This window comes from Vicia villosa, unplaced genomic scaffold, assembly GCF_029867415.1.
Source record: "Vicia villosa cultivar HV-30 ecotype Madison, WI unplaced genomic scaffold, Vvil1.0 ctg.000004F_1_1_1, whole genome shotgun sequence".
Taxonomy (NCBI): Eukaryota; Viridiplantae; Streptophyta; class Magnoliopsida; order Fabales; family Fabaceae; genus Vicia; species Vicia villosa.
Window position 1 is genome coordinate 1,865,080 of NW_026704934.1, and position 64,895 is coordinate 1,929,974.

The 64,895-nt window shown below is 33.8% G+C and overlaps 5 protein-coding genes and 1 pseudogene across 6 annotated transcripts; 2 read left to right on the forward strand and 4 right to left on the reverse strand.

The window, feature by feature from the left end:
* Positions 1-1,716: 1,716 nt before the first annotated feature.
* LOC131621350 (heavy metal-associated isoprenylated plant protein 3-like) lies at positions 1,717-3,322 on the forward strand. The gene is made up of 5 exons (XM_058892391.1): positions 1,717-1,784; positions 1,868-2,051; positions 2,212-2,402; positions 2,502-2,589; positions 2,687-3,322. The coding sequence occupies exons 1-5, from the start codon at positions 1,776-1,778 to the stop codon at positions 3,088-3,090; spliced, it is 876 nt and encodes a 291-aa protein (XP_058748374.1). The 5' UTR covers positions 1,717-1,775; the 3' UTR covers positions 3,091-3,322.
* A 14,835-nt stretch (positions 3,323-18,157) lies between these two features.
* On the forward strand, positions 18,158-22,797 carry LOC131621449 (ABC transporter F family member 1). Its single transcript, XM_058892502.1, has 6 exons — positions 18,158-18,290; positions 18,398-18,619; positions 20,155-20,228; positions 20,329-20,539; positions 20,631-20,865; positions 21,520-22,797. Exons 2-6 carry the CDS (start codon positions 18,416-18,418, stop codon positions 22,575-22,577), a joined length of 1,782 nt encoding a protein of 593 aa, XP_058748485.1. The 5' UTR covers positions 18,158-18,290; positions 18,398-18,415; the 3' UTR covers positions 22,578-22,797.
* Positions 22,798-28,709: 5,912 nt separating this feature from the next.
* On the reverse strand, positions 28,710-29,256 carry LOC131621351 (indole-3-acetic acid-induced protein ARG7-like). Its single transcript, XM_058892392.1, has one exon. The coding sequence runs from the start codon at positions 29,175-29,177 to the stop codon at positions 28,827-28,829; it is 351 nt and encodes a 116-aa protein (XP_058748375.1). The 5' UTR covers positions 29,178-29,256; the 3' UTR covers positions 28,710-28,826.
* A 5,199-nt stretch (positions 29,257-34,455) lies between these two features.
* Positions 34,456-41,766, reverse strand: LOC131621450 (dolichol kinase EVAN-like). The gene is made up of 14 exons (XM_058892503.1): positions 41,407-41,766; positions 41,218-41,330; positions 40,937-41,110; positions 40,738-40,842; positions 39,554-39,624; positions 39,397-39,474; positions 39,103-39,317; positions 38,266-38,455; positions 37,604-37,669; positions 36,935-37,023; positions 36,726-36,840; positions 35,840-35,891; positions 35,659-35,759; positions 34,456-34,949 (listed from the first exon to the last, which is right to left on the reverse strand). Exons 1-14 carry the CDS (start codon positions 41,586-41,588, stop codon positions 34,836-34,838), a joined length of 1,665 nt encoding a protein of 554 aa, XP_058748486.1. The 5' UTR covers positions 41,589-41,766; the 3' UTR covers positions 34,456-34,835.
* A 6,190-nt stretch (positions 41,767-47,956) lies between these two features.
* Positions 47,957-52,243, reverse strand: LOC131621352 (ABC transporter G family member 3-like). 2 transcript variants are annotated; one of them, XM_058892394.1, is made up of 12 exons: positions 51,481-51,989; positions 50,830-51,399; positions 50,645-50,724; positions 50,266-50,552; positions 49,968-50,139; positions 49,689-49,802; positions 49,472-49,600; positions 49,173-49,364; positions 49,011-49,097; positions 48,649-48,921; positions 48,461-48,568; positions 47,957-48,373 (listed from the first exon to the last, which is right to left on the reverse strand). In XM_058892394.1, the coding sequence occupies exons 2-12, from the start codon at positions 51,302-51,304 to the stop codon at positions 48,113-48,115; spliced, it is 2,178 nt and encodes a 725-aa protein (XP_058748377.1). In that variant the 5' UTR covers positions 51,305-51,399; positions 51,481-51,989; the 3' UTR covers positions 47,957-48,112. The 2 variants fall into 2 exon arrangements, with proteins under 2 accessions (XP_058748377.1, XP_058748376.1); XM_058892393.1 differs by lacking the exon at positions 51,481-51,989 and adding an exon at positions 52,089-52,243 and having other exon boundaries at positions 47,958-48,373.
* A 2,753-nt stretch (positions 52,244-54,996) lies between these two features.
* Positions 54,997-58,727, reverse strand: LOC131621451 (cell division cycle protein 48 homolog; annotated as a pseudogene).
* Positions 58,728-64,895: the final 6,168 nt, after the last annotated feature.

Genomic DNA, 64,895 nt, shown 5'->3' on the forward strand with positions numbered 1-64,895 from the left:
GAAAGAATTAGGTGCTTTTTATGGTTAGTTTATCATGAGAAATTAATGACTAACATGAATAAAAGCAAGAGAGGTTTAGGCATTGCATCTTGTAATATATGCAGGCATGTGCTTGAAAATAGTATGCATGCTTTGAGGGATTGCGGGAAAGCAAGAAAGGTTTGGAATGCTCTGAATCCTACGGTTTACTTTAAAGATTTCTATAAGCAGCAGGATTTCATGGGTTGGTTTGAAGGTAATATAAAGTTGTATCGGAAGCAGGAGCAGCTTTAGAGCCAGATTTTTGCTACTGGCTGCTTCTTCCTTTGGTTGTGGAGAAATCTTGAAGTGTATGGTGGTGATGGGAGCCGTCCTTTTGATCCTGGGGATTTCATTAAACAGAAGGTAAACGAGTATGAGCAGGCTAGTGTGATGGTGAAGTACGGGATTGTTAACTTGAATAGTGATCAGAATGCTTCTTGGTGTCCTCCGCGCAAGTATTGGGTTAAGATGAATTTGGATGGTGCTTGTAGAGACAATAAAGTGGCTGACTGTGGAGGTTTAATTCGCAATCACCTTGGAGATTGGTTGGGTGGTTTTTTTAAGAACTTGGAAACGTGCACTCCTTTTATTGCAGAGTTATGGGGAGTGTTTGAAGGGTTGAAACTTTATTTAGCTCTTGGCTATCTTGAAGTGGAGATAAATGTTGACTTTACTATGGTGGTGGAAGCGGTTGATAGTGGCAGATCTAAGCATATTGGTTGTGTGGTGATCTTTGACAATATTAAAGTTCTTATGGCTAAGCTAGAAGGTGTTTCTTTTGTTCACTCGGGTAGAGAAACTAATAGGTGTGCTGACACTCTTTCTTCTGTTGGATGTAATTTTGACTCGGAGATGTTGATTTATAACTCTCCTTCTGATTATATCTCTAGGTTTTTAGTTGAGGATGCTCGTGGGATGTCCCCTACTAGGCTTTTCCCTCCTTAGTCTTACTTTCCTTGGACCTTTAGCCCTCTTTGTAATAAAAAAAAAAGAGAATATAAATATTAATATAATTTTTTTAGATTTATACTTATGTCGGCTAAAAGGATTATCTTTTGTCTATACAAATTAGTTCTAATGGATAGTTGATTTTTAGTTAAAACACCTTAGAATAATATGGCCTCTAATTTTAAAATATAAATGTGATGATTTATTGGACTCGGTGGACCAACCTATATAAGCCAACCTATTTTTTAAAAAAAATAATAATAATATCAAGTCATCAACAATATACCATTACATTTCTACATTTCTATAATTCTTAACGTTTAAGAATTCTAATTCATGCTGACATTTCAATTCAACATTTCAACTTCATTTATTCTCACTCACAACTTTAAATTCAAGTTTTTTACTTTGTGAATTTTCATTCAAACTGTCCTAAGTTCACGCCACTCTAATTTCAAGTCTCTTAAAATTCAATTGTCTTACACATTGAAACAACCAGCTTTGATTTATTACTTATTCAATCAATAATTTGAAAGTCAATATTATAAAATCATGGGCATAAGTATATCAGTCACTCTGATTTTGTCTCATTTTGTTCATTAGTACAACACTTTTTTTAATACAAAATTAATTAACAGTTAGTTTCAAATTTATTAGCAAGAACAAGAAAAGGAACCGAATGTTGAAAGGTGGAACGTGGTCTATAGTGGGGTCCACTCCACTCTTAATTCATTCTATAAACAAGCAGTTCTGTTACTCATTCGCTTCCGCTACTACTCTCTCTGTAACCGCTCCACTCACCATCAATGGCTAAGGTAAGTTCCTTCATCTCTCTCTCTGCATTTTATCACTCAAATCTCAATTTCTACTTTCCTTCATTCCTTCATTCATGTCGCAGCAAAAGCAAAAGAACAAGACCAACGACAACCAAAACCAAAAACAAGAAAACAACGAAACCAAAAACAACAACAACAACAACAAAAAGGAAGATGAGACAAAGCCAACAACAGTCATTTTGAAAGTCGACATGCATTGCGACGGTTGCGCTTCCAAAATCGTCAAATGCATTCGCGGTTTCGAAGGTTTCTTTTCTTCCATTCACACACAAACTAATCAACATTTCTTCTTCAACTGTTTCATCGGTTATTTTATTTTATTTTTAATTTTATTTTATTTACTGGATTATTGTTTTGTTTTTTTTTAATAAATCTGAAGCGTTGAAATTGAACCTTCTTGTTGAAGGCTTTGAGAAAATGAACGTCGATAAAGAAACTGGAAAATTCACCATTAATGGAACCGTCGACGCTGCGAAACTCAGAGATAAGCTTGTTAGTAAGACCAAGAAGAAAGTTGATCTCATTTCTCCGGTTCTTAAAAATGACAAAGAAAACAAAGACAACAAAAATAAACCGGAAGACAAAAAACCTAAAGAGGTACTAATGTTATATTGTTTTCATTTTTTTAATTTATTGTTAAATTTTATTTTAATTTAATTCATTAATTGATTGAAACGAAAATGGAAAATGCAATAGCCTCCGGTGACGACGGCGGTTTTGAAAATGGAACTGCATTGTCAAGGATGTATTGAGAAGATTCGGAAAACTGTTTCAAATACAAAAGGTGTTTTTCTTATGTTGTTTTTTTTTATTTATTTTGTGATTTAATGTATTGGTGTTGATTTTTGTTTGTTGATGATTTATTTATTTTTGGAATGTAGGTGTTAATGATGTGAAAATAGATAAGGAGAAAGAGACAGTGACAGTGAAAGGAACTATGGATGTGAAAGTGATGGTGGAGAAAATGAAGAAGAAGTTTAAGAGGAAGGTTGAGGTGGTCCCGGCGAAGAAGGAGAATGAGAAAGAGAAAGAGAAGAACAAAGGAGAGAATGATGGTGGGAAGAAGAATAAGGGGAAAGGGGAAGGTGGAAATAACAAGGTTGATGAGAATGATGGAAAGGGGAAAATGGAGGGTATGACGAATTCGAGTGGATATGGTTATGGATATGGATGTTTGGGATTTGATTATGGTTATAATAATAATAATGGAGAAGGTGGAATGATGCAGGTGCATGCTCCTCAGATGTTTAGTGATGAAAATCCTAATGCTTGTTGTGTTATGTGATGAAACTTTGGGCGCAAGTAATGTTTTGTATTGTTTTCTTTTTTATGTTGGTAACAAATTTGTGACGGGTGTTATGCATTATGTAAATGAGAAAATGACATATATGTCCAATTTGTTTGTGTTAAGAGAGAAATCGCAAAGGTTCACTTCTTTTAGTACTAAGTGGTTATTGTTCTCAATATGGTACATTCAAATGTTAATTGGGAGCAATGAAAGCTCTTGGTGAATAAAATGGTAGTACTGGTATAGTATATGAGTGTCCTATGTGGATGCTTTGCGCATACTTTTTACAATAATTGTTAGATATTTGGTATGATAATCCTGGATATCTTCAAGAATCGTGTTCGTTCACTTTCCGAACAAAGTATTTCGACCCTATTCTTGTCTGGGTTCACGAAATCTTTGCGGGGATAATTCTTGAAGAACAATCTGTTTCTGACAATGGATAACAGATCAGAATGTAGAGAGGAAGTATGTAATTTCGTATTTCAAATCGAGACCAAAAGACTCCTTATATAGGAGACCAATAATAGAAACGAACAGACACACCTTTTCGGAAAACAGTTATGTCTGTTGGAACGGGTGCAACTATTCAAACGAATCGTTATGTCCGTTGGGAACGGGTGCAACTATTCAAACGAAACGTTATGCCCGTTTCTATTATTCATATTCAATTACGCGTTTGGCTCGACGAGCGTGCACTCCGCACTACCCTAACTCGTTTCAAACTTAACGCATAATTGCATTGGCCTATAGTAAATCACATTACTACCAAAATGCATTGATGATACTAAAATCACCAACAAACTCCCCCCATTTTAGTATAATCCTTGATTTACTTTACAGGTATAACGATCAAACAAATGCATAGAAGAAAATGTCTTACGATTGAATTTTCATCTTAGTACAAATACACATTCCAAATATTCGAAAATCGGGGTGTCATAATGATTGAACCCGTCAATCCATTTGAATATCTAAAGATATAGTACACATATGTTTCTTACAATACTCTACTATTCATATTTGACACTTTACAAGCCATGTGTCCTTATCCATTAATAAGCATATAGGAAGCCAAGTCCAAGCTTCTTGAAGCGGCAAAACTTCATGCTCACATAGGTGATCCTTTTAATCTTGCACCTGCATTAGCAATTTTTCAAAAGAACCATTAAGAAGATATACTTCAACCTAGCCATCACTTGCAGGTCTGAGCACATACCTTGGGAAGATAAACACAATTGCTCCAATCTTTAACTATGATCTTTCCACATTGAATTCTGCTTCTAACGTTGTATTAGAAGGGAATTGGGTATACCATAACTAATAGATTTAAATGGACTTTAATCACATCCCAATTACCGACTTCTTCACTAAGTCTCTAGCTAACCCCTTCGTCAAGTGGTCAGCTAAGTTTTGTTGCGACCGAACAAACTCAATAGATATCACCCCATTCATGATTAATTCCCTAATCATACTATGTCTAATACCCAAATGTCTAGACTTTCCATTGTATATTTGACTATATGCTTTAGCCAGTGTGGCACTACTATCACAACGGATAGAAATTGGTGATATCGGTTTAGGCCATATCGGAATCTCATATACCAAGTTCCTTAGCCATTCTGCTTCTTTACCAGCAGCAGCTAATGCTACAAACTCAGATTCCATTGTGGAACTAGTTATACATGTTTGCTTCTTGGAAGCCCATGAGATGGCACCTCCCCCAAGCAAGAACACCCATCCACTTGTAGAGGATGAATCTTCAACATTATTTATCCAACTAGCATCCGAATAACCCTCTAACACCGAAGGAAATCCCATATATGACAATCCATAATTCATAGTACCCTTCAAGTACTTGAATAGCCTAGTTATCGCATGCCAATGATGTCTACTAGGATTACTAGTGAATCTGCTCAACTTTCCAACCGCATACGCAATATCCGGTCTAGTGCTAATCATGGCATACATCAAAGAGCCTATAGCTCTTGAGTATTCGAGTTGATCCACAGGTTTACCTGTATTTGGCATAAGCTTTTCTCCCGGATCCATGGGAGTACTTACTAGAGAACAATTTTCATAATTGAACTTCTTGAGTATTTTCTCAATGTAATGAGATTGCGTAATTACAATCCCCTTATTTTCCCGTTTAATCTTAATACCAAGAATAACGTCCGCTTCTCCCATATCCTTCATGGAGAACTTTGATGACAAGAAATTCTTTGTTTTATCAACTTGTTTTTGGTCGGTGCCAAAGATCAACATGTCATCAACATATAGACAAATGAAAACTCCTTTACCGGATGTATCAAATTTGCTATATACACATTTGTCAGCTTGGTTTAGAATGAAACCATTAGACAAAACAACCTCATCAAACTTTTGATGCCACTGCTTCGGAGCTTGTTTCAGCCCATACAACGACTTAACTAGCTTACACACTTTGTGCTCATTATCAGGCATTACAAAACCTCCAGGTTGCTTCATATACACTTCTTCTTCCAAATCACCATTCAGAAATGCTGTTTTGACATCCATTTGATGAATCACTAGATTATGAATAGCCGCCAAGGCAATCAACAATCTAATAGTAGTGATACGGGCAACTGGAGCATAGATATCGAAATAATCAATCCCTTCTTTTTGTCTGAAGCCTTTGGTTACTAATCAATTCTTGTAGATGTTTAGTGTACCATCACTATGATACTTTCTTCTAAACATCCATTTGCATCCAATGGATCCTGATCTTTTAAGTAGATCGACAAGTTCCAAGTATGGTTTGACATTATTGAATCTATTTCATCTTGGATATCATTATTCCAAAAAACAGAGTCCTTTGAAGCTACTGCTTCCTTATAAGTCTTAGGATCATCTTCCACTTGAAGAATAATAGGAATCTTACCAACAAAACTCTCACTATTTCCTTCTACACAAGAGAAATAAGTCGAAAAGCAATTTTGTTCGGTCCTAGTTCCTTAGCATTTCAGACTCTCTACCTTGTCCTTAGTTCGGAATATGTTTCAATAATTCGTGAAGAACTTTCGGTTCAACAATCCGTGTGGAAAACCTTTCTCACGAGGTTCTTCATTTGTGAGAAACTCGAATTTCTTATCCTCCACGATAAAGTTCTCAAAATTCTATATAAGGGGATTTAATAAGACTCCAAATTCATAGAAGTCATGAACCATCTTTAAATGATCTTCATGTGTCTTATAATAAAAAGTCTCATTGAACATAAACATGTTAGTCACATAGAATACAAATCAAAACTCAATTGCATAATTTAAAATCATGAAATTTGATTACTCTAGTAATCAACCAGTCCATAATTTAATTTTTCAAAAAAGTATGTGCACATATAAAATCTTTATGAAGAGACACGGTAGTTCAAAAGAAACTATCAAAAATTAAAAAAAATATTTAAAAGTTACAACTTTTCATCTGGATGCTATCGGTTTAATTTTAAGCGTTGCAAATAAATTTTCATTACCAATTTTCTTTTTCTAGTATGTATTCATGGCTTTCCATTTCAAATTAATTACAAATATGAATTCATGTTACTATGAATTAAAAAAAAAAAAACTTACAATCCAATCTAAAATTTAGATAGGCTACTGTTACTATGCTATATGTTAGTGGCAAGGAAACATATGCCGTAAAATTAATTACGTAGTGTCGTACAGTACGTTTACGCGTATGCATGAAACAATCTTATTATGATTTCATTTAAAATCTAAATATTAATTTTCAGAGTGCTTTACGAAAATCATATTAGCGTACCTGAATCTGCGACAACAATTCTTGTTCGGTTTTTGATCTATGATGTAAAAGCCTCTGTTATCATTATTTGATTACTATAAGATTGTTAGAAAAATCAATTTCAGTCGAATGAAATCGAGGCTAGAATCGTGTACGGAACACTTTTCTTATAGTATTTCAAGCACTCCCAATTTGTCTTGGAGTTTCTACGCAGGAATACCCAGGATAATTCAGCCTTCTCGAGTTTGCGTAAGACCGGTGAAAACTCGAATGTAGCGAAGAGTGCTCTGGAATTATTTTAGAGGATTTGCATTTTTGTGATGTCGATTATTGTCCATGAAACTTGTCCAATTTTCTGAAACTTTTAGTCATCTCCTTGATGGTGCTTCCTCCTCCAGCCATGATTATCAGAAAGAATACTTTGTTCGTTTGTTAGATATTTGGTATGATAATCCTGGATATCTTCGAGAATCGTGTTCGTTCACTTTCCGAACAAAGTATTTCGACCCTATTCTTGTATGGGTTCACGAAATCTTTGCAAGGGATAATTCTTGAAGAACAATCTATTTCTGACAATGGATAACAGATCAGAATGTAGAGAGGAAGTATGTAATTTTGTATTTCAAATCGAGACCAAAAGACTCCTTATATAGGAGACCAATAATAGAAACGAACAGACACACCTTTTCGGAAAACAGTTATGTCTGTTGGAACGGGTGCAACTATTCAAACGAATCGTTATGTCCGTTGGGAACGGGTGCAACTATTCAAACGAAACGTTATGCCCGTTTCTATTATTCATATTCAATTACGCGTTTGGCTCGACGAGCGTGCACTCCGCACTACCCTAACTCGTTTCAAACTTAACGCATAATTGCATTGGCCTATAGTAAATCACATTACTACCAAAATGCATTGATGATACTAAAATCACCAACAATAATGACTTGGTTGATGGCATGATCAAGCACAGACAACATGGTAGCAGTGTCTTAAATTAGACATACATGTAATGGGAGGGGAGGGGAGGGGACCACACACATAAAGTGTCAGAGAATATTTGTTGAGTTTGTTACCATGCCAATCATCCTCTCTGCGGAAACAAGAGCATATACTAGAATTCTTTACCATATTACTTTTGCCTTCAACTTCTTCCATGTACAATTCACATAATATTCATTCGATGTTTATGACAAAATTGTCATTGTAACTTTTTATTCTGTGTCATTGATTCTAATTATTGCATTAGAGGCCTTAAACAAAAAAATATATTAGATTTGATTGTAATGTGAAGGATGTTCCTCTAATAATAATTTTTAATTTTAATTAAAAACTAATTAAGGTTTTTAATTATAAATACCCTCTTTTTCATTTTATTGAAATATTTCATTTTCATAAAAATTAACTTTAAAAGGCACTCAGAGCAAGGTTGTCAGAATCGAGTTTTTACCTTAACTCGTTTTACCTAGGTAAAATCGAAACGTAAAATCGAAACGTAAAATCATAGAGTTTACCTCATATTAAAATTATATTAAATTTATATATACAGCATATGTATACTTATATAATATTATAAATACATTAATTATTTAAAATTTTAACTTAATTATAAAGTAAAAATATACTATATAATTATAATAAAGCGTAATCTTCATTGTATCAAACTACATAAATTGTCCACCAAATCATAAAATATAACATCTAAAAGATTATAAAGAAAATAATAGTTTCATAAGTTGTCCGAGTTCAAAAAAAACAAATCTTTTCATTTTCATCTTCAACTTAAACAAAAGTTCAATGCTTCTACAACACCATCTTCATTAGAATATTCATATACGACTTAATTAAATTCATCTCCAAATGTTAAAGATTATAACCAAGATACAAATATGAATAAAATTAAAAATCTATAGAGAAAATTTTATGGAGCAAAATATAAAATTTGATTTATAAATTTTGACTAAAAAAAGTAAAATCAGGTCAAAGAGTAAAATCTAACGATTTTACATGATTTTACACGATTTCACCGATTTCAGGACGATTTAAATCACGTAAAATCGTTCCGTAATACGATTTTACATAAAAAGGTTTTTACCTGCGATTTAACACGAAATGCTGACCTAGAAACGTGAAATCTATAGAGTTTAGGTTTTAAATCGAGATTTTAACAACCATGACTCAGAGGTCAGCTTGCTAAGTTAAATAGTGAGAACAACTTATCAGTTTTTTCAATTTTGATGGATGTATTAGTGTCATTATACTAACATTTTGGAAGTGATTTCGATCTGTTAATATTTCTTCTGTGTCCTATAATTTTTATTTTTGAAATATTTTGTCTCTATTATGTATAAAGAGGTAACGTTCGGTTGGGTGCTTGCAGTTTATTTGTTCCCTTGTAGTAATATCTCTGTTGTGATTAATAATATTAATTATTGAAAAAAAATTATCATATTCATATCATTCATTACATTTTTTCTGGAGCTTTATATTTATATCACTTTTATAATTTTTATGTATAATAATCTTTCAAAATATATATATATAACTAAAAAAAATAAATTAAATCAACAAGCTGTCACACTTGTCATTTAGTTTGGTGAGGGTCTTCTAGGGACTCTAGAAATAGAGTATTGGGATTTTTTTTGTTAAACATGCTATTTTGAAAGAAAAAAAAAAGTCATTTCTAAGAACATCAACAGCTTCATGCTTTTTTTCTAATAGTCTAATGATAAAAAATTTCCATTTAAAAATAAGTTACTGTGATATTGCATATTGGTCCTTGCAATTTAATGTTTTTGTATAAGTATTTACTAGACTAACGAGACTCTCACACTTTTTACAAAAAGAAAATTGATACACGTCTTTCATATTAATATTAATTTAAGTTAAATATGAGTTGAATCACTTAGTTTTATTTTTGACTCAACCTAATCACTCATAAATTTTTTATTACTTTAGATGTTTTCAAAGGAAAATTTATCTTGCAGCCGAACAATTATATATCACTAAAATTGTCTAAATTTATCTTGCAAACAATTATATATCACTAAAATTTAAGTAAATTGTGACATGATCTTATAAATAATTTTTTTTGAGCAAATAATAATTTTATTCTAAAAATTTAAGATTATAAAAGTCGATCCAACAACAAACAAACAAGTGGATAAGACAGCTAAAAACCAAACAACTCAAATAACATTTCTCCTACAATATCTAGCTTACTTTCGATTGGTCTTCGCACGCCACAGTACATTTTGAATTATTGAACTACTCAATGTTATGAAATCGGAAGATAGATTGCTTTCTTTTCATCCAAATTGAGTAGATAGTTTATGCTACCACATACTTCATCATAATTTGATTTGTTTCTTTTGCCTCTAGCCTTGATACTACACCATTGCAATTCAATATCCCATATTTGAGGATTATGATTATAGTTCAACCAGGCTAGAACTTGTCTCCATATCCTCTTGGTTTCCTCACTCAAAAAAACAGGTGCTTGCAAGTTTCCTTTCCTCCATAATACTGGCATTTCTCATCTGTCACAATCTCGAATTTACTCAACTTATCTTTGGTGGATAATCTCATATTGTTAGCTCATTGCTTTTGGAGTTGGCAGAATTTTGCTAAAACATGGTGCTGAAAAGATGTTAAGCAGGATGCCATAACATCTCGAACTCTTTTTTCTGTTCTAAAAAACATAGTTTGCATTCTCATTAACTACAATGGTTTGTATCTTTGTTCAAGACCTCGTACCTCTTTTTGATAGATATTGTTGTACGTGTCTGAGGTTGAACTATGATACTCCACAAATGCTCCACAAATACACACAAATGCTCCACAAATGCATTTACACTTAGATGCTCCACAAATGCATGACGTGACAACCTATAAGGTAAATCGTTATTGTAAAGTCTACATTTTACATCAACTTTTCATCTAAAACTATTTTTAGACGATGTTGATTTGATTTTGATTGGATAACCACATTTTTTAGTAGCAATTTTGTTGAACTTTTGGCTTCCTTGTGCTTGGCACCTTTATCACATCTGAATATTAAATAAGTACTTCTCTCTCTGATGTCTTTGTATCCTATAATAATGGTGACAATGATTTTATGTTTGATTTCAACCTCTTTAGTCCACATTACTACAACTTCTGGTATATCAAACTTTTGTGTGATTGAAAATACATCAAATGATGTCTATCCATAATGGGGTTTTACTATATAGTAAATGGAACTCCATATTTATTAAACAAATTAGTTTTTTTTTAAATCAAAATTATTCATATTAAAATTTCCGGTGAAGAAAAAGTTCATATATGAAAAACAAACTAATTTTTTTGAAAAAAAATAACATACTGAAACACTTCACAAACAATGATTTAACATGGCATTGGCATGGGAGCTAAATCCATAAGTTCAATTTTATACTTGTGGCCTATACATAATGCATTCATCTTAGTTCTAGTTGTAACGTTAAAAACATTTATTAGTAAAAGTGTAATTTTATTAGACGATGCTTTGAACTATTGATCATAACTCAATATTGAAAATCATATTAAATCAGCAAATGTGGCTGCAGATAGTGCACTCAGAGCCTATTGAAACAAAAACAAATTTCACGCGAGAATCCTTTAAAATAGGAAAAAATAAAATAGAAAATCATAATTAGTTAGAGAGATTTACAATACCCAACCAACTATTATATTAGTTCATTATAACTATAAACAAACAAAATTGTCTATATATCTATATATATAATTACAAAGAAACAAAAACATATCAATCAAACTTAAGAATTAGGTAATACTTACAATATGTATGAAATTGCATGAAGCATGAGTTTTGAGTTATATAGTTGGTTGCTTTTATACATAAAATATCCATTTTCCATGTGATTTTGCAATGAAACAGGTCGTACCGTCGCATGTCCATGTAGATGGTCATTTCAAGCAATACATTTCTTTTTCTCTGCATTATGTATGAGTGAGTTTTATCAGTGGCAAATATAGCTTTAATAAACCTTGCCAAAAACCCCAGCAAGAAAAAACTATGTTAGATGGTAGAAAATTTCATAAAGAAAAATAATGATGTCACGTGAGAATTCAATACATCGGCATGTCAAAGTTGGTTGTCAAAGTAGGTTGTCAATACAGGAGGCCTCATACTCAAAGTTGAAGAAGTGCTTGTCATTGTTGCATCTATCCAATCATAAATCGGCATACCCGACCAATATCGAAGATTTAAATGTTTCAGCACCTCAGTATTGTTAGTCTCATTACCTAGCGTCTGTAGGCAAGTCTGAATGAAATCTCTAGTAAGTTCCCTCATTTGCAAATTGGCATGTACATCTTATTCCGACAAGATTGGAGGGGTCATATGGACCTCGACGCTATTTATTCCTCTGTCTACATTTCTTATAAGGGCGACCAACAATGCAAAAGAAGAAATTTTTTCCTCCAAGGAATCCCTATGCATCCTTTTTTTATCTACAATCGCCAGATATAGATATAACTTCTGGCACTACGTGATCACTACTATGAGAAGGATGATATAACACAACAATAACGCCAACCCTTCGCACTTAAACTTCACAAACAAAAACACTCAAATACACCACCTAACACAAATATCGTGCAGTGCCACCAATAATGAAATTCAACTTCACTAGACTAATGCATGTGGTACCAAAAAAATCACTAATGACTTAGTCATTGTTATTCTCCAAAAATCCCCACCATAGGATCGATTCCCGCTTAGAATCGGAGCATATCACAAATTGTACTTAATCCATAATATGGGATTAAGGCCATCACTGGACCGGAACGTCCTACAACCTCATTGGATCATTATCCTGTAAAACATCACTAGACTATTCGTCCAAAACAAATGCTATGAATGCATGATGCGCAACAACACATAAAATACAACCGCATTTAGTCCAAACGCATCACCATTCATCATAATCATCCCGTCATCTTTATATACATCATAGTACATCCATTATAGTCCAAACAACATCATGTTATCATAATAATTTTTAATTAAACAATTTCACAGAATGAACATCAATTAAATCATCTTACAGAATAAACATCACAGTTCATAACATGAAGCATGTTCAGTACATAAACTTATCCCCTCCTCACGAAACCATCACTGGAAAATTACATCCTATGACTCATATTATGTTACTGAGGTATAGGTCATAGTGTCAGCTATCCAAGGGTTCAAACGACACCTAAAACAAATCTACAGATCAAAAGTTATGAGACTGCTAAGAAATAAATGTAATCGGAAAGTGGCCAGGAGAGGAAGTGGCGCCTGCCACTTAGAAGAGTGGTGCCTGCCACTTAATATACTAAAAGTGGCGCATGTTGTAACACCCCATTTCTCCATCGTTATATTAAATAAATAATCCGAGTAATTAAAATATCAAACAACATCAAATGGGATGCTACATTCATATTTATCATACAAATTGCTCAGATTTTTAAACAAAGATACATAACACGTTAGTACGGATGAATCGATACTAAAATCAACGTTTGTTCAAATTTCAACTTTATAACACAACGGAAATAATTCATGCATAGTACTTCATCATCTTCGAAAACAAATTAAAAGAAATGCCAACATCGCATAAATATAAAAAAGAATTCACAATCTTCTCAAAACTTCCAAAAGCAATCATAAACAAAAGAATTATAAAACAAGTGTTCATCCCCAGGTGTTACGTATCAGAGCAAAACCCGACTCGACCTACAAAATATTAGGCATCGCGCCATACCTCAGCTACTCTAATCTTTGTCACCTGCGCGTTACCCATGTAGAGGTAGCATTCAAACAGAAGGAGTGAGATATCATAACAATATAAGAGGAAATATAATAATGAGTAGATAACATCAACAGATAAATAATACATGGTGCAATGCAATGAAACTGACACCGACTCATATGCATGTGGTACCATCAGGGCATAAGCCCTCATCACAAAACTTCCAATAAATAGAAGCATCAACAAGGCATATGCCTTAATCACAATTTGCACTCAATCCACACAATGGGTTTGAGGCCATCTTAGTTTGCCAATCTAGGTCATTGTAATTTGCCAATCCAGGCTAACGTGTTTGCCAATCCAGGCCATCGTAATTTTCCAATCCAGGCTAACGTGTTTGCCAATCCAGGCCATCGCTAATGCAATGTATGCGACTCAACAAATGCGACTTCAAAAAATGCAACATAACGATAATAATTATGCAACCTCAAGGCATAAGCCTTCATCAAACGCCAATATAGGTTATCACTTTATCGTCATAACAACATCAATTCATCATGTTATTCATACCTTATCATAAGCTTCATATCACACACATCATCATAACATCACCACTCCATCATATTCATCATACAACACATCATGCAAAATAATTACATCAATCATACAACGTTATTACCATCTCATATTACACAAGATATGCACAAACAAGCATAAGTCATATCAAATAATTATTAACTGGTTTCCAATTTATTTTTAGAAGATAGAAGATAATTTTAGCTTCCCAACGGTTCAAACGGACGCCCGAGTCAAAAGTTATGGCTTTTTGAAAGTTTAAGAAAACAATTCATTTTTGACTCAGTGGAACCCGATTCCCTTAACTGGGAACCCTGGTCCCCTATTTCAAAAAGTGATTCACGCGCCTCTGTTATGTTGGAAACTCGGTTCCCCTATTTGGGAAACCCTGTTCCCCTGTTCAAAAAATATTTTTTTGCGATTATGTTATATTGGGAACCTGGTTCCCCTATTTGGGAACCCCGGTTCCCCTGAACCAGAGTAAAAAATCTGCTATTTTTCCTGCTACAAAAATTTCCCTTCAAACCCCAAAAAATACCAATTTTCATAACAAACCAGTAACATCTATTTGATAAATTATACACATGTTATAACAACCAATTAACACAATTCATATCATCAATTTCACACAACAAACATCACAATTCCATCAATTGGGTAAGACCCCATAAAACCAAATAATGAGAACTCAAAACCTACAACTATGGGAACCTAACTACTACTATTCCCCATCATTATACAACCCATTATATGGTTAGAACCCCACCATTACCTTGGATTGAAGATTCTCTACCCTCTCAATGGAATCTTACCCTAGCCTCTTTGTGTATTTTCTCCTCTTTCACGAAAAACCTTCTCTTTTCACGTTCTCTACAAATTCTCTATTTTCCATTCTATTTTCTTATTTTTATGTAAGAGTGAAGGTTCATTTTAGTCCCTCACAAAAACTGCAGAGGACAGATTAGTCCCTGAGTAAAAAAAAAGTCCCTATTAAATCCCTTACAAAATTTAACCGAGCAATGTTAATCCCTCTACTAATATTTTTTTCAAACCAGTTTTTTTCTTACTTTTGAACCATGACTGAACTGCCACTAAAGACCCATTTTAGTCCCTCAAAAACAAAGGGAGAGTCCAAATTAGTCCCTGAAAAAAAAACTATTTAATCTCTTACAAAATTTAACTGAGTCATGTTAGTCCCTCTTTTAAAAAAAATTTCAAACTATTTTTTTCTATTTTTAAACTGGATTGAACTCCTATTTTATGACTGTTGATTTGAAATTATTTGTGAAGGGATTGTAGATAAATCATCGCGATACCACAATATTCTTTTTTTGTTGGGTTTATTATCAAGCTTATGGATGGGTGACTACGATTTTTTTGTTATGTATTCTTGTGTATTAGGTGTTGTTATTGTTTCAGTTGTTAATAATCTTTTAGGAAGGTTTAGTTATGCTACTGGGGTGATTTAGGATAATTTCTTACTTTTGTAATTAATACTTGTGGCAAAAATAATACACATGATAGGTTGAAAGAAAATTGGTTTATACCATATTCCTTAGGTTTTGATTATAACAAAGTATTTAATGAACAATCAGATATACTAACATATGTTCAAGTGTGCAGGATCATTAGTCAAAGAATTTATCGGGCTCTGATTCTTATTGAAACATATGAAGAGAAGCTTGAGACTCGGATTATGAAAGCTCAAAATCAGATGACTCAAATTCTGAATGATAAGATTCTGATGTCTCACAACTAGGTAACCCAGCTTTTGGTGGAAACTCAGACTCTGAAGACCATGTGCAAAGGAACTAACCTCTGACCCGTACAAAATTTATGAAAGCAAGTAGATCTTGTCAAGTCCAATCACTGTTTAAAAATAGGAAAAAATCGTTTGAAAAAAATATTAAAAGAGGGACTAACATGGCTCAGTTAAATTTTGTAAGTGATTAAATATGGACATTTTTCTTAGGGACTAATTTGGACTCTCTCTTTTTTGTGAGAGACTAAAATTCAGTCACGGTTCAAAAGTAAGAAAAAAACCAGTTTAAAAAAAATATTAGTTGAGGGACTAACATGGCTCGGTTAAATTTTGTAAAGGATTTAATAGGGACTTTTTTTTCTCAGGGACTAATCTGACCTCTGCAGTTATTGTGAGGGACTAAAATGGACCTTCACTCTTTATTTAACTTCTTACTAACTTCTACTTCATTAATGGACTTAACAAACACACCCACATCAATTCTAACACTAACACCACAATAGGCCCAATTAACCATTCACTTAATTATTATATTATTATTAAATCTCAATAATAATTCTTATTCTAATCACACTAAATCATTTAATTTTCTAATAAATCAAATTAAATAAATAATTACAACTAATTATATTTATTCTATTCTACAATTTCTGAATCAAAGGCACTACCCTCTATTCTAAGGATACATACCTTATGATACCACAATTCTCATACAACCTCAAAGCAAATTCATCTAATAAATCAACAAAATAAATAACACCAAATCATTGAATAACGAAAACCGGGTGTTACACCTGCCACTAGCAAAGTGGAGTCTGCCACATGAAGAAGTGGCCCCTGCCACTATTTACACATAGGAAAGTGGCGCCTGCCACCATTCCGGTGTGGCGTCCGTCACACCTGTCCTACTGGGATTTTTCAGTCCGATTTCCTGTATTTTCTAACCCCAATTTCCATAGATTTTCTACAGTGATCATTCAATTTTAACAGGTTCAATTTGACCCTTAATCTAACTAACAACATCAATACCGGTCATCAGACAGTCATCTTAAAAATCATCATAGGTTCATCAAATTAAAAATCTCAATCAAACCAAAATCAAATCCCAAATAACCTACAATTATTTACCGCTTAAATCGATTATAATAACAATGATTTCACACCCATTACCTTAGATTGATCACTTGATTCTGATTCCTCTTTGTATTTCTTAAAGCCCTAGCTTTGCCTCACACTCTTCTTTTGGTTACTTCTCAATTCCACGTACAACCAACAAAAATATGTTTCCCTAAAACTTTAACTTCACTATTTAAAAGGTTCCTTATTATGGTTTTCCGAATCCACCCTCACTTATTCTTAGCTAATGACTGATACGCCCTCACTACTTCCAACTCTAATATTACTTTATTTTCTCTAATTAAATAATTCTAACTTAATCATTATAATTATTCTAAATTGTCCCATAATTCTCAAAACACCTCCAAACATCACATAAATCATAATTTCTCACCAAAATCACGTATCATCACAAAACTCCATAATTTAATTAATTAAATAAATACTCTAATTAATCCGGAGAGTTACAAATGTTCTCAGTAAAATAGAACAAAAGCATTTCAAGGTTGTGAAATTCCTTGTCGGATAAGTTTCGACCCGCGCGAAAGGCGTAACGATATGGGCACTGTCTCGGAGAGAGACTTGGTGAAATAAACATGTCTGCGAAAATGCAAACTACCTGCACCTGGACAGAAAGACCCTATGAAGCTTCATTGTTCCTTGGGATTGGCTTTGGGCTTTTCCTGCACGTCTTAGGTGGAAGGCAAAGAAGGCCCCCTTCCGGGGGGAATTCGAGCCATTAGTGAGATACCACTATGAAAGAGCTAGAATTCTAACCTTATGCCAAAGTACAAACCAAAGGACAGTCTCTGGTAGACAGTTTCTATAGGGCGTAGGCCTCCCAAAAGGTAACGAAGGCGTGCAAAGGTTTCCTCGAACAAAGACGGAGATTGGCCCTCGAGTATATATATATATATATATATATATACATATATATATATATATATATATATATATATATATATATATATATATATATATATATATATATATATATATATATATATATATATATATATATATTTTTTTTTAGTATTTTTTTTCCAACATCAAACGCACAAGAGACACGTGGAAGCTGACACTTCTATATATTCCAAACTTCACCTCTACAAACACGAAGAAATCTCTTAAAAATCTAAACCCCTGTTATTTCATCTCCACTTCACTAGATCCATTTCTTCTTCTTACGTACCCGATTCCAGGTTTGCATTTCATTTTTCTCTGAGATTTTTTTTCAGCTTTTTATCAAACGCGCGTTTTCAAATTTCTACTTGTTTCTCTGATAGAAACTGATTGTTTCCATGCACAGAGATTTCAGAGATTGAAAATGGTGTCTGAGGCAAGCAAGAAGAAGGCCGCCCAGAAGAAGGCCGCCGCTGCCGCTAAGAGAGGAGGCAAGGTTGCTGCTTCAGCGAAAACGGCTTCGGTGAAAGCGGTTGAGAGTGTTGCTAACGGAATTGGGGATATTCAGATATCTGATCGGACATGCACCGGCGTTCTCTGTTCTCATCCTCTTTCCAGAGATATTAGGGTGGGCAATAACTGATCATCGTGCAGTGCTGCTAATTAATTTAATTTTGATTGATTTATCTTAAATTGATTGCTACTGAAAAAGCTATTGTACAGTGTTTTGATTTTGTTGATTTGGTTGTTGTGTTTGATATGTTGAGGGAAAGTTGCATGTAGGGTTAGTTTAGTTCTTTGTAGAGTTAATAATTAAAAGTGATTAATGTAAATATCGAGCTTGAACAGTAAGATAATGAACAGAGTTTATGTAGAAGAGTGAAAGAATATGATTTAGGAAGAGTGAGACGATAAGAATGCACTTAGTGGTGCGGAATGGTTTTGTTACTTTGAAGTTTGATGTTCATGCATTTTGCCCTGTTTAGGGTAGTTTTATTTTGAAACAATCTGATTTTGATTATATTTAGGGTATGTTTAGATTGATGGAATGAGGCATAATGGGACGGTATGAAATGAAGTTCCATTGATTGGATCAATTAAAATTGGATGGAGCGGAATGAAATTGTATGGATTCCATTCCATTCCACCACTTACCATCATAATTCTTCTCCCCTGATTTTGGCGAAATGAAGAATTTGGAAATTTTCCTTGCTCCGTCATAAAATACCCAAACCCAAGCGATTGAATGGAATCTTCATTCTGCCCCATTCCCCTTTGTTCCTTTCCTTTCTGCTCAGCTCATTTCACAATGTCCAAACATACACTTTCTTTGAATTGATGGAATCGGATGGAGCGGAACCGTATGAAATGGAATGGAATGATATTCTGTTGTTTGGATCATTTAAAATCAGATGGAGCGGGGCAGAATGAAGTGATATGGATTTCATTCTATTCTATCACTTACCCTTGTATTTCTTCCCCTTTGATTTGGGAGGAATGAAAAACTTGTCTTGTTCCGTCTTAAATTTTCCAAACAATTGAATGGAATCTTCATTCCACTCCACTCTGTCATTTTATGATATTCAAACATAGCCATTCGTTTGATTATTTTGATTTAGACTCAACTAGTGAGTTTATGAGTTTAGTTTGATTATTTTTTTCTTGGCCTATCAATTGAAAGAGTATTCATGTCTTGGTTCTTTAATTGAAAATACTCTGGCTTACTTTTGCATATATATTGCATTGTACCTTTAAAAAAAGAAGATAAATGGATAATCTACCCAGAACCTTCATTAATTATTAATCCATATTTTCGAAAATTGGAGTAAACATTTTTAATTTAGATAGTCAGTAGTCTTACTTTTAAACTATTGTTCTTAGCATGGGTGCCCGCTTGTATTTGAACACCTAGCTGAGCAGTTGGGCCGGTAGCAATGACATTCTACCATGTAGCCCAGATCAAAATCTCGATTCTCCATTGTGAATGTACACCTACCTAGTACCTACTATGAATCCTTCAGAGGTAGGTGATATTTCAATATTGCGCAATAAGAAGGATATTTCTGCCATCTAATTACCAATACATTTAATTGTCCATGCATTTAAGATGATTAGTGTTGTATTGTATTGACCTTTGGTTTATGCTGAAATCTGAATATACAGATAGAATCTCTGTCAGTTACCTTCCATGGACATGATCTTATAGTTGATTCTGAATTGGAGCTAAATTATGGCAGGTTTGTCATTAATATTTACTTGTTCTGACTTCTGAATAGGATGCCATTGATTATAACTGTATATTTGTTGGTGATTGTGTTTTCTTTAAATTCCTTTCAGACGTTATGGTTTGCTTGGATTAAATGGTTGTGGGAAATCTACCCTACTGACAGCAATAGGGTTACGTGAACTTCCTATTCCTGAGCACATGGATATTTATCACCTTAGCCGGGAAATTGAAGCATCTGACATGTCTGCATTGGAGGCTGTCATTAGCTGTGATGAGGAAAGGTTGAGATTGGAGAAAGAAGCTGAAATTCTGGGTGCACAGGTATGTTTAAGTACTACGACATCTGAACTTTTTTGCTCAAAGATATTTTGCTTTTATAGATGACTCCATGCTTGATTAATTTCTGTTCCAGGATGATGGCGGTGGTGAAGCACTTGAACGAGTTTATGAGCGACTGGAAGCTATGGATGCATCAACTGCAGAAAAGCGTGCTGCTGAAATTTTATTTGGTCTTGGTTTCAACAAAGAAATGCAGGCAAAGAAGACACGTGATTTTTCTGGTGGATGGAGAATGAGGATTGCTTTAGCACGAGCCCTATTTATGAACCCAACCATTCTTCTTCTTGATGAACCAACCAATCACCTTGGTATCCCACCTCTCTGAAATAATTAACTCTTTATTTGCAACTGAATTGGCATTATTACCTTGTCATGTTTTGTGCATTGATTTCCATTTGACGATTTTCTTCATGAGCTCACTTGTCATTTTGAATTGAAGCTCCTAAGGATTCTTTATATGTTGTTTCAATTATGCCTATCAAATAGAAGACCTGGATATATTGAGTCCTAGTTCTAGTTTGTCTGTTGGGTAGGCCTCTAGATAGTTCTGAGTATAGTTTTCTTGGTGTCTGCTTTGATAAAGCATTCGGTAGGATTTCATCTAAACCGGAGAATATATATTGACATCATGGCTGTTTTGTGAATGCTATATCCATTTACTTGCATCTTGTAATTCTTTGATCATTTCTTGTATTGTATCTCTGCTTTCTACATTACCATGTTACTTTATGGGTGTGACATTTTTCCTAAGACTACTGATTTAATATTAACTTGGGTAGTAATGGGTGTCACTTTTTTAGTTATGCTTTCATATGAAATTCAATATATTTTCTTTCTCTGTTTCGCTCCGTTAGCTGTGCGATTTTTTTGCTATTAATTTTTATACCATCTGTTCTTTTGTTCTAACTTTTGATCTTAGATTATGGTTGCATTCATATTTACTCTTTTGAAAATGTTTGCAGATTTGGAAGCATGTGTGTGGCTGGAGGAGAATTTGAAGAAATTTGACCGAATTCTGGTTGTGATTTCACACTCCCAGGATTTCCTTAATGGTGTCTGCACAAATATCATCCACATGCAGAGCAAAAAGCTGAAGTTCTATACTGGTAATTATGATCAATATGTTCAGACTCGTGCTGAACTGGAAGAGAACCAGATGAAGCAGTATAGATGGGAGCAGGAGCAGATCGCCTCAATGAAGGAATACATTGCTCGATTTGGCCATGGATCAGCAAAACTAGCTCGGCAAGCTCAGAGTAAAGAGAAGACTCTTGCAAAAATGGAGCGCGGTGGACTTACAGAGAAGGTGGTAAGAGACAAAATTTTAGTTTTTCGCTTCGTTGATGTGGGAAAACTCCCCCCACCTGTTCTCCAGTTTGTGGAGGTGACATTTGGTTACACTCCGGATAATCTCATCTACAAGAGCATTGACTTTGGGGTCGACTTAGACTCCAGAATTGCTTTGGTTGGACCCAATGGAGCTGGAAAGAGCACATTCCTTAAACTCATAACTGGTGATTTGGTTCCCTTAGATGGCATGGTTCGTCGCCATAACCACCTTCGCATTGCACAATTTCACCAGCACTTGACTGAAAAGCTAGACCTGGAACTGTCTGCCCTTCAATTTATGATTAAAGAGTACCCTGGAAATGAAGAAGAGAGGATGAGAGCAGCCATTGGGAAATTCGGATTGTCAGGTAAAGCACAGGTAATGCCTATGAGAAACTTATCCGACGGACAGAGGAGTCGCGTGATCTTTGCGTGGTTAGCCTATAGACAACCCCACTTGCTCCTCTTAGATGAGCCAACCAATCATTTAGATATCGAGACAATCGACTCTTTAGCCGAGGCACTGAATGAATGGGATGGTGGCCTGGTACTTGTTAGTCATGATTTTAGGCTCATAAATCAGGTGGCTCATGAGATATGGGTCTGTGCTGATCAAACAGTGACCAGATGGGAAGGTGACATTATGGATTTCAAGCAGCATTTAAAGGCAAAGGCAGGTTTAGCTGACTGAAAAAATAGTGTCTGATACAGTATTGTCCAATATGTCACTACATCTGAAATATGTGTTGGTATTTCAATGTCTGTGGTGCTTATCAATTTGGTTGCTTGGATGCTGACCAACTTAATATATGGATAATGGAATGGTAGATGTTATGTTATACATTTTTGTTGATCTACTAGTTGTACACGACTTGTTTTATGAGATGATATGTTGTGATGACTTGTTTTATGAGATGATATGTTCTGATGTTAACGAATAGTCAATTTTCTTTACTATTCTTCTCATTATAATGAGACAAACCTGAATGGAGAAAAGTAATATTATTATTATTAACTTAGTTTATACAAAGGTTTGCAACTTTATATAGGATAGTGGACTAACAGAACTACCTAGTGAGAATTACTACATAATAGGGAGAAATAATACCTATAATAACTCTTTAACAAACTAAAATTAAGTAGCATTTAAATAAAATAGAAAAATAATGGCAAAGTCATAAAAGATTATTAGCAATGTGGATTGCACTTATATTGTCATAAAATATTGAGATGGGCTGCTTGTGTTGGGATGTCCAGGTCTGTCAGCGGCCATTATCAACAAATAAATTCAGCCTCGAATGAGGATTTTGAGACAATATGTTGTTTCTTACTTTTTTTTTTTTTTTTTTATTATTATTTTTTTATAGCTGATTAGAGAGGAATCTAAATAAAAGCAAAATTTATCAGAACTGATTAGAGAGGAATCTAAATAAAAACTAAATTTAGCAGAAGTTTGTTATGGTGAGGTTGGAATTCTTTTTGAACAGAAGTTCAGGAAAGGTAAAGGTATTCGCGGATTGGTTAGATTCGGTTTTAAAAGAATTTGATGTTTAAACCGATTAGAAATACACATATTGGTTTGGGATATACGGATTAGTTGGTATTGAATTTGTAAAAAAAAATCGATAAAGTCTGAACCGAATTAAGAAATAACGGGTTTGTTTGGTTTAGATTACTTCGGTTACATTAAAAAAGTGCAAAAATATTTTAATAAAATAATTTACGAAAATTAATTTTTATAATACTTTAAAATAAAAAATTATAGTAGTGTTCAATTATAAACACTAGATAAACAATATTTTCATATTAGATAAAAAAATATGTACGTGAAAAAATATCCAACAGGATTTTGAATTATGGTAATGAAGGTGGTTTTTAGCTTTATCTCGGTTAGCACAATATATTAGCATTTTTTAATAACAAATTAAAATCAAATTGTATAACATATAGTATCCATAAACTGACACTTCAATATTTTTTTTTTTTAAGTTGAATGTTTAGTATTAGTGTTTATGACAATGATGATATGAGTTATGAAAATTGATTATGGTTGGTTCAAGTAGACGGGATTGTGGCTAGAATATTGGAAATTCGATGTCCGAATCAATTATCATTGAATTTCATTGGTACAGAACTAAAAAATTACTTAATCCAAACCTATGATTTGGTTGAATTTTAGTTTGGTTCAGATTTTTCCGAACCACTAAACATCCATAAGAGTAGGTCCTGCTTTGAGGTATCACAGTACCCTAAAGGCTAATTTCAAGTGCAAGTCAGTTGATTTGGGTAGGTGTTGGCTCAATCTGCACAGAAAAGTTTATGCTAAGGCGTGAGTAAGTTAAGTAAAGAAGTTTACCAATTTGGCTACGAAAATTGTAGGAATCGGAAGTAAAACATCAACATTAGATGTAAACAGATTGGGCATGGGAAGATGGATTGTCCAAATAGAAAGCAGGGTTCATCCAATTCTGCAAATGTAGTTTAAACCGATGATTCATGCAATGAAGCAGATATATTGTGTGTTTTATCCAGCAAGTGCATAAATGCGTAGATTCTTGACTCTGGTTGTTCTTACCACATGACTTCGCACTGGGAATAGTTCACAACATTCATGTGAGATAATTTTGAATTTGTTTATCTAGGTTATGATAAAGCATGTATCATTGGAATGATACAAATTAAATTTTCCATGGACGATGGTGGCGTGAGAACAATGAACGAAGTCATATATATTCTAAAATTGATGAAGAACTTGATTTTCCTAGGTACTCTACAGGAAAATGGTTTTTCCTACAGGCCTGATAGACATAGAAACATTATGAAGGTTTATAAGGATGCATTGATTGTGATGAGAGCAAGGAGGATTGCACGTAATATCTATAAATTATTGGAGAACACTGTTGTACGTGATGATGCATCAGTAGAGTTTGATAATGATGCAATCAAACTCTGGCATATGTGTCTGGGTCATCTAAGTGAGTGTGGGATGATGAAACATCATATGAGAAATCTATTGAAAGGTGTTCGAAGTTGCAAGTTGGAATTGTGCAAATATTGTATATTTAGGAAATAGCGTCATGTTTTGTTCACCACCGGGAAGCACAAAACAAATGGAATTTTAGACTATGTCATTTTAACGTTGGGGACCTACCAAAGAGGTTTCCATGGGTGGTTTAAGGTATTTTGTGACTTTGACAAATGATTTTTCTTGAAAGGTTTATGTGTATTTCTTGAAACATAAATCCAAAGTCTTTACCAAATTCAAGTTACAGAAGGTAAAGGTATAGAATCAGACAGGTAGAAAAATCAAGTATTTGAGGTCAGATAATTGGTCAGAATACATTAATTTAAAATTCAAAAGTTTATGTGAAGTACACGGTATTGAAAGATATTTTTTCAGTTTGTAAGATACTATAACAAAATGGTATGACAGAGAGAACGAATAGGTCTTTAACTAAAATGGCAAGATGTCTTTTGTTAAACGGTGGACTATCAAAAGATTTCTAGACAAAAGCAATTAACATGGCGTGTTATCTTATCAACAAATCACCACAGACTTCATTGGAGGGAATGGTTGCAGAGGAGGTATGGACAAGTAATCCTACTAACTTTGACAATTTAAGGATTTTGGGTGTCCAGCTTATATGCATATATTTAATGAAAATCGATTCAAACTTGATCCAAAGTCGAAGAAGAATGTCTTCGTCGGTTATGCAAAAGGTGTGAAAGGATTCAAGTTATGAGATTCGATTAAAAATAATATGGTAATCAATAAAGATGTTGTTTTTTATGAGCAATTAATGTTGAAGCAGTTAGTTGTAATAGATGTACCAACATCTGAAGAAGAAACTTCCATCAAACAGGTGGTTCAGGTAGATGTTGATCTGCCACCAGTGAATAATTTACAGGTAGTTCCTGAACAACAAGAGGAACCACGCTCTAATATTGAAACAGACCATGAATATGAAGTTTCAGGTGGAGTACAAGATTATATTATTGTATTTGACATAGAGTACCGTTCAATTAAGCCACCAGAATGATATGGGTATGAAGACTTGGCAGCCTATGCACTTCTTACTAGTTTTAGAAACCTTTCTACTTTTTGAGAGGCTATAGCTAACCAGGATAAAGATAAATGATGAGTGCAATAATGGATGGGATGGATTCCTTGAAGAAAAATCAGACATGAGAACTTGTCCAACTTCCTAAGAAAAAGGGCGCGGTTGTAAGTAGGTGTTCAAGAGAAAACCAACAGTAATAGAAAAAGAATGAGAAAATTTTAAAGCTCGTCTTATAGCAAAAGGATACTCATAAAAAAATGGATTGATTATGATGGAATTTTTTCGGCAGTCGTCATACATACTTCTAGTAGGGTAGTATTTGCCTTGGTAGCTAGTCTAGACATGCAATTAGAGCAGATGGATGTGAAGACAACAATTCTTCATGATAATATAGATGAGCAAATTTAAATGGAGCAGCCAGAGGGGTTTAGTGTTACTCGACAAGGTAGACTAATTTGTAAATTAAAGAGGTCTTTGTATGATTTAAAGTAGTCTTCAAGGCAATGGTACAAGTTCTTTGATTCGTACATGCTTAAGATTGACTATATGAGGAGGGAGTATGGTTTTTGTGTTTTTGTTAGAAGCCTTGATGATGGCTCTTTTATTTTTCTGTTATTCTAAGTTGATGATATGTTGATTGTTGCTACTCATTTACATGATGTAAATTGAAAATCATGTTGGGGAAGGAGTTTGACATGAAAAACTTAGATGTTGCTAAAACGATTCTTGGTATGGAAATTCAATGGGATATAAGTGCTTAAATATTATAGCTCTCTCAGAAAAGCTATGTTTAAAAGATGTTAGACAACTTTAGCATAAGTATATTGAAAGTTGTGAGTACTCCATTATCGAATCTCTTTAAGCTTTTATTGGATTAATGTCCAATGATAGATGTGGAAGTTGAGTATATGTCAAATGTCCCTTATGCCAGTGTTGCTTGTTGTTTAATGTATGTTATGATATGCACTAGACTAGATTTGGCACAAGCTATAAGTCAAGTCTGTAAGTTTATGTCCAAACCAGGAAGGCATCATTGGGAGCCAATCAAGTGTATTTTTCAGGTACCTGAAGGGTACAATAAGTTATGGTATCATGTTTAGCTGTGAACAGGGTGATCCTTCAATCGTAGGATATGTTGATTTAGATTACGCTAGTGATATGGATGATAGGAGGTCTATAACATGGTATGTATTTACTTTAGCAGGAGGACCTATTTGTTGAAAATCTTCGGTTCAATATATAGTGGCCATGTCGACAACTAAAGCAGAATACATGACGGAGGGCGAAGCTGTCAAAGAAGCCTTATGACTTACAAGATTTGTGAGAGAATTAGGTATTGAGCATGGTGGAGTTCAGTTGCACTGTGATAGTCTAAATTTCATTTATTTGGCAGATAATCAGGTGTATCATGTCTGGACCAAACATATTGATGTGAGGTTTCACAAGATCAGAGAGTTACTTGCATTTGAATAGAAATTACTTGAAAATGTTCATACTTCAGATAATGCAGCTGATATGTTGACCAAGCCAGTCATTACAAGTTTAGGCATTGTTTGGACTTGTTACATGTTTCTCAGTATTAAGCGGTATCTGTACCTTCCCAGATTTTAAAATGAATCGTTATGCATTAAGTCTTCATAGGGATTTGATATTCGCCAAGGTGGAGATTGTTGAGTAGGGCTCATATTGTTGAGATAATTATGAATTATTGAGATAATTATGGGTTGTTGAGAGTATAACTCATATTATTGAGATAATTATGGGTTGTTGAGATGACTATGGGTTGTTGAGATAATTATGGGTAGAGATAATTGTTTGTTGAGGAAAACTAGGTAACAGAGTTTTAGATAAATTAAACCCTAGTATTATATATATGACTTGTAATTGTAACATTGTAATCCAATCAATTTACAATACAAAAATAAAGGAAACTATAGTTACTCTAAAGTTACAGAGGTATGCACTGTTGCCCAAAATGTGTTATTAAAGATCGATCACGCCCGTTGTCTCTTACTTTTTGTTAATCTTTAATCTTCTATACTAGTTGTTGTTCTAACAACTGGTATCAGAGCTCTGGTTGGCTCGGTGGGGATCGGAAGTAGATCCTAGTGTGGATCAAGGCTAGTGATGTCGGTGACTCACACTTGCATAAGAGATTGTTGGGTTTCAAATGTGAAAGTGCTAAAATTCCACATCGACAAAAATAGAGAAAATGTTGGATTTATAAGGGAAGTGATTCATACCTCCATTGCCTTAAAACTTTTAGTGGATATGTGATATCGATGTCTCTTGAATCTCCAACGTTTGACCTATGAACACTTCCTAACCACGCTCCCCAGACTTCTCAACAAAAACAATCAGGTGTAAGTAGGTTTATTGACCATCTATATAATTTTATAAGTTTATTCTTAGAAGAGAGAAATAATTAATATGTATACAAGTGTATTTATTATAGATTGTAGAAAAATATGTAATATAATTAAGGAAATGTTTGAAGAAAAAAAATAATTAATACACTTTAGAAATTAAAGAAAGTCTTATAAAAAAGGACAAGAAAAAAAAACTAAAGAGGGACTTATAATTAAAAACGGAGGTATAATTATAAAGTTAATATGGTAGTAGCAAACATAACTTGCTTAGTTTTTCAATCATTTAGATGGAAAAAGATAGGCCAAAAAGTGCAATTCATTATAATCTATCTACACTTCAAGCAACATACAACAAGCCATATATAAAAGATAGACTCTAATTCCTGTAAGCACTCTTCATCATTAACTATTGTATTTCATTTGGATTAAACTAAAACAACTTAATCTCACTTTAATATAAATCTAACATACTTCCTATAACATATATATATGCATCTTATTATTTAATTATCAATAGTTTTGAAAAACCATAGAATTATGACAAGAATCCTCATGTAGTAGCATCTTGTGAAGCTCACTAGGCTTGCAAGGAATGGTTAGTGCACCTTCATGATCAAAACCATACTCTTCTTCTGCTTGCTCCAAAAGCCTCACAAAAATTGGATTTGTTAAACAACTCAATGGAAGCACAAATCTCTCTGATTCTTGTTCTTTCATACCTTCAGCTATAACAGCAAAATGTCCCTCTTTTACATCCTCTGGCACATAGGTTGATGATGATTTGTTTCTCACTAGCAATAGCCTCTTTTGTAGCTTCTCAATGAGCTTCACAATGCTACCTCTACTCTTCTTTTTGGCCATGACAATGCAAAAGTGTTTTCTTAATGAATTTTGAATAGAATTTGTTTGAGAGCTAGATTTGGTTGAATGTTTGAGCTATTTACCATATACTTATATAATAATATAATGTGCACACACTTGTAATGGTGTGATCACATTCAAGGGTGATAGATAAGGTTATTTGGAGTGTATATAACTCAATATAAATAATGCTACTTTTATCTTTAATTATAAGTTTCTTTAGAAAGGGAAAAATATATCTAAATGAGTTTCATTTTAAATTGTTAATACATTTAATATGTTTTTTCTATATAATATATACTTTTTAAATAAATAAAAAATATATTTTTAATACTACTATATGAATTAGGAGAGTTATCCCTTCCCAAATTTTTGTTTATGAAAAATTTAACCATAATTTAAACAGTATTTTTCTTGTACTGCGTGTATAGTTAAATCATCAAATAATTTTGATTTTGTTGATTCTATTAACCTATGATCTTTATTTTGTGCATGTGATGTGAGATTGATTTTGTGTTTTTTAGTTTCTTTGAGACATGTTTAGTTGTTGTCGGTCATTAATCCATATTTTTGTTGTATACTTAGATTCTATGTCCCATTTTTTATACATTTTGCGTTAGATTAGACGTTTCAATATAATTTGGCTTGTTTATATATATAAAGGTAAACTCTTTTTTTCTTTTTGAAACATAAGGTAGACTCTTTTTAAATATATTGTTTTGTACAATTTCTCCTTTCAAAGAGAAGATAAATAAAAAATATATAATATATCAGGTCAAAAAGAACTAAACATAAATTGTACTGCCGACAACATGGTTAATAACAATTTTTTTTAACACTGAGACTATATAAAATTCATTATCTTAATATATTGAAACAGAAATTATTTATGATAATATATCTTCTTTTTTTAAATGTTGATTTTCAAGTACCACATTAAATATTATCAAAAAAATATAAATAAAAGTTGTTGGAGATTAAATCTTGTATAATATGATAGAGTCATGTAATTCTACTATAACATATTTCATTAAACTTTTTCTCTATTATTAAAAAATTGGGATTTTTTTTTCAAAAGCTGTGAATTTGCAAATACTAATAATTTATTTATATTAATATATAAATATAATAAAAATTATTGTCAAATATTAATTTTTGAATAAATAATTTAAATTATTTAACTTAATTAACACATATGAATTATATTACTCTAACAAAAATAACTAAACAAAATATATTGTTGCATTGTAGTAATGATTTAGTTGGAAACTTCTTACTGATTTAGTAGAGCTTATGGTATTGTGAGGTATCGCATTTAATCTTCTATTTAGAAAGAGATTAAAGAGGAATACCCTACTGTGTTGGAAAACGCTTCTTGATCGTTGGGTAATGGTAGAAAGATTAAGTTCTGGTTAGATTCGTGGTCGGGTGCTCTTTTTATTAACGATTGCGATGCAGCCTCTCTTGCTGTTTTGGGCGTTAATACAGAAGCTACTGTGGCAGAATTTTTTTTGAATTTTGGCAGCAATGTTCCTGCAATTTGGTTGGACCATTTCCCCTTCTTAGAAACGCGGCTTTCAGGCGCGGTTATTTCGGATGAGCAGTTTGATGATGATTTATGTTGGAAACATTCTATTAATAGTTCTTTGACTCTTAAGGAAGCCTACTGCTACAAATTGAAAGCTTTTCCTCCTCCTCCGTGGGCGGCGGCCATTTGGAATTCTCACATCCCTCACTCGAAAACGCTTCTTCTTTGGCGTGTGCTTCATGATAAAATTTCCACAGATGATCAGCTATGTCGGCGAGGTTTCTTCGCTACTTCTATGTGTTCGTTATGTATGGTTCATGCGGAGAATACCGATCATCTTTTCTTCTCCTATGCTTGGGCTTCTGGTCTTTGGGATTGGCTGGCCAATTGCTTAAATATCCAGGTGTGCTTTTCTTATTCCAATTTTTGGAACATTTTCCTCAAAGCAAATTCTCCTCAAGGAGCCTTCACGGTAAAAGTCGCCTTTATCATGGTCTTTAACGCCATTTGGAGTGCCCGAAAGGCTACTCGATTTTCTAACATTTCTCCTTGCAAGAGTAACATTAAAGCCTCAATTGTTGCTCAGGTTAAATTTTGTTGTGAGAAGTCAGGTTATTGCTTTAGGCATAATTTGTTTAACTTTGATATCCTGAAAGCTTTTCAAATCAGAATTAATCCTCCTAAAGGTCCTTTAATTAGAGAAATTTTTTGGAATCCTCCTCCTTTTAATTGGATGAAATGCAATGTGGATGGTTATTTTGTACATAATACTCAGTCTTCGGGTTGTGGTGACATTTTTCGAAATTGCTCGGGAGATTTTTGTTTGGCTTTTACTGAGCCTCTTAGTTGGAATTCCTCGCTCTTGGCGGAATTTTGTGGAGTTTTGCGTGGTACTGAATTGGCAAAAGATAGAGGTTGGACTAATCTTTGGATGGAGTCTGATTCTTCTGTGGTGGTAAAGGCCTTCTCTCCGGTGAACTTCGATCATGTTCCTTGGCAACGCAGAAACAGATGGCTCAATTGCATTAAGTTCGTTTTAGATTCTAACTTCATTATTACTCACATATGTAGAGAAGGTAATAGTTGTGCGGATTTTTTTGCTAATTTAGACCGCACATTTAATTCCTTCACTCTTTTTGACTCTTTACCCGTTGATATTATGAATGACTATGTAAAAAAAATAGGCTTGATTTGCCTATTTACAGGTTTAAATATTTTTTAGTGGGTTTTGGCCTAGTCCCCCACCTTTTTGTGTATCAATCTTTTTTGGAATATATTGTCTTTTTATCGAAAAAAAAAAAGATTTTCAATATTACCAAAAAAAAATGTAATGTTTAAAATTTTACTTTTAAAAGGTTTTCAAGGGAGAATAAGTAATGTTAGATATTCGAACGTATTTCTGCAATTAAATATTTTATTAAATTACACTTTTAATTTCTTTATTTACTTCATATACGAATCAATCTTATTATTTTAAATTTAAACTGTTTTTTTATTCATATTTTTGTATTGAAAATTGATAACATTTTCATTTTAAATAATTTAATATGTTTTTAAAAAATCAAATAACAAAAATAGCTTATAAAATTGGACGGAAGTAATACTAACATATTTTTTTTATAAAAAGAAAAAAAAAAAAAAAAGGCAGTGAGTGAATGAGACCAAAGCATGTGGGTGCTTAGTGTGTAGGAGTTATCATACTACGAAACGTCTCTTTTTGAGCATCGTCTAGTCATATCTCCTTCCAACTCTCTTATTAAACATGTCTCTTTGTGTGCATTCTTATGTTCTCTTGCCAAATTTTTCTTCTCGTCATTACTTTGCTTCTTAAAATATTGAGAATTTTGATTTTGACATTTTGTCTTTGTAATAGATTTTAATTTGAAATTGAAATTTTTTAACTTTTGAATTTAAACATATTTTTTATAATTAAATTTAATATTTAACTTATTTTTAAGTAAATATAAAATTAATTTTGACATCCTGTTTGATACTTTGATTTCTATTTTAGAAGAGTTAAAAATAATTTTAAATGAGTGGAATTAACTTGGATATGATTAACTTTTTTTAAAAATAGAATTGATTGTCTTTAAAATTGATTCTACATAATGCTAAAATTTATAACTCATAGGTCAAATGTGTTTTTGTACTTAAATTTAACGTTTAACACAATATATCAAAACATGTTAATTGATCTTAAATTTACTTTTGTTTCGAATTAACTAAATATTCTCAATTAAAATTGATGTTGTCTTGATAATAAACGTGATTTTTAAGAACCATGATTCATTGTAGTCACTGTTCTGTGTAGATTTAAGAACCATAACTCATACTAGTCAGTTCAGTATGAGCCATTGGATGGGTCCATTAGTGAATTATAGCCCTTGGTTTATTTTTTTTTATTTAAAAATAAATAAAAATGCAAGGTAGAATAAAAATTTAATTTTTAAAGTGAAAATTGATTTTTAGAGGGGTGACAGCCGTGAATAAAAAATATGAAGAATGCTAAAATATCAATAGAAAAGTGATTCGAGAGAGTAACAACTAACAGATAATAGCACGACCAATCTATTCGAAATAGTTTACAAACGTACTTTTTTGTCCTAGCACTTCAGAACTTTCATGGTCCAAAGTGATTGAACATGGTTTTTTAGTCTTTAAAACGCGTCACAGTACCCACAACATAACGCGTCTTTCATTCGGGTACGTATGTTGAGTTGAATGTCCCACGTTCAGCAACTGGACTTAACTAATCCCTTTCACTCTGCCTTGGGTCATATATACATCAGCAATCCCCAGACAAAAATGTCTCAATTTTGAAGCCAATAACTACAAAGTTTCGTCATGCATGAGCTGAAGCTACTGTTAGTGTTGGACAAATAATGCAGCTCTGGATATTTTGCTTTGGTCACATGTCGATAGATAACCATCTTTAAAGACATGATACAATAATAACTTTAATGTTTATTACTACCTATTTTTACAAGAAGAAGCTAAGGATCATCACAACTGTAGTTTGCAGAATCAAATGGTTGAAAATATCACTTCATCCAGAACAATTATAACTTTCCATATTTTAGCTCAATTAATGAAAGTCAAGAGAATTCAGTAGAATTAGTAATCATAATACCTGAACCACTCAATTATCCCAATCTACGGTACAATTGCTCAAAGTTACTAACACAAATCTATATGAAATGTTTATTTAACAGGGTTAGAAACACTCTTCTCAAGTGTTGGAACATTAGAGTTCATCGAGACAATTTCAGTAGTTTCTTGACTAACATGATGTAGGAATGTGATATGACTTGGAAGTTAAGGTGATGAAATAAATTTTATAGATTAGAAAAGGTGAGCCTCAAGCTCTTACAATGATGGAAAAAAGGAATGAAATGCATATACCAGAGTTCTATGGACTTTTTAACCAGAGCTATGTGTAAGTGTAACTCTTCTAACAACATTTTTTTAATTAAATTCTACCCTTCCCTCTCTTTTATAACAGAAATTCCCTATAATCAGAGAATATCTTAACTAACTTATGTTCATTTATTCCACAATCTTCTAGAATATGTTAAGTGTCCAGGTGTCCTATCATAATGTTGAAAAATTAATATGGTGTGAGTAAAGCATCCATGGGAGCCAAAGGCTTGGAGACATTAAAAACTGAAAAATACAAGTGTGAAAATTGAAGACAAAATTCCTTGAGAACAAGTGCATTGTAATATTGTATATGAATATTTTCTCACATGATTTAAAAAATTTTAATCTACCAATTGCCGATATACAACATAACCTTGAGAAATGAAAAGTACTATTCGTGTGAATATAGAAAACAATAAAAATTCCTTTAGACCAAGTGCACTAGTGTTTCATAAAAAATGAAAAATTGTCCCTCCTATCCTGAATACTGTATGCTATTTGTTAGGTATTAACCCTTTAAAAGAAAAGGTCAAAACACCTGTATTCCTATCACTTCTGTATAAAGATACAATCCTAACTATGTACACCAAACCTAACTGTCATGAATCGCCGTTGCATTGGTTAATAATTATCTGACCTTTTCTGCCAAGCAGGTTTGCAGAAACCAGTCATTGCTCTTCAAGGAAACTTGCTTTAGTGAGAAGCTATTCCTACAAACAGAGAAGACTATAGAAAAAGAGTGGTATAAAGGCGTTATCAAGTTGCGCCGTGTATGCTTCCAACAAGCCACTTGCAGTCACGGCTAGAAGTAGAGAGAACCAATGCTGCAAAAAGTTATTAACAAAGACGTCAAAGAAAAACTCTATAGTCTAAGGAACAAACAATCTAGAATACTAACAGGTTTTAACCATTTCATTTTATCAAAAAGAAATGGTAACTTTTTGTACTTTCTCGTCATTAAAAGGGACGCTAAGATGAACTGCATCTCACTATCCTTGGAGTATACAACTCTGGCAGTATTACTATAGGGTTACTTTTCCATTCCTTTCTCTCCCCTCCTCAGACAGGATATAAGAGAGATTGAAATGAAGCATAAAGGTATCCCTTAAGAAGGCCCGGTTTCCACATGTGAGAAAAGATGAGAGTTGGGGGAAAAGAGTGCAAGCACTCCCCCGTAAGACATACAACTCGTTGATCCTAAAGTCTGAACTATCTCCTCATGCCGCAGATACTATCTCCTCATGCATGGATCAAAGTGGGCAGTGCTTGTCCACTAGACTCTTAACTTATTGGTGCAAAAAAAAATTGTTTGATGCCAGTGGTAACAAAAATAACTGTATAAAGCTTTGGTGCTTATATGAAACAGGGATAAGAGGAACAAGAATAACGTGGGACTTGTTTTATGCAAAGAGTGACAGAAGACCTGAAGTACTGAACTAAGGTATCAAGTTCCTTTGATTTCAACACCAAAAAAAATCAATTTTATTACTAATAGTGAGTTTGCTAACATCCACATTTAACCAAATTCGTTACCTGAGTGAAAATGTATCCGGCTGATGCTAAGAGTGGAAGGAGTAAAGAACAAGCAGCTAGTACAGACGTTATACCAGCTGCAGTACCTTCAACTGTTTTCTCTGAAAAAATGGGAAAGCTATACATTCACATGATGCAACAGAAAACACTGATAAAAATCATTAATAACAAAAATACTTACTGCCAGTTTTACTCCACCTCAAAACACCATACTTGTACCCAACCATTGATGCCTAAACAAAAAATAAAGAATCAATTACTATCAACCACGGAGATAAGCAGCCATTAACCGAAAAATCCTTTTAACATTTGTGGATTAAAAAAATATAATAAAAAAAATATTTTTAATGCTTTTAATTAGTCTTTGATTTCACCACCTCAGACAAAATGGTACATGCTCATATGTCAATACAGACCCGTTAGGCCATCTCCAATGGTGCAACCCATTTTTGAGTTTTTTATGAGTCTCACTAGCCATATCATCTCAAAATAATTTATTTAATATTTATTTTATTGATGTAATTCAAATGGGTCCCACAACTTTACCTCATAAAGTAATTTGATTGGGTACCACAATTTTTTACTAGTTGCATTGCAATGCAACTCTACTATGCATGGCAAATTGATTCAATATTTAATTATTATATTGATGTCTAGTTGGAGAACTCATTGAAAAATCCTACCATTGGAGATGCTCTTAGAACCTAATCAATTTGCTTCTCCATGGGAACTGTTTATTTACAGGTAAAGTAGTCTAAACTCACAAAAATTATCATACATTAGTATTCATAAAAAATCATATTGATTCCCCAAAATGGGAGTAGATTACTTTCTCCAAAACTGTCACAGCCTAGATCGATTCAGGTTCTTGTATATACGGTTCAAATATTGCTGACTGATTAAAAACAGTTAAATCTACGCACTGCACGAAAACCTTGTGCATTAAGATACAATTCATATGTTTCCTATTAAATAGAATAAAAAAATTCATCAGTTGATTGCTTGCAATGGCCCCAAAGTTCAGCCGTTGGGTACACTCTCCCTCCACACACATATAGAGGACTTACCATTGTATCGCCAATTCCTAGGCTCAAAATTCCCGCAAAAGGTGCAAGAGGTCGATCATTGTACCCAGAAGACAACCAAATAGGAAGAGCACATCCAAGCAAGAGTGAGAAGTGGCTGGGCAAAAGGAAATTTTGTCATGAAAGAGAACTAAATATAGTTGTGTATCAAAAACACTCTAATATGAGCTATAGTGAAAAGAGTAGAATACCTGACAATGAGAAGATCAGAGTCTCGGTGATCGGTGAATGCATTCATGAATTGATTTATTGGTTGTCCGAAGGGCCAGATTCTCCATACCTAAGTAAGACAATGTCAATGAAAATGCAACCAAGAAAACTTATGAATACCAATCAGGCATACTCTGAACCATTTGAACTTTTGGGCAGTAATATCTTCATGATTAGCATTGAATGGTTGCAATAAGAAATACGACTGTACATGTAATATTGAATTGATAATAGATATCATTGCACAACACTAGTATTGTTGGGTTTAAATGATCAATTCACAAAATCATAATTTTAAAAAAATTCAACAAATTTCCATGAAATCAGAAACTTAATGACGTATCTCTACAGAAATTGTTCTAGCAGATTGCAATGTGTCTCAGTTTCATACTTTATCCAGTTCCTTTTTTTATCATCAATACACAGACTATTGCAAATACATCTCACAGGACCCACTCAAATTATTTGTTTTGGCCACATAAAGAAAGATACATCTGATAGCAGTTTTCCAAACTGTAGTATAATGAATTTAAATATTGATTCCTTATGGATTGTTATTAATAAAATCAACAAGAAACAAGCAAACACAAATCACCCTTTTAAAGTACGATCTCATCAAAACTAAGCTGAATGCATTTCAAGATACTTACTCGAATAATTTCTAATATTAAGAAAACCGCCAATGCTGCGCCAAAAGCTAGATCGAGAAATTTTGGCTGAAAACAATAAAAAAAAGTGAGCATTACATCTGACATACATTAGCACAGTCGATCAACATAAAACATATTCTCGTACAACTAATGACCTCTATAATGCTGGTGTAAAGGAAAAAATATTTATGTTTTTGTTGTACACGTCATGGCTCAATTATTCTTTTTCCTTTTATTTTTCTTAACCATAAAATGAAAACTAACTTTTAAATAGCATTTGTAAAAAAAATTAATGTATCAGTTAGACTTGCACGTATCAATTAATACTTACAATAATCTCTCATTTTCCTAAACTATTTGATTGATTAAAAAACAAATTATTTATTTTTCATTGCAAAAGTAGAAACCATACAATAATTTAAAAAATAAAGTGAGGAATTTTAAAAAACATTTTCAAAAAATAATGACACATTATAGATTGTCATATGCATTAATCATTAAATAGAAGGCTTATGATGAATAGTTTTTTCCCCTGCTGCTTTCAATCACAACAAAACACAAGGCACTGGAATTTAATGGAAAAAGAAAATGGATAATGGATACCAAGTGGCAGAATCCACTCAATACCATTAGATAACAAACAATCTAGTCTCGCGAACTACCTGAAAGATAAGGGCCGGTGAAAACATCAAGACAGCTATCAGATGGTAGTATTTCCGCAAAAGAATCCTCTCAATCTTACTGTTCTTAGAGATGGTATAGAATCGCAAAACAGAAACAGAAATTATACACAGCCAATAGATACACAACGACAGTCTTTTGGATGGTTCTGAGAAAACAAACGAAAGCACCCTGCAATGAGATGTTTCAAAAACATTAAAAGATAGTTATCTAACAAAACAGCTGGCATAATGATATGATAAAGTAAAAAAATGTGGTTTTATGTTTACCAAAAATTATTTGAACATGAGACTACCATCACGGTTTAACAACTTATCAATCTGGGACTCCTAGTTGAACAAGTTTCAGTTTCTTCTATTACTATTTCTCTCTATGGATTCATGATACTGATAAACTCAGGCTGCATGTGCAGCCAACATACAAATCACTATATTGGCTTCTATAGTTTTTTTTTTTTTTTTTTAAAATCAACCGTATTTGCAGGATTATGTTAAGACTTTATTATGATTCTCACATTCATATCTTTACAAATTAGTCTATGTTAGGTGTGTGAATACAGTGGAATCAGATGTTACAATGAACATGTTCAGCATGCCACAGTTTCGGGTGTATTCAGCAGTTTGTGTTGCCTTATTTAATAACATGTATGTAACAGAGCTGCCGCCTGCCAGCGCAAAATATCCTATATCCTGCTCAACTCATAGTCAAAAAACTACTTTCCAAGCATCCTATTATTACCACTTCCATGGTATTTCAGATCATATCTGAAAAAATCAGTAACTGGCAGCTAACAAAATTATCAAATATTGATGTCATACCAGAAAAAGGGATGCATATCAAATTCCTGTACGAACTGCATCCATAATGGTACAAACACTATGAGGGCAAGTCCAAGGGAAGCAATAAATATGAGGGATCTCCCAATCTCATAGTATCTTTTTTGTTCAGAATAAATTGTATTTATTAACCACTCCCATATTTGGAGAATATATTTCAAAGCTATTGGATATAGCAGAAGCCCAAGGACAAGCCCCTGTAGAAGCAGTAGATGAATTCAGCTGATCTAGTTATACTAGTAACATAAAAAAAAATCATAAGATAAGGACCAATACCTGAATTATAATATTTATCTCACTTCGTTTTATTTCATCTGTAGTATCCAACTCTGATGACACCAATAGCCCACATAGCTGTTTAAACATTGCAATCATGAATAACATATATATATGCACACACTTTTTATATAAAATTGTGTTAAAAATCACTAACCTTTTTTATAGTAAGCAACAGCATATCACCAAAATAGAGAACGATGCCAGCAGTCACCAAAAATGCTTCCCCTAAAGTCAGTGAGAAACCATGATCAATAAACGAGCTGAGAAATTAAACACCCCTAATAAGTATATAATTATTCTAAGATATAACCGTCTAATGGCAATAACGCAGCATTTTCCATATTTCAGATAAGGGTAAAAAATGAATACAGCTACTGGCAAAGGGACAAAAAAAACAAAAAATCAAGTAACAATTTAAAGAAACCTTGTTTATATATGATAATGATTTAGTTGGGTTGGGTTGGGTCTTCTTCATGGGTGGAGCTAGAAAGCTCCCACCAAGGCAGGGTCCAAGGAAGAGCTGAATCTATTGCACATGGCCTTAAACAGAGAATATGGCCAATATTTTTGAAACTAAAAGAAAAAGGGAAAGAACGGGAAACAGGAGAAAGTGTGAAATGGTAGAAGAGAAGAGAGACAGAAAGAGTTGTTCGAAAACTTGGTTATCTTTTCCTTTTTGGTGTCAACCGGGGCAGAATGAGGACAGGAAAACATTGACTCACTTTTTGCTACTTGCTTAAGCGCTGTTTTCAGTAAATTTTAGTTGATAATCTTGCTTGAAACTGTGGGCTTTAGATCTGTATGGTTGGATTTTTTCTCACCATTGTACTTGTGGATTATTTTTGTTGAATGTTGTCTTTAGGGATTTCTACTCTGATGTTGGCAGTGAATAGGAGCTACTTGCATTATCCTTGTTGGTTGGAGAATACTATAATGTATTCATTATATTTTACAGTGAAGTTTCTCTTAACTAGGTTCAGTAACTTTTACCTCTCATATTGAGGGGATTTGTACATTAAAAATTTGCTGCCCGCAAGGGTTCTCTCACGTGGGAAAGGTTAATTTTCCCATAGTTCTTTCTAAACAGATTTGGTGATTTTATTTGATTTGGCAGGACTATATGAGGCAGGATAGGTAAAATAGGAAGTGCACTTGCCTTCCATGGCTATTGATAAATTCCTAACGTCAAGTGTGTTCTTGTAAGTTGAAATCACAAACACCATATTTCTACCCAAAATTATTTTTTAAATTTTAGTCCCATATCAGTTGTCAAGATAATAAAATTTAAAACACGCAGAAGAATACCTGTTACACAACAGGTGAATAAGAAAGACCTACCAATGGAAGCACAAGACGGAAAAGTTCTCATGAAATGCTGAATTAGCTTTACTGACGCCAATCCATGAAAAAACACCCACGAAAGCTTCAGTGCAGGGTGCAACCCTAAGAATAAACAAACAATACCAGTTTGATCAGAATACAGATTTCTCAATTATACAATTCAACACTCCAAAAAAATAACCCAACAAAAACTTACCAATTTGAGAAGTGCTCAAAAGAGCAGCAATACAGAGCACAGTTTGAAGGAAAATGAAACAGAAGCTAAACCTTAAACCCCAATGAGAAATCCTTAGCCTCAACGCGAGGAATAAAAGCACAAAGAAGACGCTGGCAGATGTTGCCCAGTATTGCAATGTCAGATATTCAATCTCTATACATTAAAATTTCGTACACATCACAAAATCGCAATTCATAATTCTATATATATAAAAACCCTAAGACTGAAATTCGCAATGAAGGGGAAAAAATAACAAAAACCTTGAGGTTGAATTTGTTGGAGCGAGAATCCACGTGATGATTGTATCAATTTGGAGAGAATGAGAGACGGAAGAGTGATTGCACCGAGAAGAATTCCGGAGGAAGCACCAGGTCTGAAAAGGGGAAATCAATCAACGAATCAGAGAGAGACAGGGAGAGAGAGCGAGAGAGGAAGAAGAAGAGATGTACCTGGTGCTGAGAGGGAAGGGAGAAATGGAGGAATCCACAGAGATCTCGAGGAGGAATGCGGCGATGGCGATGAGGGAGAGAGAAACGCCATGGGAGATGAGAGAGATTGGGAGAGAGAAGAGGATTCTGGAGATGAAGAAAAGAACAACGACTCTCTCGCCGTTGAAAAACGACGTCGTCATGGAAAAGGAAAGAGAGAATAGGGTTTTACGCGGGAAGAAGAATGAAGATGAAGAAGAAGAAGGTTGGTGGACTCATTGGTGTTCGTTTCTGTTTCTGATAACAAACTCATTTGTCAATTTTCAGTCAAATTACGCGTTCTGTTATGTGTTGTTTGCCAGATTAATTACTATTATCTCATTCATAAGATTAGATTAGATTAATCAACTTTCCTAATTTCATGTGTTAATTACTATTATCTCATTCATAAGATTAGATTAGATTAATCAACTTTCCTAATTTCATGTGTTTTTACAAACTTTTTTTTAATAAAAGCGGCTTAACTTAATCACGTTTTAAAATTGGACATACTGTGATCTTTATTTTAACATTTATTGTAATTTTACCACCTAACACCTATTTTAGCACCACCTACCTACCATGACTTGTGACATTTTTACTAAGTTCACATGAAAAAATGAGAATGTGGAAATATCACATTATCGACGTCAGAAAATAATTTTAAAATATGATTTAACTAAACTAAATATTACAAAATAAATAAATCCAAAAAGATATAAAGCGGAAATATTTGAGAATTGAGGTTGTTTAGGTGTGAACTCATACAAGTGTGTATTATTGATGTAAGTGATGTAATTTTGATTTGTTCAATGAAAGTGGTGTTTGGAATTGGATCATGCCTAACTGTGTATTAGAATGAAACCGGAGCTATGTACTAGTATGCATTTATGCATCACGCCATAAATTTACTAGTAATTAAGCCATAACTAAAAGCTACCCTAAATAATAAATAGTCGTGTACTGCAGTAGTGGTGGTATGCATAATGTATTTGTGCATCAGACCATAAATTTAACTTCTGCAAATTGTCTTGGTAGCAAAATGAGAATCATAAGAAAAATAGAAGTGGAAAATAAGCTTGAGAGTAGGATAGGTTTTTGGTTAATAAATACAAGACGAGTGTTGATTCAATCAGAATCACAAGTAAAGACAACTCTAGTTGATAAAACATCATTTGTCATCTTAATATCGGAGATTGGTTTGCTCCTAGCGCATATTTTGCTACTCAAATGTATAAGGTCATTTTGTCTCAAATTAGTAACCCGTCTAACCCGGTTTGGTCTAAGGTGTGGCATAAAGCGATTCTGTCAAAAGTCACTTGCTTAACTTAGAGGATCTTTTGTAATAAAATAGCTAGAAGAAACAATGTGTTTTGGAGAGGATTCATATGGCAAGGTTTTATCTAATGTGTCGGAGAGTGCGGAAATAAAGAGTTTGTGTCTCATTTATTTTTGAACGTCTAGTTTTTGCAAGGGTCTGATATGTTGCATGTTGCTGGTTAAATATTTCATCGGCGTTGCACAATGATAGTCTTTCAATGTTGGACCAGTTTGAAAGACTATTAGGCGGAGACAACAAAGTCTCAAATCAGGTTAAAGTGATTTGATTTGTATGTGTTTGGCGTATTTGGATTGCAAGAAACAAAAAAATTATTCAAAGACAAAGATATTGAGTTTGAAGATTTGATGGAGGACGTGAAAATGTATGCATGGAATTGGCTGAAAACTAAAGCAAATAGGATTAAGTTCAATGCAACAATGTGGTGTTTGAATCCAAGGGCTAGTATCGATATCATAGAGATTTAATTCGAAAACTAATTTGGCGTCTGCTATCTCTGTGAGTGTTTGATGGAGGTTTTAGTGTGCTAAAGCTGCCATTTTTGGATTGTAATGGTGGATGAGTAATTGTGTGGCGCAAAAGGTTTTATTTGTTTAGGGTGGTCCTTTTTTAGTGCTTTAGGTGTCTTGAAGGTTTTGTTGCCTCAGTTGATTCTCCAACATGGAAGTGTAGTTAAGATTGGTAAGTGGTGGATTATGGAGTGCTCTATGTTTTATGCATTTCGTAGTTGCCCAGTGGTTTTGTTCTTGTATTTTGTTTCTGGCGGATTGTGGTAGGGTGTAGGTAGAGCTGTCAAAATGGGCTACCCGACCCTAAACGGACCGGTCCTGATGGATCCTGAGATTTTTAAGATTGGACCGAAAAAGCTCGATTTAATATGGGCTCGAGAAATACTACCCGAGCCCAGCATAGATGGATTTCAGACTACCCCACCCTAAACGGACTTTTTTATTTTAAAAAATTAAAATTAAAGCTCCATAATATTTATTATAAATAAAATTAAAAATTATATTATTTTAAACATAATACATTTTTAAGTACTATATTATATATTATAAATACTATAATTTTTAAATACAATATATGTTTAAAATGTATAAAATAATACTTGAATATTTAACATAAGAGAAAAACTAATATAATGCGATGCGAGAATGTTGATTATATTAATGTATAATATTTAAAAGAGAAAGATTGAATAGAATAGAGATAAAATTTAGTGAGGAGAGAAAAATCAATGTGCTATTTTGGAGTAAACAATATAAATATTAATATATATTTTTTAAAATTTATAATTATGCGGGTCTAATGGTCTACCCATGCTCATATGGGCTAGCCCTAATGGGTCTACCCATACTCAGGAGTAGAGTTTGTTGTTATAGGTGAAAGCTAGCTTTTTGAGTTATTTCCTTTAGTTTTGTCGTTGTTTTAGAAGTCTTGCTCTGATTTTGTAACATCGGGGTTGGGAACGTTTGATTTGCTTATTATTCTTTTGTTGGATTTTATTTAATTATTTTGTCGATGATTGAAGTTGATGAGAGTTGATTTCGATAACTCACTTCCTTAAAAGCAGTTTTATATAATTTTGAAGTTGAGACTAAATGTCCTAAGTTGTGTTGTTTTATTTATTTGAAATAAGATCGAAACTGCCACAATGATACCCTAAGTCAAGGCGAGCGTGCGATGGCAAGTGTTGTATGTTGTTGTTATTTTTTTTGTTGTGTGTTGCTAAATGATTATGTGTTGTTGAAGGATTGTCGATGGTGACACCTTAAATTGTTGTGTAATGCTTTATATATAAATTTCAGGGTTTAGGGTGTTACAATTATGATCCTTGGAAACCAAAACACTCGATCGAGAACTGCGTGTTAGTGATTTGATACGTTTGATAGGGTCTATTTCCTTTTGCATGCTAGAGTACAGTTCTTGAAGAGTCAACATTGTATTTCTTTAAGTCATTTCTCCCAGTTTGCAGTTATCCTCCTTTCTTGTGATATTTTGCTTTCTCATATCCAGAAAAGTTAGTGCATTATGGATAAAAAAATCACATAAATGAGCTCAAAATCCCTAAATAATGTTCAATCTTCCTGGGTAAATCCCTAAATAATGTTCAATCTTGCTGGGTAAACCATGTTAGAACAAGATTTGTTCTGATCAATATTCTTAGTTTTGATGATAACAATGTATATGAATTTTGTATGAGATAATGTGGTACTCTAATCCTATGCAATTTCCATTTCAGGAATCACATAAAGAGTATGCACAAAATCAGCGCAAGAAGCACTGACTCAGAAGGTTCAGCATGCATCATCAGAACATGGTCTGGCAAGACAACAGAAGATGGTCAAGCAGAATCAGAACATGGTCTATGGAAGCATCAGAAGGACTTGAGATCAGAAGCAGAAGCACTGAAGTTCTCATGGTATCACGCTAAGAAGCACTTCAAGGTCAGAAGACAAGAAGATGCTCTGCACCAAGCTGTTTGACTCTGATGATATTCAAACGTTGTTTACACAAACATCAGATCAGAAGCAAGTACAAGATGGCAGGCTACGCTGACTGACAAAAGGAACGTTAGTAGCTATTAAAGGCAACGTCAGTAGACACAGCGAAAGCAAGGCTCGAGGTAGTTGACAAACGAGTGAAACATTAAATGCAATGCTGTACGGAATACGCAAAGCATTAAATGCTCCCAACGGTCATCTTCTCAAACGCCTATAAATAGAAGTTCTGATGAGAAGCTGAAGACAACTTTTTGCGCAAATATACAGAAACGCTATCAAATTCAAAAAGCTCTCAAACTTCATCTTCAACCTCACTACATTGCTGGTGTAATATATTAGTGAGATTAAGCTTAAACTTAAGAGAAAATCACAGTTGTGATAATAGCTTATTAAGAAGCATTGTAACTCTTATAAGAATTTGTTTACATTAATTTGTAAGAACTAGAGCGATCAGGTTGTGATCAGTATACTCTAGAAAGTCTTAGAGGGTATCTAAGCAGTTTGTTCCTAGAGTGATCAGGTTGTGATCAGAATACTCTAGAAGACTTAGAAGTTATCTAAGTGGAAAACCATTGTAATCTTGTGTGATTAGTGGATTAAATCCTCAAGTGAGGTAAATCACTCCAAGGGGGTGGACCGGAGTAGTTTAGTTAACAACGAACCAGGATAAAAATCATTGTGCAAATTGTTTTTATCTTACAAGTTTTAAAGCTACACTTATTCAACCCCCCCCTTTCTAAGTGTTTTTCTATCCTTCAATTGGCATCAGAGCGCCGGTTCTAAGGTGCAAGCACTTAACCGTGTTTAGAAAAGATTCAGGAAGAGAAAAACGCTTAAGTCAAGATGGCTGGTGAAGATCCAACACATACATCTACATCTGGCTCTGCTGAGCAAAACAATGGAAATGGTAACAATGGTTATACTAGACCACCAGTATTTGATGGTGAAAACTTTGAATACTGGAAAGACAAACTTGAAAGTTACTTCCTTGGTCTAGATGGTGACTTATAGGATCTTCTGATGGATGGTTACAAACATCCAGTGAAAGCTACTGGTGTAAAGCTTACAAGACAAGAAATGAATAACAAAAAAGTGTAGTGTTATAATATAAAACAAGTTGCCTCCAAAATTAAAATATCATATGACTTTTCAATTCCCTATGTTAAAGGTCAAATGAATTTCGAGAGAGCTTTATGTTATTTAGGGGCGAGTGTGAGCTTCATGCATTTGTTTGTCTTTATAAAACTATGCCTTGGTGGGATGAAATCCCCTAGAATATCTTTACAGTTGACAGATATGTGAGTCAAGTAGCTAGTAGAAATTGTGTAAGATGTGCAAATAAGGATATAACAACTTATCATTCCTATAGACTTCGTCGTAATGGATATACAAAAGAATTATGAAATCTCAATCCTATTAGGAAGATCCTTCCTTGCCACAACTAAGGGAGTCATAGATGTTAAGCGATGGAAACTCACTTTTGAAGTATGGGATGAAAATATTGAGTTCTTATTATCTAAACTTATAAAAAGCCTCATTTTCAAATACTCTTGCTGCAGGTTCGATATAGTTAAAAAAACATGTCGATGAGTCCCCCTCTGAACCAATCCCCCATGATAGAGTGAAAGTGTACCTAGCGAGTGATATTAGTCAGGTTAGAAAAGATAAAGGAGTCGAGGCTTACAAGAAGGCACTCAATGAAAGTCTTGCCACTCAAAACCAAAACTTTAAAACAAAAAGCTTAAGACTAGCACACAGGACGGTTCCAAAAGTGGAAAAGAAACCTTTAACACCAGACCTCGAGTATGAACTCCCTCACAAAAGAAAGAAAGAAAGAAAAGGGTAAAGCATATGTGAAATGGTTGGATATGTTCAAATGGAACCCAACATTTGTTAGGCACAATGTGAAGGATTTAAGTTTGAAGGAAGCACCCTCTTAATCATGAAGTTCAAACGGTCAAACTAATGACCTTTAAAAGGCGTTGCAAGAGAGACAACCCACACAATTGTGTTTTACTTTGTTTGCGTGTTTATTTGTGTTTATTTTTGTAAGAATAAAAAGAAAGTTACATAACAAAGAGCACCAGCATATGCGACCGAAGATTAGAATCCAAATTCTGTGGTTAATTTCAAATCTTCAGCGGGATATGTGAGCAAGGCATGAGGTGTAAAGAGTAATGCCCTCATGAAATTATGATATGGTTATTTGATTTTGGGTTTGTGATATTCACTCATGGAAATGGTTAAATATGACCCATAAATAGTATTGTACTACAAAAAAAATTTGGTTTGGACAAATATACTCTTCCTTATTTTCCTTTCCCTCACACCCCCACGTTTTCTGTTTTTATACCATAAACCTCAAGATTTTTTTGAACCTCAAGGGTATGTTACAAACATTTTTACAATGTACATTGTATTGTAATCTTAAAAAGAAAAACTTGGTCGGTTCATGACCCCCTTTATAGCAACTATTCATATCATATGCCACACATTACACAAACATCAATGAAAGAAAAAGCCACTTCAAAACAAGTGGACAAAAAAAACATATAGAGGACCATCCATGCCCCATCACCAGAATCATACCTTCAACCCAAATTTCAATGCATCTAGATTTAGCTACATCATAAACCAATTATTTAACATCACAACAAACAAGTACCTTTCATAAAAAAGCAAAAATGCATGCACCAATATCAAGTGATATACCAAATTAATCTCATATTTCCTCTTCATTAGTCTAAAGATAAATTCACAAAACTATAGTTCACAGCCAAAACTATATCAAAACCAATTATACAAATGTGACATTGTAAAATCACTAAACAAAATTCCTATCAAATCAACTTGTATCTGTTGTATCCCTATTGCTACACTTGAAACTTTTAAGCAGGGATATTTTTTTCCCTACGAATAAAAATAATAAAATAAACACTAAAATTCGATAACCTATCGCCATCAGAAACAAAACCAACAGATTTTTCCATTTCGCATTAGCATCGGGGGAGATATTGTAGGCACCTTGAAGAGCTTGAAAACCAGATATCGACCTTACCTCCCCAACCGCAAAGGAAGTGCCTAGATACTCGTTCTCCAATAGGCCCTAAGAAAGATCAAGATGAGTAAATTAGATGATTAGATGTCTCTGTAATACTATTTTACACTGTCGATGCATATCAATTATCTTTACCTGAATCGAGTATGTATGAAAGGCTATATAGGACATTGGATACATCCATATTGGCCCTGGCAAAGTACTTCGAATTCTGAAATAGCCGGCTGAAAGCATCATGACCACCTGAAATGGCGTGTATATATATGCATTAGTACTTAGTTCAGTAGTCACATTGCTTGAGACAAATGGGCAGCAGAACTCACGTGTACGCATAAGAGTGTCAAGACACTCCAGAAAACTTCTTGCCATAAAGTAGCGACAACTAGCATGATTCCTTCATTTAGCAAGAGAGTCACGAAGAAATTCAGCACGAAGTACATTAACAAGCTGAACTGATCTTCTAGTCCTACTAGGAAGTAGAAGACTAGACTTGACGTAATGGAGATGAGAAAAAGAAATGGAATGCTGGACAAGAGCTGCGCAACTAAAAATACAAATGTACTCGAATGTTGGTTTGATTCTTCACACGCATATATCTGCAAAAAGAAGACATGTCTATTACTATAAATAATATTCACGCATTGTCAATCGCATTGTGAAGTTGAAAAAGCGTAAGAAAAACTACCTTGATTTCTTTCATAAGTGCAGGTACCCTGGCGATGCTTAGAAGTGAACAGAATGACACAAATACAAAAATTGCCGCAACTCTTCCCTGCAATATAAAGCGTGTTAAAATTTAATTTATATCGAGTATAACTATATATGCAGTTGTCAAGTCGAGACTCACCCCAACAGAAGACAGAGAATGACCTAAACCAGAAAATGCAGTACCAATGCACAGTGTGAGGAGCATGTAAAGAATAAGATGAAGCCAGTAATATTTCCATTCTCTTGACACGACTAATAGAGATCTCCACGTTAAGACCGCTACCCGAGTAGCATTGCTAGCTTTCCCTTTGCTTTTGAGAGCCGGACCTTCCTGGAAATTCAATAATACTTTTTAAAAAGACTCTAAACTAAAGTTAATGAGTTATTGAAAAACCCGATATAACCGAAGTTCTATCTTACATAGCGGCTATGACATACCTTCTCAGTGAGTTTCAGAACCATTGTTTCAACAGAAGCAGCATCTGCAGATGACTTATAAGTTGCTTCAAGTGTGCGTATAGCAACAGCAGTGTCCATGTTTACGGAAGAAAAATCTCCGTTGTCATCCTATCAAAATGAAAATGTTAATAATAGCATAGCATTTAAAAGAGCTTCGTCTGTTATCATTAATATAGCAATGACGCATAGCAATTACCTGCCAGTTTTTACACATAGCAATTATCCTGTCGAAATCTGTATTAATTGCGCGTAAAAAGTGATCAGAAGGACTTTGCATGATCGGACAAGGAAATCCAGCATTCGAGAAGTGCTGTATGAACATAAAATTATAACAGTCAATTGCAAGATATATATTCCTTTTACTGGACGAGTAGGTTTGGCGAAAAAAGTTAAGTTCTTGACACATTTGGAACCATACTCATCGTTCTTAATCAAAGTTTTGTGCAGGGATAGGTAAGTATAGAAGATAAGTTACCTGCAAGCAAGCTAACGTTTCTCCGAAGAACAAGGTATTTCCATTGGAAAGCAGACAAATTCGGTCAAAAAGACCGAAAACTTCCGTGCTACTCTGGTAGATGGTTATGATAAGAGTGCAACCGGTGCTTGCAAGTCTCCTCAATGTAACCATCATCAAAAGTGCCGAGACACTTAAAACAGATATATAACGAAAAGGATGTTAACAAAAAAATTGCTCTAAATATGGAATACTATCAAGAAATGAATAGAGGATTATTACAGGAAAAATTAATTGAAAAAAACAAATAAATAAACACCTGTCCAAATGATAAAGAGGTTCGTCTAGAAATAAAATACGTGGTCTCATCACAAGCTCCCTAGCAATGCTAACAAGCCTTCTCTCGCCACTAGGAAGTCCTTTCATATAACAATGTCCGCCTATAAGCTTATTTGCATGCTCACCTAGCGACATTGCGTGTATAGCATCTTCTACTACACTCTTTTTCTGACAAAAGAAACCGGGAAGTTGCAGTAAGGCTGAATAATACAGAAACTCGCGCACAGTGAGGGATCCAATCAGAGTGGTTTCTCTATCCACATAACCCTGCAAATTAAGAAACATCCATTCTTGAACTGAACAACTATAAACATAATGGAAATTCAGAAATTGAATAAACAATGAGGCACTGAACTCACATATGATCCATAGGGCATTTGCGATTTCGCTCCGTTCACAAACACTTCGCCGTACATCCTAGCTGAAGGATGCAATCTTCCTGAGGTAAAGAGAAAGTTCCATTTTAGCTTTGATTACCAAAATACTAATATGAATATCATTTGAATTGTTTAGTAAAAAAGGACATTAAAGCGTTCTTCAAGACCTGCAATGGCTCGTAATAATGTAGATTTCCCTGATTTAGCCGGACCCATAATTACAGTCAATGTCCCGGGCAATGCATAACCGGTTGAACTCTTAATAACCTTATCAGAATACTTTCTTTTTCCCTTTATAGTAACAGTCAAATCTTTCCAAGCAACAGAAGCCCCAGCAATCTTCCGTGGAATGACAGCACCTTCCGGTAGATGCGGTGAAGGCAAGGAGCCGCTGTTGAGCTTCGAGAGAGAAGGTGAAGCCGGTGTTGTTGCAGCATTAATAGAGTCACCTCCTTCCTCAACTCTAACATCAAGATCAGTAGTATCATCCCACTCAGGTGAATCCTCAAACGAGATCGGTTGCCTTAGCGAACCGGGTTTACGCAGATAGAAAAAGTTGCTTGACGGTACCCTACTCGCCGGACTACTAGCCGATGATGAAGAAGACCTATAATTATCTGACTGAGACTGTATTTCTTCCATGATCCTCAACTTCTTTCCCCTTAAAACATCAAAATTCACACATCTTTATACAAGTAAGCGAATTTTCTCTAATCATGCTATCAAGTATCAACAACCTGCAATGCAAATCACAAATCAAAGATCAAAATTGAAAAAGTAAGACTAAGTAACAAACTTTCATCTTTTTTTATCTTAACCATCTAGTTCTCGAGAAAAGGGCGGCACCGAAGTAATCGGGAGTTCAGCCTAAAGGTTATCAAAATCTAGCTAAGGATTGTTCAAACTGAGACATAAAATAAAAAGCAGACACCAAAATGACAATCTGCAAAATCAAAATGCAATTAATCTCTACATTGAAACACTAACTTGTAGTAATAATCATCATTAAAAATGAAGAAAACAAAAAACATAAAAAATGCAAAAATGAAATGACATAAAAAGTAAGAGGGATATCAAGGGTTTTTAGGGAAGGAGACATACCCTATTCCTCTTACACAAAACCCATATTTATTTTCCATTAAAAAATGGAACAACAACCGAAAAATCAAATCTTGCACACAAAAATTTCCTTTTCCATTGACATCAACTATACCTTATACACCACTTTCACAAACCAAACCATTAATGTTACTCATTTATTTCACATTAAACATAAACAAAAAAAGGAATAAACAAACATAGTAACAAAAACAAAAACTCTTGTTTGTTATATACTTGAAAGGTGAGCTAAAAATCCAACACAAAACAATGAATATGAATGGTGAAAACTACATAACAAAGAGGAAATGCCAAGGGACATACATACCAGGATCTGATGAAACCATTGTTGTTGAGAGAGTAAGTAACCTCTGTGTGTGTGAAGAAGAAGAAGGTGAATGAGAAAAAACCTGTGGTTTTGTAAGTATTGGAAGAGTTATTGATTTGACCCGTTGAACCCGGGTTTTATTTTTGTTTTGTTTTTCTCTTTCTTAATCTTAGTGTCTGTCTCACACTTTCTCTTTTATTTTATCTTTTCTTTTCTTTTTCTCTTTTTCTATATTTTCTACTTCTTGTCTTTTCTTTTTTAATAGGGGATGCATTAATTTATTTTATTTTATTTAGCTTTTTTGTTAAGACAAATGTTAAGGATGTAGTATAATAGTATAATTATAATGTGTAATGATGTTGGTTATGGGGTGCCAGCAGGTGAGTTCAATATCTACAATTGGCCAACTAGTGCTTGCCACCTTTGTTTGATTGTAACTTTTTTTTTATAACTAGTGTGATACCCGTGCGTTCGCACGGGTACCCGTCGTTTTCGCGCATTTGGATTGAGGAAAATAAAAGGTATTAGTAAAAGACTGAATTTTTGTTAAAATGGGTAAATTTATAAAAATACTAATATTAAAAAAACTGAATATTGAAAATAAAAAGTAATTAATAAAATAAAGTTTATATTGTTTTAGATTGAATAATACAAAACTAAAGATGCATTTAAGAAATGTAGAGGTTTCATTGAGAAATAATTGGTTTTAAATAAAAGAATAATTAGTGTTCTTTGATTAGTATGCAATAAAAATTGGAAAGATTAATTATTTGGCTTAAATTATTAGTGTTTTAGCAATAGTAGAACAAAATGTGACCTGCATAAAGAATACACAACACAATGTTGATTGTCCAATACAATAAACTTAATTACATTTACTTTCAACATATTAACATCGCTTTCTGTTAATATTCAATATTTTAATTAATTATTCAATGTTTCCGTTAATATTCAATAGTTTGATCAATATCTTCATGTTCCCTTTAATATACAATATTTTGATTAGTAACTTCATATTTTCGTTAAGATTCAATATTTTGATTAGTAACTTCATGTTTTCGTTAATATTCAATATTTTGATCTGTAACTTCATGTTCTCGCTATTATTCAATATTTTGATCAGTAATTTTCTGTTCCCGTTAATATTAATATTTTGATCAATAGCTTCATGTTCCTATTAATATTAAATATTTTTATCAGTAACTTCATATTCCCGTTAATATTTAATATTTTGATTAGTAACTTCATGTTTCCGCTAATATTAATATTTTGATCAGTAACTTCATGTTTCTGTTAATATTCAATATTTTTATCAGTAACTTTATGTTTCTGTTATTAGTAAATTCATGTTTCCGTTATTATTAAATATTTTGATCAGTAACTTTATGTTCCCGTTAATATTCAATATTTTGATCAGTAATTTAATATTGCCGTTAATATTCAATATTTTAATTACTAAATTCATGTTCCCGTTAATATTAATTGATTAAAATCAATTTACAAATCAAATATATTATTACATATATAAAAATATTTGAATCAATCGTATATATATATATATATATATATATATATATATATATATATATATATATATATATATATATATATATATATATATATATATATATATATATATATATGGGATGTATCAAGTAGGAGGAATTTTTAAATAAGAGATAAGAGCATCTAATCCTAACTATTGGATTAATCAAGAGAGAGAAATTAAATTATTAATTATAATATTAATATAATTATTATTTCTCTCTCTTGATTAATCTAATGGTTAGCATTGAATGCTCTTATCTCTTATTTAAAAACCCTCCTACTTGATACATTCCCTATATATATATATATATATATATATATATATATATATATATATATATATATATATATATATATATATATATATATATATATATATATATATATATATATATATATATATATATATATATATATCAATAGTAAATAAATAATTAAAAAATAACACTTTTTTTGTGTTTGGATTAATATATTATTTTTACTTTTGTTTTCTATAATTGTACAAAAAATCAATAACTCGTGCGTTCACACGAATTTTGGTATGATTACCTATGCATTTATTTGTGTACTGGTATGCTACTCGTGCGTTCTCACGAGTATAGGTGTGTTATAAAATTGTTCTCTCTTTTATAAATAAAATTCTTTTATCAAAATAGTTTATTAATTCAGGTTCCGATCTCACTGGGTACAAATTGCTTATTAAAAAGTTATTAATTATTACTAACTAAATTAGTTTATTATTTTTATAAGAGATAATAAATCTATTTTTATAATTTTTTTTCGTATATAAGAATATTTGATTCAATAGCTTAATTATTCCTATATATAAATATTTTTGTTTTGATATTATTTCTAATTTTTTAATAAATAATAAATTTGTTCCTGTAATTATTCAATATTTAATTCAATAACTTAATATCAATATCATGTGTGTGTTCCATATCAATACTCGTGTGTTTACAAAAAAAAAAGTAAAATTTAGTTTGAATTTCAAAAAATTATAATTTAAAAATCCTCTATTTATTTTGTTTTTATTTCTAAATTAGATTATCTTTTAAAATTATAAATAGTAATTATGATTAATTATTAAAAGAGATAATAAATTGGTTTCTATTATTTTTATTAAAAAAAAACTAATATTTTTGAAACATGAAATTGAATAGTCAAGGTTAATTAACAAAGCTGTGAGAACCTATAATATCCCTCCAAATAGCTTGTACTGCTCTTGCCACATGTTTATTATTCGTTAATGAACCTTACCAAATAGCCAAATCTAAATTACTAATTACTAATAATATTAAAATAACAATAATAAATAATATGAAAATCTAAGCACAAACTTGCATAGAAACAGAAGGAATGATTTTGAAATATTCAAATCTTAGCATAGCAACAAAATATACAACTCAACGACCCAAAGATGACTATCTACATCTCCTTTAAACCATGTTAAGTAGTTCACTCCGCAGAAGCACTCATCTCCAATATCTCAATATATCCAGACACTCATCTCCAATATCTCCAAATTCAGACTGCAAACCAACATGCATTACGTGTACTAAACACTAAATGATACATGTACATATATATTTTACAGTGACAAATAAAAAAAATATAAAGACAAGGAGAGTTTTTAGTTTTGGTATCCTGTAATTGTTCTCTGTCCATGTCCATTGTATCAAGACTTAGATATCAAGACCTAACTATGCAAAACGGATTAGATACATGAATCAATTATCAAAATCATGAAGTATATCCAAAGAAAACTTTACAAATAATTATCACAGATCCTTAATAGAAGATCTTGATGTCTACACTTTCAGAAAAGCAATCAACACCGGAAAACAAAAACTGAAATCAAACCACACAAAAAAATGTGAAATTAATGGCATCTACGATAAATTAATGGCACTAAATGATACATGTCTTGTGTCTGTTGCAGTGAGCAATAATAGAGAGCCAAGCGATGTTTATGCCATAGCTGGAGACATCGAAGCTGGGAGATTAGGCGTCGATTGTCGCGTGAAGATTGTTGCTACATCATCAGCTTCTTTTTTTAAGTCCAATAGTTTTGTTGAGGCGTTTTGGGATTCCTTAAACGCTTTATTGCGTTTGGCGAGTGTGTTCTAGTTGGTGATGGACTTCGTGCTTCATGGACTTCGTCTCTTTTATGCTATATGCACGCATGCCTCATAATAAGTTTATACAATAATTATTATCAACATACCAACATGCAAACAGTCACCAAAGCAATCCTCTTAACCTATTAGTATTGCAGTTGTAGAAAAACTACAGCAATTACCACTAATAACCAACTTGATACTAAAGTGAAGACAATTGGTCTTCTTTTTCTCCCCCATAACAACATTTGCCTCTTACCTATTTTCTAATAGATATTGTATAAACTTCATGCAAGAAATGTGAAGAATGTAAATTGAAAATGATGATCACACGAAAAAAAATGCAGACAAATATACCTCCACAGTCTGGATTCTATGATCCTTCCAATCAATAATTCCTTCAAACTTAGAAACAACTTCCTTCACAGATTCAAATGGAGGTGCGGTATCAATAAGGCCTCTTTTTACATTAACCATCTTCGTTTGAGAGGGTGAGTCAACTGCTCCAGCAACCATCTTTACTTGATTGTGATCATTTAAAAAATCAATCGTTTCAGAAGAAGAAGCAGAAAGTTAATCTCATTATCAAAAACAGCATTAGTAACATCAACCTGCAATTCATGCCTGTCAGATATATCTTTTGTAGCACCTGGTCCAGAATCTTCAACCAACGTTAGCTGACCGCTGCTTTCTGTTAAATCCACCTTATCATTTGGAATTTAAGCTGAATTAGCAAAAGAAATATCCTCATCTGGAATCATAGGGTGACCATGAAATGCATCCATACTAAAATCTTTCTCCATGCCTTTATCATCTTCATACTCACTTCCGACCGAACTGCTCTCCTCTGGTGTTTGAAGATAATCTGGCACACGTTAGGAAAGTTATGTATCCCACCTTTATAGAAAAACTGAAGTAAACAGTACATGCTATTTGGATTCATAGCGAGTTAGCCAAAATCATTGCGGCATTGTGATCTTTTTGAGACTAAAAAGGGGCAAACTGTGATTCTGACATCAAATCGAAATTCGCGTTAACATGCTTCGACTGTATCCCATCTATTAAAGGCCACGGTGCTTCGTCTATTAAAGGCCGACATGCTTCAACTGGATCCCATCAAGCAGATATCTGCAACATGACAACAATAATCCAACATAAGAATAGCGAAAAAAATACAAATTGTTGTTGTTCACACGTACTCAACACAGCAAACCTAACAACGTACCTTTTTACTTCTCATACTTTCAGAAGCCTCGAGTGCATTGTTCTTTTTCGGCTTCTGCCGATGTGGACCATCCTGAAAAACATGCAAAAACTCTAAATCAATGGTTGCTATACTACTCAAAAATCACTTTGCATAAGATCCCAATTCCATTAAAAGAAATAGACATGGATGTTAAAAAGATGACCAAATGATTAAGAGATACCAACATCACATATGTAGGTTATCGGAACAGATCTAAACACAAAAAAGGCATCAAAATCAGTTGCGAAAATATAAAGGAAATGTGTAGTTGAATTGTGTAGGATGGCACCACCTTATGTTAGAAGACATTATTATAGCTTAATTCATCCCGACCTTCTGTAATGTTTGTAAGCCACAACAACAGCCGCCACATCTTCAAGCACACCAACAACTGTGAGAACATCACTCTCCTTCAATGTAGGGCTAATTCTAGCTGATTTTTCTCTCTTTAGTCTTATTGTTTTGTGCAGGACTTGAAAAACTGCAACAACAAACCCCATTAACACCCTGGCAACATCCAGTCACATTTTCTTCCCTGTTCACATTATCACTTTCAATACTCTTCTCGATCTTGTTGGCGAGTTCTCCATTAGAAAGTTTCTGGTCAGTTGCTCCCTTCATTAGAAAGTTTCAAGTATCAAATTTGTAAACAAATGCTTTATAAAAAATTCTAAACACTCACTGTTACTATTACAGTTTTTTCATAACTCACGGTTTCATTGAATAGAAAACCAGACATCACCTGGAGAAGCTCAAAACTGTACCTTTTCAATATTCTCTCTAATGGCATACTTGCATGCACGCTGGCAAATCTCAGTAATATCAGCACCACTAAAGCTTTGGGTGTACTTTGCAAGAGCTCTAATATCGATATCTTTTGAGATGGGGGATTTTCTCAAGCAAGCTTTAAATATCTGACGACGGGAATCTTCATCTGTGAGAGGGATATAAATCAACTGGTCTAGACGCCCTGGACGCAGAAGAGCTGGATCTATAATGTCAGGTCGGTTAGTAGCACCAATGATGAACACAGTTTTCTTTGCTGACATCCCATCCATTTCTGTTAGCAGCTGGTTCAAAACCCTGTTAGCTGCACCCTCAGCATCTCATACACTACTACCTCTCTGCAGGATAAAGAAAAGCAGAGGTTAAGTAACCATGGTTAATGTTATCTATTTGAAATAGTTGAAATGAATGAAGAGTTTAAAAGTTTGACAATAAATTTGCCCGAAGTCTAAATCAAAGCTTAGTGACCCGGACTGGTACCAACCTGAGTTACAATGAAGTCAAGCTCGTCAAAGAATAGGACACATGGAGCAGAACCACGGGCCTTGTCAAAAATTTCCCTCACGTTTGCCTCACTTTCTCCAAACCACATTGTGAGTATCTCAGGACCTTTGATACTGATGAAGTTTGCCTGGCATTCATTGGCAATAGCTTTTACCAAAAGTGTTTTACCACAACCAGGAGGACCATAGAAAAGAATTCCCTTTGAAGGCGACGTGCCAAATTTCTCAAACTTTTCAGGGTGTTCCACTGGATATTGAACAGTCTGCAAAAAAGAACAACAAAAATGTTCAGACGCAGATAAAAGTAAACATATCAATGTCATTATGTAAGAGCTTCACTCACCTCTTAGAGTTCCCTCTTAACATTTTCGAGACCACCGATATCTTCCCAGCTACAATTAGGCACTTCAACAACCTGTTTTAATAGAGAAGTTTAGATTATACATACCCAATAAATTAAAGTGAGAACAGGAGGACAAGTATATTAATGTAGGATTCATTCCGTAACAGTAGAAGGATTCATTTCGTAGTTAATACCATATTCTTTCATATCATTACTTTTGAAACTTATAGACTGTTTGTGAACTACCTGAATCATATCATATCCAACAACAAAAAATTGTTCCAAACCGAAAACAAATAATAATTAACTTTTTCACATACCCAGATACACTTGTTTTTCACAATCCCTGCAATTATTGAAAGACAAAAAAAAAAATCAATTTTATTAGGAAGGTTTACACTTTTATGGAATTATGAAAATGAAACCAGAAATAACAATTAATACCACATATGAGATTCCCATCGACCTGTTCTTCAGTAAAAAAAAGTAACTCCTCTATACTATGAACTTCTTGACCTTGGTCCTCTACGACTCTTCTTCATAGGTTGGGAAGAAGATGAAACTTCCATTAATTTTCCACTTCCAAGTGTTTCCGATTGACAAAATTTCACACCTAAAATGTGCAAATATACGAATGGATAGAAACCCTAAAATCTGCACATATAAAATACCAATTAATATATACATAAAATATGTGCAAAATTTTTGGAGCTTTAGGACAGATCCACCATCGCGAAACCAGACACCGCCGTAAAATCGCTGAAAACGCCAGATCTACCGCCGTAAAATCGCTGAAAACGCCAGATCTGCCGCCGTATCCCCTATTCCGATTGGTACCCGTTCATCGTTCTTTGATTTCTTTAGAGAAGAAGAAATGCAGAAGGAAGAAGTGAAGAGAGAAAAATAGGGTTTTGAAATCAAAGGCAGCAGAAGAGATAAAAAAAAAAAGAAGAAGAGGAAATGAAGAGAGAAGAAGAAGGATTGTGTGGGAAGGGTAGAAAATTGAAAATGACAGGGGAGGGGTGGCGTGTTTGGTTGGTCTGCAGAAGAGCACGCTTCTCTAAAAGTAATTGTTGTTGGCCCACTGAAAATAGTATATGATTGTAAAAAATTAGTAAAAGACAATTTTTGCCCTAAAATTATTATTTTAGACTAAAGTTAATTAAAGGGTATTTTGGTGAAATCCAGAACAGTTTATTTTCTTATATTATAGATGATATAATATCTCGATCTTAAATATATCATATTTTTACTAAGTTATGTGAATTAAGAAAATCGATAATAATAATAATAATATAATTCAAAGCTATTTTTTAATTTATCATTTTCAAAATGCTTATTTGTTAGTATTAATAAAAATATATTAGAAATATTATAGAAATAAAACAGTCAATGAAGTTGAAGTATAAATAAATCATGTAAAAAAGGTCTTTTTAAGTATTATATTTAGTGATTATTAACACAATAATCTATCATATCTTTCACGAGAGTTAATTAGTTATTACAAATATTTTTAATTCATGGTTGGAGAATGTCTGAGATGTACTACTTTTAATATTTCATATTAATGTATCGTAAACTTGATGAAAGATGTTAAATAATATGTAATAATTTATATTTTATTTATATTTTCTTATAATTTTTTTACTTTTCACAAGTCATTATATTTACATTAGAAGAACTCTAATCTATTTCTCCTTTGGTACTTTGTTACTTCTATAATTAATATAACATTTTGATTTGATTCCTTCATCCTAATTTTGAATATTTCTTATTACAGTTTTTACTTTAAAAAAAATACATGACATATAAAGAAATATTTTGACAAGATAATAACAAAACATATCAAAAGAATCTTATACGGAAGCATATATATTTTTGACAAAAGTGGACCATAAATAAGCATAAAAATCATATTGCCGAATGAGGCTTCTCAATGAAGTCAATAAAAACTTGTTTTTTAAGGGAAAATTATGGCAACATATACTAATGATTGTCTTACATGATGGTACCACTGATTTCATAAATGCATATAGTATTCTTTTTTAAGATACATAAAATGCATGTAACTAACTTTTATATTATTAGGAGATAAAACCTTACATTGGTTTTTATCTCACATTCCTTTTTATATGTATTCTCTACTGTATTGTACAATAAGTGATTAGTATAGTACAATAGGTAGTTAGTTATACTTCCAGTTTACAAAGTGTACTATATAAAGGTAGCTATAGGTCTTTGTAACAGAATAATGAGAATATACACAAAGTGTATTTTGAAATGAATGCAAAGCATTTTTCTAACTCAAACATGGTATCAATCGCCTGCGATCTTTTTCTCTTCCGCTAACCTTCGTTTTCACCATCTCCATCGTTTCTTGAACTCTGAGCTTCAGAGAAGCTCCTTCTCTTGATTTCGCATCTTCTTCCTTCTTTCATCCATGGTGACTCCACCTGAACCAAGCTCTGCTCTTGGCTCGTTTTCCAATTCCACCAATCATAGCGTCTTTGGACCGAAACTATCCATCAAACTTCAAGAAAACAACTTTCTGCTGTGGAATCAACAAGTTGAAGGTATTATCCTCTCCCACAAACTCCACAAATTCGTTGCAAATCCACAGATTCCGCCGATCTACAAAACCGATGAAGATCGTCTTGCAAACAAAGTTTCAGACGAATATGAGACTTGGATCGTGCAAGATCAAGCTCTCTTTTCTTGGCTTCTTTCCACAATTTCCGAATCGGTGTTACCACGAGTGCTTTCTTGCAAACACTCGTATCAAATCTGGGACCAGATCCACAAGCATTTCAATGCAGTAATGAAAGCTAGGGTTCACCAACTCAGGGCTGAACTGAAGACAACGAAGAAAGCCAATCGATCAATCTCTGAGTATGTGCTACGCATTCGTGCGATTGCTGATGCGCTTCTTGCAATTGGCGATCCTATCTCAGATCGAGATCAAATTGATGCGATTCTCCAAGGTCTTCCTGAAGAATACAATCCCTTTGTGATGATGACCTATGGCAAAGGTGAACTCTCCTCCATCTATGATATCGAAGCTTTTCTTTATGTTCAAGAGGCACAGTTAGACAAATATCGTCAAGAACTTGCCATCACTACTGCTACGGCAAACATTGCTCACACTGAAGAAAACTCGAGCAACAAAACCACCAGAGGTGGCTTTCAACAAGTGCGTGGAAGAAGCAGCTATTCCAGAGGACGTGGCCGTGGCAGAGCTCGTGGCACATACACTCCTGGCAATCGTCCTACATGTCAGCTATGCGGCAAGTATGGACATTCCGTGATTGATTGTTGGCACAGGTATGATGAGAATTTTGAGCCTGTGCCACCCAAAACACATCAACAATCCACTTCTACTGAGGATCAGAAAGACAAAGCAACAAACTCCACTCACGCATCAGCTCTATTGGCTCACCAAGACAATCTCTCCGTCCCAAACAATCTTGAATCTCAGGCCTGGTTCGCTGACTCAGGTGCCTCTCATCACATTACTCCTCATAATTTTCACACTAGGCACATACAACCATACACTGGCTCCAATAAAGTATTGGTTGGGAATGGACAATCTTTACACATTGCTTCTGTAGGCACAGCCAATATTAAAACTCACACTGCACCTTATCCTGTGTTAGCCTTATCTGAGCTGTTACATGTTCCTAGCATTACTCGCAATTTACTATCTGTTTCCAAATTTGCTAAGGATAATAGAGTCTTCTTTGAATTTCATGCTAACCGTTGCTTTGTCAAATCTCAGGCATCTAAGGAGGTACTCCTAGAAGGATCTCTTGATGCCAATGGCCTCTATTGTTTTCCCAATTTGTCTTTGGAATCAACTCTGCAACCTGCTGCAAACACTGCTAGTTTGTCTAATTCTACACAGGTGCAACATACCTTAGACTCTGCTTTTAATAAATTTTCTCTATGGCATAATAGGCTAGGCCATGCCAATTCTGTAGCAGTTAAAACTGTCCTCAAACTGTGTAATCTTTCTTTAAGCAATAAAGATACTATTGATTTTTGCAATTCTTGTTGCTTAGGTAAATCTCATAGACATTATGCTCCTTTATCATCAACTATATATTCTGCTCCTTTTGAACTACTTTATACTGATTTATGGGGTCCCTCCCCTAATCCATCTAGTCAAGGCTTTTCTTACTATATAGCTTTTGTTGATGCTTATACTAAGTACACCTGGGTGTACTTTCTAAAACACAAATCTGAGGCCCTAGGAGCATTCAAGCAGTTCTTTACCTATGTGAAAACACAGTTTGACACCACACTCAAATCCATCCAATCTGACTTTGGTGGAGAATATAGACCCTTTTCAAAATACCTTAATGAGCTAGGTATTATACATAGACTCACTTGCCCTCACACATCTCACCAAAATGGCACAGTAGAGAGAAAACATAGAACAATAGTGGAAATGGGGCTCACTCTTTTGGCTCATGCCAATCTCCCTATGGAATATTGGGATCATAGCTTCACTGCAGCAGTTCACTTGCTTAATAGACTCCCAACACCTACTCTACCTCAGTTCACATCACCTTTTCATGCCCTGTTCAAGAAACTCCCAGACTACTCCACAATCAGAACCTTTGGATGTTCTAGCTTTCCTCACTTGAGACCATACAACAAAAACAAATTACAACTAAGAAGCTCTCAGTGTGTGTATTTGGGAATTTCACCCCTTCACAAGGGATACAAATGCCTTAGTCAAGAAGGCAGAATTTATGTTTCTAAGGATGTGACCTTTGATGAGAGGACTTTTCCCTATCAAACCATGTTCCCAACCACTGCAGTAAAAAGTACATCTGGTACAGCAGGCCCCTGCAAGTCCATTCCTCTCTCCATAACTCAGCAGAGTGTACCTCTTGATGGTGACCATACACAGACAAACAACAACAACACTGCTCAGTCCACTGTGCCCTATTCTGAACCCGTCAACCTCACTGACAACTCCCCAGCTCATACACCCACCAAGTCCCTATCTACAAGTCTGGAGGTACAGAACAGCTCAGATAATACACAAAGGTCTGTTCCACAAGAGGCACAAAGTGCTTCTTTAAATCCTACAACTAATGCTACTAGTAACACACACAGTCCCTCAACTCACACTCAACAGGTTCATGATGTTGCCATCATCTCTCCACAAACCAGTGAGTCCTCTCTTCACATACCTACTGCACCTGTTAATACACATTCTATGCTCACAAGAGGAAAGACAGGGCACCTCAAACCAAAAACATTTCTTGCTCACTGTGAACCAACAAACATTAAACATGCCCTAGCTCAGCCAGAATGGTTCAAAGCTATGCAACAAGAGTATGATGCTCTTGTATCCAAAAACACTTGGACACTCACTACTCTTCCTTCCCATAGAAAAGCCATAGGCTGCAAATGGGTGTTCAAGTTGAAGGAAAATTCAGATGGTACACTGAACAAACATAAGGCCAGGTTAGTAGCCAAGGGTTTCAATCAGCAATATGGATTTGATTTTCATGAAACCTTCAGCCCTGTTATAAAGCCTGCCACCATCAAGGTCATCCTAACCTTAGCCTTGACATACAAGTGGGAGATTCAACAGGTAGACATTAACAATGCCTTCCTCAATGGCAACTTACAAGAGGAAATCTACATGCAGCAGCCACCAGGGTTTGAAGCAGATAACAAGGGTCTTGTTTGCAAACTAAATAGAGCCCTATATGGCCTAAAACAGGCCCCAAGGTCCTGGTATGAGAAGCTGCATCAAACACTATTTCACTTTGGGTTTGTAGCTAGTAGGTGTGATCACTCTCTCTTCACTTACAATCATCAAAGTATAGTTATTTATGTCCTGGTATATGTAGATGATATCTTGGTTACAGGTTCTTCCTCACATCTCATTCATAAACTGATCAATCAACTGCATAATCAGTTTGCTCTAAAGAAACTAGGGAAACCTGAGTATTTTTTGGGCCTGGAAGTCAAATACCAAACCAATGGTTCTCTTATCCTCACTCAAACTAAATATATCAGGGACCTCTTGGCCAGAGTTAACATGGAGGATGCCAATGGTGTTCCTTCTCCTATGCTCAGCAACTGCAAACCCAGCAAATTTGGAAGTGATGTCATGCAAGAACCTCTTATGTATAGATCTGTGGTGGGGGCTCTTCAATACATCACCCTCACACGGCCAGACATAGCATACTGTGTGAATAAAGCCTGCCAATACATGGCCAATCCATTGGACAGCCACTG

What these genes read in the sequence shown, in the direction of transcription:
- LOC131621449 (XM_058892502.1), top strand. Translation starts at nt 18,416, where the DNA reads ATGGTGTCTGAGGCAAGCAAGAAGAAGGCCGCCCAGAAGAAGGCCGCC. An exon ending in CTCTTTCCAGAGATATTAGG is followed by an intron (nt 18,620 to 20,154) that starts GTGGGCAATAAC and finishes CTGAATATACAG; the next exon opens with ATAGAATCTCTGTCAGTTAC. An exon ending in TTGGAGCTAAATTATGGCAG is followed by an intron (nt 20,229 to 20,328) that starts GTTTGTCATTAA and finishes AATTCCTTTCAG; the next exon opens with ACGTTATGGTTTGCTTGGAT.
- LOC131621351 (XM_058892392.1), bottom strand. Translation starts at nt 29,177, where the DNA reads ATGGCCAAAAAGAAGAGTAGAGGTAGCATTGTGAAGCTCATTGAGAAG.
- LOC131621352 (XM_058892394.1), bottom strand. Translation starts at nt 51,304, where the DNA reads ATGGAAGAAATACAGTCTCAGTCAGATAATTATAGGTCTTCTTCATCA. An exon ending in ATTATTACGAGCCATTGCAG is followed by an intron (nt 50,725 to 50,829) that starts GTCTTGAAGAAC and finishes TCTTTACCTCAG; the next exon opens with GAAGATTGCATCCTTCAGCT. An exon ending in TTCATACATACTCGATTCAG is followed by an intron (nt 48,374 to 48,460) that starts GTAAAGATAATT and finishes GATCTTTCTTAG; the next exon opens with GGCCTATTGGAGAACGAGTA.
- LOC131621450 (XM_058892503.1), bottom strand. Translation starts at nt 41,588, where the DNA reads ATGACGACGTCGTTTTTCAACGGCGAGAGAGTCGTTGTTCTTTTCTTC. An exon ending in GATATGCATCCCTTTTTCTG is followed by an intron (nt 38,456 to 39,102) that starts GTATGACATCAA and finishes ATCTCATTGCAG; the next exon opens with GGTGCTTTCGTTTGTTTTCT. An exon ending in CACCGGCCCTTATCTTTCAG is followed by an intron (nt 37,670 to 38,265) that starts GTAGTTCGCGAG and finishes TATTGTTTTCAG; the next exon opens with CCAAAATTTCTCGATCTAGC.
- LOC131621350 (XM_058892391.1), top strand. An exon ending in ATGCATTCGCGGTTTCGAAG is followed by an intron (nt 2,052 to 2,211) that starts GTTTCTTTTCTT and finishes TTCTTGTTGAAG; the next exon opens with GCTTTGAGAAAATGAACGTC. An exon ending in AAGACAAAAAACCTAAAGAG is followed by an intron (nt 2,403 to 2,501) that starts GTACTAATGTTA and finishes AAAATGCAATAG; the next exon opens with CCTCCGGTGACGACGGCGGT.